We start from the raw sequence: 72,089 nt of genomic DNA, 5'->3' as shown, positions 1-72,089 counted from the left end.
AGTGCCGACACAACATAGTGCCTCCAATCTACTTGTAAACAGGAGATGACGAATATTTACGCACATGTTTACTGCTGGTCTATTCACATGGGATTAGTATTGCCTGTGGTCATTTTTCTCCAGACCTTAAATTCACTGAGAAGTCCTGGTTATAATTACTTGACCCCACCTCCCCATGTAGAAGTGATCCCGTCCGAACAGGGCTTTGATGTCTACCCGTGCTTCCAGGGTAAACCCACCTCCTTCGCTCCCTGGTGTTAAGGTTGGGTCATGTCTTCAAGGTGGGCAAATGGAAATAACTCGGCCTCTGTGCTCACGTGGGCGTGGAAATGTCAAAAAAAACGTTGCCGTCCGTCTGCCCTGCATGCGAAATGGAAACCTTGGATTTGTGGTGCAGCGAGAGAATGATTATCCGAGAATGGATGGGTGCAATTTGAGAATTTCTTCCCAGCACAGCACTCTCTTTACATGGGAGGGTGGGAGGGGGGGGGTTACATGATCAGTTTTGTCAGGCTGCATTGGTCAGACAGACCGATGCTTAAGAGCAATGTGAGTTAACATGCTGCGGGCGCGCTGCTGAGAGAGGAGGATTTGTCTGCTGAATTACTGCTTTCAAACCACTCGCAAATACAATTGGGACAGATGTGGAACGGTGGCAGAGCGGCACCACCATGCAAGTTGCCATCTTAATTAGTTCCTCTGTGACAAGCTGTTCCTATAGTGGGGACAAGATGGACAACTTAATGCTGGAGGGGGAACTAAGAGGTGGTCTTTGTCTCTCTGCCTGCCTCTCCCTTTGCCACATGCACCAGTTGTCCTCCCACACACACATACACTGCCTCTCCGTGTCCCTAACACAGCTCATGATTGAGTGTGCCTTTTTAATTTGGCCCATTCAGACACCAGTCTCCATTTGGCCCGTAATGTACGGCGGAGAAGAACGATGGAACAAAGGCAATCATCAGTGGGCGATGCACAGTTGGAGAATGCATGGAGAGCATATGTAAATGGTCGCGATGAAACTTGAGAACGCGCTGTAAGTGCACATTGCGTCGATGCTTATTCATCATTTGCCAAACTGGATCCCCGGAGTTCAGTGTGTGTCCACGGGACTGAATAATAAAAGGTGGCAGGCAGAAGGTTGTGTTGCTGTGCAAAGACTCCAGAACTGGTCGTCCCCTCGAGGACATGTCATTTCTATCCAGTCAGGGTACAAGTCAGGTATATGTGACATGCTGACAGATGCAGAAACCAGCCATGGCCTAATGATGCACTGGTGTCGCAAACACAGTTGTGGGGTTTGGTGATGTTACTAAGCAATCTGTGTATTCATGCCTGCTATTAGAAGTGAGCTTTGAAAGAGTAATGTCATTATCTCTCACTAACACATTTCCCACAAATGTAACCGTGCATTTATTCCATCAAACAACTCCAAATGAGATGTTTTTGTTCTCCTTTGTCGCGCTTGTGTTGCGGCAGAAATGAACGTCCTCTTTTTCCTTGTGTCGTAACTAAAGCCTGCGTTTGAAACTAATGAACAGATGCCATTTTCTTTTTATGTCAAACATACACACTGTCATCAGATTTGATTACCTCGCACTGAACAAAGCAAAGTCCTCTCAAAGTCTAATGATTTTTTTTTTAATCCATTTTAACGAAGCAAGGGTTGTCACATGGTGTTGCCCAGCTGTCAATCTTGTGCTGCTTGTGGTTTGTTATCTGTTGACACCGACGCCACTGAACTTTATTAATTATCGTGTGCTATTGATTGTATCTGCAACCACATGTTATTTATGGATGGATGGATGGATGGATGGATGAAGGTGATTTTAAAACATTATTACTAGGGACAAATTCCTCTCATTTAGTTTTAGGGTATCTTATTTACAGCATACACAATCTAATCATTTCAAGTGTATAATTTGAACATTGTATAATCCAATGGGAACAAACCTTTTTCGCAACGTAGCAATTGTTAGCATAGCTAATTGTGCCCCAGCTGAAACACCAACCCCTACAACGCTTCTCTCGGAGGTTGATGGTTGATAAGAATACTCAGTAATGTAATAAGTGGCAAATTGCTCCTTCTACCAAGCTCCTTTAATTCACACAAAGAGCCGCACATATTGTTCATCATTACAGGGTCTATGAATAGTTAATTGTAGAGGCTTGGGGGGGAGAAATAATTAATAAGGCTGGGTGCAGATGGGACAGAACAAAACACTTAATTAAATTTTAGCATTAGGAAATGACCCATTTTTTCCAAAGATGTTTGGAATACGGGGGAGATTAAAGTCAACTGAAAGAATTTGTACAGAATTGTGTTTTGTATAAAACTGAGTTTATTTTTCTCAGTCGATTCTTTTCATCTTCGGAATTGTTTATGTTTTCGTGACGGAATGGGAATAGCTGCTTTACAGCGACCACACGGAAACAAAGACACTCGCAACTCTGGGAACTTCTGATTTAAAGTCCCAAGCAACACCGTGATCCACAGTGGAATCTTCCATGGCCTCCAAAATCCTGGATATTGTGCATTATGTTAAATATTTCAGTGGATGAATCTCAGCATGTCTCAACATTTGAAAGATTTAAAATATTTAAATCATTCGTCTGTCTTTTGTTAAGCTGCTCCGCCGAGGAGAGCCGCCAATGTTTGTTGTCTGTCTGTAAGTCTGGTGCTCCCTAAGATCAGCGTTGATGAAAGACGTGAAAGACTCTGCCAGCGATTGTCTTTCAGTCTGTGAGCCACCCACGAATAAAATCCTGCAATCATGTCCACTCATAAATGCCTAAGCTGTTGCGTGCAGGTGGTTGCCGCTCATTGTCTGTTGTGACACCTCAGCTCATTTTGAACAAAACAAAACTGAAATATCGCAGACTTTTATGGCGAACAAGCTGAATGCTACGAAGGAAGAGAACCAGTGAATTGAATCTTCTTGCCGTGCCATAGTTGCCAGAACTGCACGAAGCAAAAATCCTTCCAAAAGGTGAAGATTTGCTTAATGAAGTTGTTTTTTTGCAGCTTCATTATCGTCCCTAACATCTGACACGAGATTCCGGTGGATATGCTCGTCGTTTGGGCAACTGTGTCGGTAAATTGATACAGATGTGGATCAGATGTTGTTCCCCCGCCTTACAATCCTGGCAGGAAATCTCAATCGCAAGCTCAGACACACAGTGAAAGTTAGAAGTTAGTGGATTGTTTTGGTAGCAGATTCCAATTGGATTAGCTCAACTGGGAAAAGGTTATCTCGCTTCCTGTAGACGTACCACTTTTCCACATCGTGCCGATTCGCCACTGAGGAGACACAGACCGAGAGTCAGATATGGCTGACGTTCCCGTAGGTTAAGTGGCGATGGGTAAAGATTAAGGCGGCGCTCAGCAGCGGCCACTGAGCTCTAAAATGATGATCTGTGTTGGCTCACGGTGGGAAATAGCCTGTCAACTCTAGTCACTGTTTAAGATGAAGATAAAAAAAGAGAAGGAATCAGAGACGAGAGCTGGCTTGGCGTGTAATTGAGGGTGAGGATGAAACGTGATTTTTCCAATTATTTCTCTGAACCTTGAAGAAATGAATCAACACACAAACAAAAAAAGTGTATTTCTGTTTATGTTCCAGTGAAAAATAATTAGCTGGGAAAAATGCATGGTTTAAAAAGACAACATGCTTTTTGTGGATTTAATTTTGCAGACCGTGCATTCTACCCACACTAATTCCAAACCACAAATGAAGAGTGACAGCCAGCTCTTGTCTAACAGTGGTTATGTTCCAGGGTTCCGTTTAATATTCGAGCTGATTAAATGTCCTGGCCCACCACTCCATAAAGGCACCTGAGCAGCCTCACATAGACAGGATAACACTTTGTCCCGATGCAGAGGGAGCCGGTCGATATGATCCCAGCAAGTGTCGCCAGATTAAAATACCCCGAGGGGGTCTCTGATTCTCTTGGGACCTCGTCTATGGCGGAGTCTCAGTTGGCAGCGGCCCATAAGGCAGTGTTGCCAGTGTCCCAGAATTGAATTGTGAGGGATTGAATGGTTTTAAAGGCTTTGGCTCTGGCTGTGATGGAATCAGATGGGGGTGAACACGGTGTGGAAGTCCTGACTGACAGTGGACCACAGTGAGAGTGACAGATACAAAGAGTGAGGGAACGAAAGTGGACGGGAAGAAACTTACTGAAAGAAAAAGAAAAGGTTATCCAACAAAAGTTAGTGTCATGATTTCTTTTTAATCAACATGCCTCAAGTAAATATATTATTGCTCTACGGAGTCAACGATGTAAACAACAATTATTTTCACGGGCCACGTAAACCGATAACTGAATATGTGCCGCACTGTTGATGGTGCAAACTAATTAAAAATGCCCGAAACTATTCACTCAATCAGTGACAGTGATATTGATGTTTTTCTCCAGTTCCATGTGTGTCGAATTCATTCTTTTCATTTTGGATCGACGACGAGATCGCTCACGGTCGTGAATATTTCAACCACTCAATAACTTTTCACTATTCTGCCGCGCGTCTTACTCTGTGAAACAAACCTGGACCCTGCAGGGGAAAAGGAAACCTTGTGATTATTGGTCGTGAAAGTGATTGTTGTGCGTGCGTGAAGAATTACTTTAAGGGTAAGCGAGATTGGAACCTTTAATCGTTAAAAGGAAAAGGGGAAACCTCGTTCTCAAAGGCTCACTGTGGCTGTTTGGATGGGAAAATGGGACTGAAACAGCACAGCGAAAAGCAGCTTTTGCTGTAATCTGGCTCGAAAAGCATGTGTGGCGGCATTTTTTTCTGCTTGCTGTAAGTGTCTCTTTCATTCTGCTCTTTGTTCTCAAACACTCTCTTCCTCCAAAACCTAGGTCTGTATGACAAAACGCTGCTAATCCTGTTTGTTCTAGTTTAAAAATACAGTGTCATGCAAGAGTGCGCGACAGTATTGCACGTACTGTACATTCGAGCTGCAACTAACGATTATTTTCATCATCGTTTAATCCGCCGATTGTTTTCACAATTCATTCGAGCAATCGATTGGTCCATAAAATGCGGAATAAACGTTGCTCAGTGTTTGTCAAACCTGGAAATGATGATTGTCGAATGGATTCAGTTTTGAATGATTTCCTTGTTCTGTAGAGCAAAGCAAACCAGTGAATATTCACATTTAAGAAGCTCAAACAAACAGAAATCTTGTTTCAATCATGAAAAAAAGCTTCAAACCGATTCACCCACTATCAAAACAGTTGCCGATTCATTCAGTAGTCGATTAATAATCGATGAGTTGAGTAGTTGTTTCAGCTCTACTGTAAATTGGAACTTACAGCAACAGAAAAAAGTGTCACTCCATCGAACCATGCTTAGAGTGTGGGGAAAGGGCAACTTGCACTCAGTTATGCTGCACACATTTCCAATGAGGCACAGAGCTTATAGGATATCAATACAGCCCCATAATGCTGCCTGCAGCAATAAGAGTCTGAGTGAAAATAGGTTCAAACAGTCACGGCTGCAGCCGGGTGTTTAACTCGGCGCTAGAGAAAGGCACTGGCTTTCAGATGTTTGCTCGGGAGACCTCACAGTGGCGAGTACAATAAGACGGCACATCAACGTCGACTCCGCTGACAGGCTTCCCTCCTCAGCTCTGGACCGCCCGCTCCCCCTTTGCCCTGCTGTCTCCACTCATGGACACTTAAATGATGCCTTCCAGTAGAGACCTCTCTCTCTCTCTCTCTCTCTCTTTCCCTTGCTGCCCGAAACCTGAGGGTCATGAGGATTCGTCGTCAACAATCTCCCAAACTGTCAGTCTTTCTGGTGGAGCGAAGGACTGTCTGCCTTCTGGTGGCCACAGAATCAAATGGCTCGGAGCATGACTGCAGGACAAAGCTCAGGGGATGAGGCCAGGGAGAGGACAAATGTTTTTTTTTTTTTTTTATTATAAGGCTCATTACTGGATACATTTGCTCCAAAAACGTCATGCAATCCCAACCACGCAGCAGTGGGCATCATTAGCTTCAAATCCATAATATGGATATACTAGGCAACTTATGTAACAGGCAATATGTCAGGCAACTCGGCTCTTTGCTGGTTTCATATTCATAACAAGTGAAGATGGTGGGTAGCTGTTGGGGCCCCCGGATACCAAAACAGTAGGGGACAAGCTAAAGTCCATTTCAGCTATTTCCATATTTGTGAGGGGGTCAAATATGTGTAAATGTGGTCAGTGGTGGTGACACATTAACACAGCTCCAGCCAACGGCGAGTGAATACACATTTTAACATCGTCATTGTATAGTTTTGCTCAGCGATGTACTGTCGCTTTATATCTACATTCACAAGTTGCATCCTGCTTTTCTGTTTGCTGCTGACATAATAATTAACAATGAACTTCATCTTTCATTATGTGTTTATATATGTATCGTATAAACAGTCCCAGGCAAAGGCTTTTCAAAAATACACATGAAAGTAGTAAGTACACAACATACCTGGCAAAAAAAAACACACAAATGTGGTTCATAGTGATGACACGTTAATGCCACTTCAGCCCCGACACATTGGAATAAAAGTAAAAAAATATATACTGAAAATACAGAAACAGATGCCATTTTACTGCAGTGACTGAATAAACTTCATATGATCTGTAAGTAAACAGAAAAGCAAAGGTAGAAACACAAAGGTTCCACGATTAATCGTCATTCTGGGTATGGTGAAATCCCTTTTTAAGCTAAACATGTGCGTATGTGTGTAAAAGGTTAAAAGGTGACCTAAATAAAATGGTCTGTTTATTTCTAAGGGATTTAATGTACGTACTTCACAGAACAGAACAGTAACATTAGTCAAAAGCCGTCACATACTGTACATAAACTGTTGTATTCACGCTTGATGTGATCGGAAACGAGCTCCTGTACCACACACCAGCAGCAACCCGACAGCTCACAGATGAAGACCACGCTGTGTTGCTGAACACACATCAAAGGCAGATGCCTCCAATGTCACACTGGGTGACCCAGCACTACTTCCCTCCCTCCATATGTGCACAGACGAGCTGATAACCACAACACTCGAGGAGTGCATGTACTAAACACACACACACACATATTCCACACGCTCTTATAAATGCACTTTATTTGCCTTTGTGTCAACTGTATGTTATTTATCACCGTTGTCTTGACCTTTGATCCCCGAGTATTTGAAACCTGGACACTTTATCCTGCCGGGCCCCACTGTTTCCACACAGCTTAGCCCAAAATAAAACAAGTTGTTTTCCTCAACAACCTAACACAATGTAGGATATGGAAGTCATCAACTACTTTAGTAAATTCCATACATTCATCCAAAACAAGTCTAATTATTAACAAACGTTTTAAAAATTAAGTCATTCTTGTGTAAATACAATCAAAACCTCTTTACACAAGAGGGGAATATTCTGGCCTAGGCTAATTTATACTCAGGGGTATAATCTAGCATAGGCCGCTTTAACCCCGGGTTTATTCTGGACTGGGGGTATACTATGGCCTGTTACACCGGGTCTTCTTGCTGCAAAGGCAAGAGTGCTAACCACGACACAGACCATGTGGCCCCCTTATGGAAATCATGTTAAATTATAATGAACAAGAATATGAAGGCAACTTACTACATAACTAAGTACAGTACATTCAAATGAAAAACCTCCACCCAGCATAGTGTATAATTTGTCTCTTACACCTATCGACATGCATATTATACTCTGATATACTATAATGCTGTAATCTGCTGTAGTGCTAATGAAAACTTAAAATCTAATGCTCACAACAATTAAAAGATTTGATGGATTAATAGTGATTGTCGCACTTGAGAAAACGATCAGCGACCCTACAAACTAATTTACCCGCAGAGTGTTAAGACACTTTTTCTTCTCGCTGTATTTGTCCACGTTTCTGAGTTAGCGATTGAATCCAATCATCTGCAGCGGGATTTGGGAGACCCGTTAATATTAAGGAAAGGTCACTAATCCCTAACGGGGCTTAGACGAGATTAGATCTTGTTTAATGTCGCTATATGTGATTCTTCTTCTCTTTCCACTGCTGTCGCCCGTGTGCTCAGTCTAATGGTTTTTGAAAAAGATTCAATTAACAGTAAGTAGCCAGTGTTTTCTAATTCTGTCATACATTTGGTTTTAGTTTGTGAGAATTTATCTTGGCAGAATTATTTGTAACATGGAAAGAATTTTTTTTATTTTAAACATAATAATATAAAATATGGCCAACCAAAATGAGCTCAAAAGACATTTTAGGTCTTGGTGGTGGCTGCACTCGTGGGTGAGTGGCTTGTCCCACCCTCAACCTCTGTCTCTGAGGACACACATCCTTTCATTGGCCCAACAATGCAGCGAGACTCATGTGCAAACAAACACGCATTCATCAGTCCGTCAGTACACCGTCACCACGTGGCAGCTTTCAGCCGCACAAGTGGCCGTTCAACCGGAGCCCAGTTTGGTTTTTTGTTTGTGTTTAATTAAACCCGCTTTTCTCTCGTCACTCATGTGGAAAACAAATGAAATTGGAAAGTTGTAAATAAACATATCCATTGTGCTAATGCTCGGGGGAATTGTGGTAATTAACCCAGAGGAGGTGGACTTTAAAAGCCAGATAGAGCCAATCAATGCTGATGTGACAGTGAGCAACAAAGGCCTCTTCTTAAACACGATCCACTGAGGCTGCTCAATCAGGGGAGAGTGCTCCTGCCACTTCCACTTTAAATGCAGTCCAACATTAAAGGGGATGGAGTGGTTGTGGGGTCACATCTGTACACATTCCTGGCTCCAATGTTTAGTTCCTCAGCTCATCGTATAGTAAGTGGATGCTTTTATGTAAATACTAATTCAAACCTCAAGCCTTATCATAGCATTGAATGTAATCGCCACTCGTTTTTTACCTGATCTTATCTTAACTCACCTGTTGTCAGTTCTGCAGAAATAGGCTTTTAATTTCAATATTAAAAAAAAAGAAGCATACAGTTGTCGTTGTCAGGTGGCTCCAAAACAAAATTAAAAGTTACATTTAAATGTTTAAAATGGCGCCTTTCTTTTCATAATCACATGCGCCTGTTTCATTCTTCCCCCCCCCCGTTCCATTACAGGTAATCAATACTTGCTATTGATCGCCATTTCCATGTTGCAGCATGCAGTGAGGTTTTCTTCTGCACGTGAATTATGTGCATGTGTCAGAATGAATGTGACTGAACCAATCTCCAAATGAATTGACGCCCCATATTTAACTTTCTGAAACAATATAACATTAATGCTTGCTAATGAAACTCATGTTATGGAAATTGTAAAAATATATATCTTTTTCCAAAGATGAGCAGTGCTTCATGTGTTAGGGTAATAATTTGATAATCTGAGCGGTTTTCATTTTCCAAACCAAAATATGTCAAGTGTATGGTAAAAGTTAAGGGACTGGACATATTACCAATTATTCTTACTCTTATGTTTGAATAAGTTAATGTTTTGAACATCATAATTAAAAAACAACAAAAAAAAAAACACATAATATATAATAATGCAATTGTTACGGCCTCCTTTAAAGAATATAAGTATGGCTCAATAGGAGACTGAACATAAAAGAACCCCAAAAAAATGACCCAATTAACAATTTAGTCTTATCAAACAAACTCATTTCACATTTCAGACAAAGTGAGCAAAAGGAAAGGATTGGAGATGCCAGCAAAAGACAATTAGATGAAATAAACTCAACCTGGTAACAGGCGAAAAATCAAAGGCATTTCTATAGTAGCAAAGTGATCGCTTTTAAACTTCCCTCCCCCACGATGACGCTTTCTCCCTGTCCACTCACAGCGCAGGGATTGCAATCACTGAAATGAAACACTGGTGAGTGGAGAGGAAACACAGAGGGGAGGGAGAGGGAGAGAGGAAAGAGAGAGAAGCTGCAAACAGTTGACATGACGGCAACAAACAAGAAGTATAACTCAAAAAGGAGTAGGATGAAGCACGTGCTTATCTGGTGCTTACACTATTCTCTTCTTTTCCAACGTAAATTCAACTTAAATAGGTCTCTAGGCTTTTCTTACTATACTATACTAAACTATACCATACTATACTATGGAAATAGTTGAATAAATGAAGGTTTATACACTGTGAGGATTTATTCCCCATTAAAAGCTGTGGACTTCTGGTTATTTTCAGCCGTCTTGCTTGACTCTTATGAAACTTACATATATATATATATCAAGGCCACGATGTTCACTGAGAGACTGTCGGGGGCATCGTCTGAATCTGACTGTTGAAAGCGCATGAGATGTTAAGTGCATATGCATTTGCACTTCAAATAACCCGGGGACAAAGACAGCAGAGAGGCGACGCACATAAATCAAAGTGTGTGCGTTTCAAACGAATCTTGATTGGGAACATTTAAATACACACTTTTTAGGTCCGTCTGTTTTTCTTCGTATGCATCTTTTGTGCTTTATCTGTTTATTCAGTGGATCTATATTATGGATTCATGAACAGCGGGTTCATTTATAACAGTTAGTTTGGTCTCAATGATGCATATTCAGCGTGAGCTCAAAGGCCTTCAGGCGCCTCATACTTGTCACAAAGCATCGTCACTTATTACTCTGACTGTAATCAGCCAGTATCTAATGAGGGGACAGCAGCAGAGAGGAATTAGTTTCGGGAAGAAAACTGAAATGACAGATTAGCGTTTGTTTCACCAATGAAAGCAAATAATAAAAGATGTGATGAATAAAAATCAGAGTACTGAAAGAAGGTAATCAGCATCAAAGGCTACGGATACTATGTCAGTGCAGGTTTAATTATATCTGATTAATTCTGGGGGAAAAAAGAAAGGGTGAAAGTGTGCAATTAAAGTTGACTAGCAAATGAGGTGGTAGGAACTGTGCTTTTAGAGTCAGAGGGGAGAAAGTTTAGGCCTCAGTTTCCTGACAACTGTAATTTCCTCCCTGGCCTGAATCTCCTTCAGAGCTAATAAACCACTTTGGGTTTGGGAGCTGCTCACTTCTGAGACGGAGGGATGAACGCGAACCACTTGGTGCTTTTGCTTTTCTTCAATCCAAGCCTAACCAGTGGGGCGCACTTCTTGAAGATGACCGAAAAAAAGCTAATTTAATCCTCGGAGGAGATTAGGATTATGTGCCATATCTCACCCACCAATGAGAGGATTTGAGAGTGGCCCTGATGCCATGGCCAATCAACGCCTGAGGCCGAGGATCAAATACACATGGGGGGGGGAAAGCAGCAGGCGAGAAATGATGGACTAGGATGGCGATGGTATAAAAGAAGTGGCACTTTTATTAAACTGCAGACCTTTGAGTTACAAATTGTCTGGGGGAAAAAAAAAGAGTTAATTTAGTTATTTGGCCGTCTTATTGAATTTATCAAAATGAAAGAATCAAACATAGCCTGCAATGATTTTGAGATAAAGACTATAAAAACAAAAACGCCTGCAAAGTGTTCTTGTAAGTACAATGAGGTTTTTTTTTTTTTTTTAAATCTTGTGGCAGTAGTTATACACATAAACAAACTAACTAAGCAGGGACTCTGCAGAGCCTGTTGATGAGCATTTGAATCAGGTGTGTTGAGGGTGGGGGCAACATCTAAAACCAGGACCGGGATTCAGAAACAATGGTCTCATCATCTGTTTGCATTCACTGCCCTCTAGTGTCAGCTCCTTGGGATCAAACATTGAACAAAAAAAACAACAACATTAACATATCAAAACAGAGTTTACTGAATGCTTTATTATGACAAAAAAAAGCAAAACAAATATTTTTAATTTCAAAGCTGTGTCACAATGTTTCCCATCATTAGTGTTGTTCCAGCAGTCTGCCAGAGAGGGGCAGTATAAGTAAGATGGAACTTAATTAATTGGATCACCTTTTCTGTCAACTCAGACACAGTTTTATATTACTTTGCAGAAAAAAGTAAAGTGCTCTTCGAGCAGGGCTAAAGAGTGCCAGATTGGATAATGTGAAGATTCCCGGGGGCCTTCAGACATTTTTTTAACAGTAAAAGTGACATAAAAATGCACAGTTTTATCTTCATTGACACAGTTTTCATTTTTAAATGGCAATGTAACCAAATCTAACACACACAGGAGTGAAGACAAAACATACATAATAATATAAATGTGTATTTATAAGTATATAATATATACATGTACGTGAAACCAACAGTTATAGGCAAAACCTATTCAAAGGTGTAATTGAATAAATACACTGTTTTATAACAATTTTGCAGTTGGTGAATCTGGATAACCTTGGACAAAATAATACATTATAAAACCGAAACAAAGCTGCGGGCCAGCAGCACAATCCTCTATTCTTTCACATAATAAAACTATAATATGTCGTTTTGAGCCTTCACTGAGGCAAACCCATGGCTGCTGCAGTGGGATTGCACTGCAGTCACAGTATATATAACCCAAGCATAATATTTCTTTCTGATTTAAAAACTGCTGCTGTAGAGTAACTGAATAAACTCTAAAAAGTCCACACCATTGTGCAGATTTGTACAAAACTTTACCTGAACATATAGAAGCGTTCTCTATGCTTGATCTGTTCCAAAACCCAAAAGATCCATTGCAAACAAATCACCCATCAACTGAGAGATCCAGCACAGTTAGAAACTCCAATAACAGTTTAATGGGCAGTCAGCTGTCCCACTCAGGTCAGGTCAGGTCAGGTCAGGTCAGGTCACAGGACCTCTGCAGTCTGCACTTATCAATGTGTATGATAACCCGCTGTAGATCCTATACCTTTGCTCAATCTTAATGATTCTGCATTTGCTCAACTCTGCATTCTCTGAGTATGTTCATATGGGCTATGATTCAGCCTTAATATCGTCAATATTAATAATGAAGCTTTGTCTGAAGGCTGCAGCTGCAGTTCAGAACTTCTGCTCCTCCTGGTTAGAAATGAGGACGTAAAGTTTGCCTCGACATCTGAAATATGTCATTTGTAATGAGAGGGAATTCTGGGTAACCGAGGATGACTTACAGCACCTGAAGGAACACAAGCAGAATCATAAGAAGCAGAACAAATTCCTTGCACTCACCACTCACTTCAGCACCGATCTCATTCACTTTGACTCACGCCAGACTTGGCAGCTCGTAAAAATTAAATAACATAAACAAGCCGTCAATAATTCCACTTTTCATGGGTTGCTGAGCATCGGGGGGAAAAGGAACCAGATACGACTCATCCCCGCGGCTGCTGACTGAGAACGTAAATTCACTTGTTGACTCAAACACACTCATTAACCACTTTGACTGAGAGCTCTGAGCAGATTCTGTGACTTCTTTAAATAGAGCACAGGGAAGCTGGTTGACAAGGGACTGACAGAGAAAACACACAGTGATGTCCAGTGTAGTATACTACAGTATATATATACCATTTAAATCGTATAGTTGCACGTGTAAAGAACGCTATTTTTTTATTGTTCTTTGCTAGAGCTGAAACAATTAATCGATTCATCAATTATTAATCGATTACTAAATGAATCGGCAACTATTTTGATAATGGGTTAATCGGTTTGAATCTTTTTTCATGATTAAAGCAAGATTTCCGATTGTTTAAGCTTCTTAAATGTGAATATTTTCTTTCTGATATTTTATGGACCAAACGATGAATCGAATATGAAAATAATCATTGTTTGCAGCTCTATTCTTGACTATAAACCTGGCTTGAATGTATTTTTTTCCCTCATAAAACATAATATTAATGCAAAATCAAATAATATTAGTTATTAGATATTCTCACCATGATAGCTCGGGCCCCTGCAAACAAAAAGAAGCCGCAGTATTATTGAGCATTATCCTTTTATTGTTTGTTTTTAAATTAGCATTCACTTCTTAAAATAGATCATTATTATTACAACAACACCAAGCATCCCATGTGCCTCTTATCTCTTGCCTCTCTGCAATCTGCGGTCGTCACGTGACTCATGGCCTGGTTGAACTTATCGGTGTTATTTGGACAGATTTTAGGAATGTGCCACTGATAGCAAACGAGCTTCCACTATATCCTAGTTTCACTGACCTAGTTCAGACAGCTGCGGGAGTCGCTCTGCAAAAAGGCAAAAATCTACTTCCAATGAATCATTTAGATGCAGCATCAAAATCATTTAGCAAAAAAAAAAAATATTTATACCCAATACTACCAGAGAAGGCAGACTTAAAAAATATTTTACACTGTTACACCTGACGGAATATGATATTTATATCGCCTGTTTTGAATTTTGACCACAGAAAAAAACACATAGAATCACAGATAATGTCGACTTTTTTTTTTCTAAACAAACACACGTTTGAGACCGACAACATTATTATAGACGAGAGTGTGACGGGGAGCCAAAATAAAAACACCAGGACACTAAGACTGAATCATCTAATTAGAGCCACAGTAGGAAAAAACATAGTATCATAGTCCTCTTCATGCATTTTTGCCACACTGGCCACATCCAGTTCCCCATCATTTATTAACATAGAACGAACAAGAGTGAGTAGCAGACTTAACGCCTGCTTTGTTTATAAGCTACAGTAAAATGTGATGTAATTGAACGGCTCCATCTGAGATGTTAGTCGGTGGATCTTTTTCACCTTTGACACAGAGTGCGTCTCGTTTGCCTCCCGCAATGCCGAGCAGCCGCTAACTGGAGCTCTATGTTTATTACACAAGTGGGAGTGGTATTGATCATCTCATCTGAATCTTGGCAAGAGAGTGAATATGTGTATTTCCCTCGTGTCGAGCTATTGATTTCATGTTTATCTTTCAAGGGTGATACTTTGTTTATTGTTTGCAGAGGAGAATTCTGAATATGAATTTTTCTCTTTCGTGGAGCAAGTTTGCCTTTTTTTTAGTCGTATCTCAGTTTTCTGATTTGTAAAGCCTGGCGTATATTGACCAGTATTGCATTTGTAGTTTCTTAATGGCATCCATTAAATGCCAACTAATGTATGTGCTTTTAGCTGTATAAAAGTCTAAAATGTCACATTAATCTATAAACATAAGCTACAAAATAAGACGTGTGAGTGCAATCAATAATAATGCCCAGGTTTTACATGGTTGTCACAGTGCAGACAGTTTTCTTTAGTTCCCACACAGGCACATATCAAACTCACATATGCATACATTTGTATCAGTAAATATAAAATGCTGTTGAGGTGTAGAGTATAAACTGTGACGTTCCAGGTGTAAGAATGGCTATTTGGATTTTTAATGCTGGCAGTGGCTGCGTGTCCATGTGACGGAGGAAAAATAGTGTATAATAACGTTTGCCCACTAGAGAGCAGCCTCTACCCGACTCAGTGCTCAATCCCATCCGTCCACGAACCAGCTGCCCGAGGACATCATTACACACTCAATAAAGCAATAGTCAGTCATTTTCTCTGCTTAATTGATCCCACTGCTACCCAACAATGCGTGTTGTGACATTTTTTTACTGCAGCAGGAGCAGCAGCAGCATGCCTCAGAGTCAGACGTGTCATTTGTAATGATCTTGTTGTCGTGCTCTTGCGTGACCGGCCATCTGCGTACGGCATGCAGTACACTTGTTGGTCAGTGACGGAGGTCAGCGCCTCAGCAGTGCGTCGTGTTCTGCCTCGAGCCGCTTTCTGTACGGCTGTAAAGACACCGTCCTTGTATTTAGCCGTGCATGTGAAACACTCGTGTCAAAGACAGATAATACAGGGCATCCATCCCAAACTGTGTAGGAACAATGAACCGGGTACACTCGATAATGAACATTCATTTTTGTTTTTTTTTACTATGTAGGTCATCAGTACAAACTCTTTTCTCATCTCAATGACACACCTTGTATACATCCTTACCCATAGCCATTTTGGATTTTAAAGTGCACGTGGTGTGAAATGGTTTGGGGGATAAACACAAATATTCACACATGTAAAGGAATACTTCACCGATTTACCTTCAGCTTTGTATTACTAGAATAGTTTTAGTGCTTTTAGTACTCTTTTTTTTGTTACGTGCCCACCAGTGACACTTGGTCCTATTAGCGTAACTGTTAGCAAAGATGGCGGACACTGTTTACATTCTGGGAATGGTTTTTTTGAATGAATTTTTGTTGTTGTTGTTGTTGGTGGTAGTAGTTATAGTGGTGGTAGTAATAGTATTTTCACCAGTGATAATTACAAATATGTATTATAAATGAAGTGTTATAGAAGTGTTATTATTGTAACTAATGAAGATCAGGATTTTACGATACTTACACATATATACACACATATACATATATATATAGATATCAATATAGATATATATACAGTACATACAATGAAATAGCATTATTGGTGCAGAGAGAAGGTGTAGGACCTGGTTTTGACTTCTTCCCACTCCTCTTTGAACATCTATAATTTAGATTAATGATTAATATTTACATTTTTTTGTCATTTATATTTTCCTCATCATCATGATTTGCATGCGCATACATATCCTACAAACACTCACAATTTGATTAGATACAACAACGAAGAACTTTCAAACTACACACAGAGAAACACCTATTACTAGGCTAGTACTGAATATATAATAAAAAGTCAGTAAAGATAGCAATAATGGTTAAAAACACACACCTGCTCAACTTCAATGTAAAACACATGTAAAATGTCATGCAACTACAATTAAAGGAGACAAGTTTGTCCTCTCCACAAATGAGCAGGATAGAGACAGAGTTGCTGTGTGTGTGTTTCCTTGCAGCCGCCCTCACTCGGCCACTCCCTGTGCTGTCAGCCTGGCAGGGTGGAGGCTGACAGAGCTGCACATGTTTGAAGCATGCTCTGGTGCGTCTCTCCCTCGCTGTCTATTTCTCTTTCCTTAATGCCTGCACCGCTAAGCCCAATATGAAAAGAGGAGGGTGCACTGTGTATAACCGGCTAAGCATTTTACCAATCACATTTGTTTCCCCACCCTCTCTCCCTCTCTCCCTCCCCTTTTTTTTGTTTTGCTCCCTCCCTCTTGTCTCCAAGCAAGCCAACCAAAGGGAAAAAAGTGCAGGGAGAAAAAAGTGATAGCAGCAAGCAGCTTCTGGGTTTTGCTTTCAAGAGCACTCCTGCTGAATCGGAGTGAGCGCGTATGTGTGCTGGTGTCTGCGTGCGGGGCGTTTACTCTTTCTCCTGCCACAGTAGCAACACTTGCAGCAGCGTCAGTCCTGAACAAAAGGGCTAAACGCAGCAGAGCCACAGGAGGGGAAACTCAGGGAGAGAAGCAGACAGAGTGGCCCAGCGTGACTGCACTTCTCAGGGAGGAACTCAACCTGCCATTAACCTTCCTGGCTGTGAGGTGGAGACAAGACAGTTCATTAGAAAGGTCTGTCTGCTACATCTGAAGAGCACACCCTCTCACTGACACTTTTCTCTGTATCCACTTTTTCAGTGTCTGCTCATCTTCCCGCACCTGCCCTCTTTCACCTGGGCGCCTCTCCTTCACATCCACCTGCCGTGGAAGGATGTCTGACGATGACTGCCGCTCGCCCATCGGCCTGGACTGCTGCAGTTGCTGCCTGGACCTGGCCAACGGCTGCGACGACTCCATGTCCGGCAGTCTAGCTCAGGGTCTCGGCACTACAGGTGGCCTGCCAGGGAGCCCCACCAGTCCCAGTGTCAGTCACTTCCGCCAGCTCCGCAACCAGCTGGTGTATCAGAACCTGAACACGGACAAGCTGAACAACATCATGAGGCAAGACTCCCTGGAGTCGGTGGTGAGGGACCCCTGCTTCCTTCTCAACGAGGGGATCTGCAACAGCAACATTGACCAGACCATGCTGTCCATTCTGCTCTTCTTTCACAGGTATGTCTGATTAGATAAGTTAGCGACCGACTATTCTGGTGATGAATAGTAAACATCAGCTTATTCAAAGTCCAACTTTCCGGTGCCAGACCTGCGCGGGTCAAACCAAAGTAGTATTTCTGCTCAGGAATCCTATTTTAACTCAACAAACAAGACAGTTTTGGGAGATTAGTAATGTTGCTTAGATGAGCACTTCTTCTAAACGCGATGACTTAAGTGTTTAAAATATGCTGTGTTCAGCACAATATTTAAAAAAAACCAAAACTTTATGATATAAAAAAACATCACAGAAGTTGGAATATAACAACTTCCACTTTTTTTTTTTTACATCACTCATGATGTCTCTTTACCACAACGCTGTCTGAAGTAATGTGTGAAGTAATGTGTATCACTAATGTTTGTAAGACACATTTTAACTCCGAAAAAAGAAATACAAAATACCCGATCAATATCGATAGGATTTTACTGCAAAACGAAAATGAAAGAAAATCAGTAAATAAAAAAAAAGGCAGAAAACAGAGGCAAACAAAACTTATCCAACATCTACTTGTTTTCATTCTGATTCAGTTAAAATGATCTTTTATTGCCACAGGTCAGTTTAAACAAAGCCCTTGGGCAGCTCACGCCACAGCTTGTTGTCAGGAAGGGAATATCCCGCTCCAAGGTTTGTTTGGCAGCCGGCCGTCGTCGAATGACTTCAGCCTCAAACGCACAGTTACCGTCTTTACAATGACCGTCACTGAACTCCTGAACCCGAGCCAGCATGTACTGTACAGGCCGTACTTAGTAAAAGTTGTCATTACGTTTGGTTCGCGAGGTTATCGGCGCAGTAAAAAGTGTGGAGACGTGTGTGTGGGGGGGAAATGGCCGAAACGCACTGAAACAACACAAAGCTCTTATCAGCGCCAGAGCCACCTTTGAATGTCATATATCCTGAATTTATTTACATCGGCGAAACAGAGATACTGTATGTACGGCACATTTGCCGTACGATAACGTGAATCTGATCGTCGGGTCATAAAAGAAACTTTGATACAAAGATGTTGTTCTTTCTTGGACGAATTCACTAATTCAACAAACATCTTTACATTGACCGACCTTAATTGACAGGCTTGTGTTTGATAATGTCTATTCTGATATCATTTTCACCTGGTGTGCACATTGTGAGGTATTGGCCCTCATTGATTCACTTATTTGCTGCTGATAGCGTATCAGTAATGTTTTCTGGCTAAGACGCCATTATCAGCACTTTATGAAACTCCTCCAGAAGTCTGGCTGCCACGGAATATCTCCACAGGTTAAATTTTAACCTGTTTTCACTTTGCTATATACTGTGGCAGTTAAGGACTCGCCTTATCTCCCACTGATAGTTACGTGCATGACCACAGTGAAGAGGCGTTAATCCTTTTACTGCAAGTGGTGGGGGTGATGGCAGCGATAATTAGCCCTCAACCAGGTATAACTTGCTTTTGTTGCTGTCTGTAAAATCATTTAATCCCTTTAAGTACTTGACCCACTGCTCTCTACACCTTCTTTTTTTTAATTTCTCCATTTGCTAAGTTATATAACACCTTCTTTAATGCTCTCCGTCATAACGTGATAGCGTTTTTTCGCAGACATTGCTCTTGGTTTTTTCAGCGACGGCACAGTCTGTTCTCGACTTATTTATAGCAAAGGGTGTGTCGTTCGGGATAGAGACCAACAGGTAGAGACGTTCTGCAACACTCTGCAGCTGGTACAACCGTTGGCAATGAAAGCTAAAGAAATCAGCGCACAAAGAATGCCTTTTTTTCCCTGCGTGTGGTTGTTATTTTTGCTCCGCATTCAGTGATTACACGATCATACTTTGAGCAACGCTTGCTGGCAGGGCTTTGTTAAATAAAAAAATAAAAAAAGAAAGAAAAAAAACGTTTCACAAGAGTAAAAACCCTCCTTAGTGCCTTTCCTCAACAACCATGGGCTTCCTGGTTGCACAGTTTTTTTTTGTAAAATAGGCACGTATTGTTCTCCTGCTGCACATAATATGGCAGTGCAGATAGATGGTTGAATAACGCACACACACACACACAACAGGAATGTCACACGAGGTCAAAAAAAAAAAAAAAAAAAGATCTCATGTGCCAATACTTTGACGTTTCTAGCACAGCGGAAACACATTCTCCACCACGTGTTGTGTTGGTGCACCTGTTTGTGCCAACTGTTTGTCTGGCAAACACGAGTCTTTAGCCAGAACACTTTGTCCCTGGACCTTTTCCGTCTTGAGAGGGAGTCACAGACACGGATCGTGTGGCTTTCAGTGGATTGCCTTTCATGCCGGATTAAAAACACAGATTTGAAACGTGTACCCGTGTGTGTTTTCTTCTTCTCGCAGAGACACAAACGCACTCATCCATCCACACATGCACTCGCAGGGTTAGTTGGAACAAGAACGACGCCTTGTCGAGCCGAGGTTTGCGGGCGTTCATGCATTTTTCAAGAGCCCAACTTCTGATGAAAGCCCGGTCTTTACTGTGACCTCACCTTGGGCACTCGCTCTGCCCCAGCAGCTGCCATTCTGAAATCCTCTGCATAGCCAGAGGATGCATGCGAGGATATTTGTTTGGACTGATTGAAATATGTGCATAAAGCAGCGGCAGTGGACAGGAAATATGTCACGCAAATTATTCAAGGGTCACAGGAATGTGCTTAGAGGTGAATTGATCTAGTTTGAAGTCCAGTCAGAGACTCCTGAGAGGAGACAGGGAGGCGTGCGTGTGATGTCCACGGGGGAACAAATTTGCTTTGAGGCTTCGAGGACTACTCTGGGATGGAAAGGGAGAAGTGCTGTGGCGCACCTTCACTCTGGGCGCTCTCAGCCTTAGCACTTAGCAGCCACTAAAACACCATGACATGGTCAAGAGGGGTGAAAAGCCTGCAGCGATGACACCAGCGCTCAGCGCATGTCTGCGGTCCATCGCCACGCAGTCACAACACAAAGCAGTAAAAGCAGCAATGGAACAAAATACGGTGCGTAACAAGGTGTTGAAGACCATAAAAGAGGGACTAAATCTCATATTACTGCAGGACAGGGCTAAACAAGGCAAGATCTATGAGGCCTTCTTCTTTTTCCTTTTCTTTCAGTCGTTAGTCTAAGTTTCAGAAGCCAAAGTCTGTGGTGAAAGGGAGTCCTCCTCTCCCACAGAAAACACTACTCTTTGACGACTGACATAACTATTTAGACTCTGGTCCTTGTGCCCCAACAACCCCCGGCCTGATTACACTGGGTTACGTCCCTCACTTTGGCCTCAGATGATCACTGCCCTGTTGGCTTTGGTCCAGTCGACGAGCGTCCATGTCGCAGCCTTCCCACAACTGAAAGGAGACGGGATCCAGCCGTGTCTTTCTTCCCCCGAATTTGAGCCACACAGTTTGCCACTGGATGTCAGCGTTTTCGGAGCGCAGACCTATATTTAGTGATGCAGCGTGGAAAGGTTAAGGATAGTGTTTTGTGTAAGTCTCACAGAAATCCGTCCAAATAGTACAGTATAGTTCACGGTACTTAAAGCGAGAGGATCACTTTCATAGTTCATGACATGCTGTACCGATAATATTGTGTTGTTTCAGAGGCAGATTTGGTTCCATTTTCCACACCAGTGATATGTAATGAATAAAAACACACCTCCAGAGCAAAGGGTGCACTCAGACAGCACAATTACAGCATCACTGTCTATGAATTTTCATATGTAAGCTGCTACAAGCTGTGACATGCACAGGGATCAGAATGAGACGCACTGTTGCCCCAGTGTTGGAATCCAGAATTCGCATCTCTCTCTCTTACTGCGTCAAAGAAAAGTCCGAGCGGACAAAAGTGTTATGTTATGTCACGTGTACAAGATACAAAGAAAATAGGTTAGCAGGTAGAAAGAAATAGGCAGAGTTTGCATCTATTCTTCCCATTGTTGTTATTGTTGTTGTTGTTGTTATCTCTTCAGGTTTTGCATGTCTTTAGTTTTAAGGCGACAGGAACAGGTAACAATATCGTGTTACTTCTGTCGGGGTGGAGAAACGACGTGCTCCACAGAGTTGGAGAACTTCGGAAGGCTGCAGGTGGCAGGGGACACGGATGTAAACAAAACTCAGGGATTAGAGGCGAGAAGGCGAGGGGAAGGAAGTCGGGGGTGGAAGAAACAGATCCGTGGCCAGCCAGGTCTCGGGAGCCAACCCCTGACAACAAAGGGTATGTTGGCAAGGTTTGAGTAATGTGAGTGAAAGGAGAGGAGAGGAGAGGAGGGAGAGTCAGGGGGACAGAGATCGCTGGTCAAAGAGTCGGAGGGAGACAAGCAGCTAAGACAGGACACTGGCAAAGACAAAACACAGACATGACATACTAAAAATAGTGTGCTGTTGACACGTGTAGTTCAAGTGCAGATTTTTTCTGTACGGCTACAGGAAGTCATCCTTTAGCTGCCAGAGGAAGTGAACACTTTCCTCATGTAGAAGCACATTAGAAAGCAACAGATTGATTCACAGTTGAGGAGAACATTGGATTCCCTTACACATGTCGGTACACACGGTATTTTGTGTCTCTGTACCTCAGATTATCTCCGTGTGCCTGATTTTTTTTTTTTTTTTATATCACTGAGGGACTCGTTTAAAGAGGGATGTACAATAATGTTTTTTTAATGGACCTCTTGAGTTACTGCCTTGTTGTGTCGGGACTGTGTGAGTGGGCTACCCTTGGTGCTCTGCCAGCAGCTGCCTGGGGCCCACAACTGAATGGTTTGTGTTGCATTTATGTGCTGACACGAACGTGGTACTTTTCAGTGCTCTCCCATTGGCTACGTCGTGTCCACTCGCCGCTAAAAGTTGTTGGCGATCCACACGGAGTTTAGCATGTGCACATTTCCTTACGCACACACACACACACACACACAGACAGACAGACACACAGACAGACAGACACAATGAATGTGATTATTACTTTTGTCCTCGGCAGACAGAAACTCACCGACACGCCCTGTACCTGCGTTTCTTTATAAACACCACTGTAGTTCCACGTTATCTTGGCCCTAACAAACATACCATGATAATCAGATTGTTTTCATAGTACCTTGCCTTTGTAACCCAAACCCATTTCTTTGCAGTGGCAGCCTTTATAATATATTAGTCATGTTCCAGTAAGTCTTAATACTGAGGGACACCATTGCATGAGATTGCCTGACATTATAATAAACTCAAATAGAGTTTATTATTTGATTTCTTTTTCTTTAGTGCCCACGTCTTGAAAATGAAGTTGTGTAATAACCCACTGTTGAAGTCTGGACACGTTGAACTAATGGATTGCTGTTTATGTTTGATGACAATGGCGTAAAATATTAAGGATTAATTTAAAAGGTTGAAAACAAAGGCAATATATTTTTTTAAGTTTTTGGGAATGACTAATTATAATCCCTTAATTACCGATATTGCACAACGGTCAATGACAGTTGCAGCGGTCAGGGATTAGTGGAGCTCATCTGTCTGTCTGGGAAATGTTAGACACTCCTTGGAAACGCAGACTCTCGCACGCAAACACACTCGCAGTGTACAGTATACACAAAGGTGACCCACGGCATTATGTTGTTGTCGACGCGTCGCCACAGAGGCAGGATCCAGCTAAGTCCTTTTGTCCAGATACAGTCTGTACCAGAGGTGGATTAGACGTCTTCAAGTGGCACATGAAGTTTGTCATCTGCGTCTAATCCTCGAGATTAGACTGTAGTGAAAAACTTTGTATTATATAAGGGAGTACAGAGAACACAGATGATCATACCCATACCTCTTAATTCATACTTTAAGTTATGACTGCTTTGCTGTAAAAAGGCATATATATACATACATATATATATAACCCTAACCCATATGTATATTTTTTTTTTTCTTAAACAATTTTTCCACCCGTCTATTTATCCTTGTTTTTCCCCCATCTTGATTTCTTCATCTCTCCATCTCAGTTGTTCAAGTTGGCAGCAGATGGAGGGAGCGTGTGTGTGTGTGTGTGTGTGTACTCGTGAACCAGTAGAACAGGGGACTTCGGCGTCGTTACGCACTCACAAAGAGGGGACTCCCAGTTGAACAGGGGACATCTTTCAGGTCGCCTCTTTGTCGTGCTTTAAATCAACATAAAATCTTTATGAATTCAGATATGTGTGTGTGTGTGTGTGTGTGTGTGTGTGGGGGGGGTTATATGGGACTGACTGTGGCTTGTGCTTGCTGCCTTATCTGTTTGGACCATGGCGCCTGTTTAGATAATAAGGCAGCCAGTCAACACTTGCCGTTACACACAAACACACACGTGTGCACGCGCACACATACACTCGCACACTGTACTTGACAGTGACTAATCATATCACCAATTGTCCATGTGTTATTATTGTTATTATTATTGTTGTTATTATTAAACTCTTTAAATAGACATTACACAGTGCCTGGCGCACGACAACCGTCTGTATATCATGGAGAATTAGCCAGTGGAATGGAAAACATGTGCACTGTCTACAGTTCATGAAACTGGATTTATGCTTGTTGTGAGAGTTGCACGTCCCAGGCTGAGCCAGGCTTCATTGTGTCCTACTTTCTTGGGATTCCCGCTCTGTTTTTTAACCGCAGGACAATTTAGAATGTGGTAACTTGCCACAAGTTAAAGGTGAGGAACAGTATAAATGAAGGGTGGAAACATTATGTATCTTTCTCCATATCCACATGGATCAGGAATAAAGAAACTTTTTTTACTTGTGTCCTTATCAGCATCCCTTAAAAGCACAGACATGCCCACGTTGAATTTAGAATTTGTTCTCGTATTTATTTCATTTGTTTCACCCTGGTTGTCTGGTTCTTTATGCCATGTACTTTCATCCCACACTGAATCTGTTTTTCTTTAACCACAGTAGTCTGATACACAAGGAAGCCAGACAGTGCTTTTGTGGAGCAGCCTATCATTAGCCTATCTTATTCTCCCTGGCGTCTATTCACACACAGGTTGGGTACATGATGTGCCCAGAGTAGGTAAATATGCACATGCATCATCATCATCATCATCATCATCATCATCAGAGTGCTGCACTCTATCCTGACTTAACCCTAACCTCATCCTAACCACACAGCATGTCCTCACCTTCAAATGTAACACTTCACATTAAGGGGACTTGCTTTTTGTCCCCATAAGGAAGACAAGTCCCCATAATATGACCGTGTAAACAGATTACACAGGACTCAAACTTGACTATGTCATTACGCTAACCTTAACGGTCACAACTAAATGCCTAACCTGAACCAAATTCTAATCCTAACCCTAAAACCGGGTGTCTTAATCCTCAAAAAGCCCTTTAAAGTTGCGAGAACGAGCCAAAATGTTCCCACTCCCTAGTTTATGTCCTCACAAAGATAACACACACACACACACACACACACATATGCAATTACTACTGCATTATAAACTTGAGCAAGGGATTTCACCACAGCCCAAACTCAGAAGTGCAGAATTGCTGCACAACTCTGTGGGAACGAAAACAGTTCCTTCTCTGAACTTCTTCAATTCATCAACTCCATGCTTACTAGAACACCTAAGGACCAATCCCATAATTGTATTGTTGAAGTTACCTTAGTGACCATCGTACACTTTTGCAACAGACTCTGTGTTCATGAGCAAACTATTTTAAAGTCTTTGGGTGGAAGTGTCATTTGAGAGCTCCAAGTTTCCTTAACACAACTTTCCTCCCATTCAATGGGCAGAGCGTTAATACGTTTGGTCTTTAAAGCAAAACAACAACAACAACAACACAGATTAGGTGGGAGAGCTTATTTCAAACTCCATTAATTCCTATAAAGTTGTCACGGTCCATTGGATATAATGTAATTAAGTGTGTATAAATGCTTTTACACTGCAGTTAGTGACTTCTTTTTGTCCCAGATTACACGACATCGTTGCTGAATTAATCCCCGGTAACCGAGCGGCGTTTAACATTTACTTTCGATGTATTTACATCCTCTTGAAAGATCCGTCATTGCTATAGCACCCTGGGACCTTCTGTGTTGTACTTACTGTATCTGTAATTGCATACTTAAATTAAGCCTCATGCATAACATCGAGAGGAGGAGGAGGAGGAGGAGGAGGAGGAGGAGAAAAAGTAAACGAGAGAAACACAGTTTTCTCAGAGCAGAGTGTTGGGCAACGCGCTTTGGTGCAATGAGTTTGTTTCAACAGATGAATTGAAGTATGCAACTTTGTTTATTGCTAAATCAAGAATGTAGGCAAAGGGAAAGTTGAGGTGGAAATTGTGTGTCACATATCTGCCACCCCGAGTTTACGGTGTGCTCTAAAAAGGCCAGAATTGGCCAAGTCAACGTAAACCGTAATGGATCTTTGACAAATATGGTTTCCTGTTTGTGACTGGTGCATTAAAATTTCCAACCTCTCATTGGCCTGTGATGTTTCTGCAGACAGGGGCTCTGTGAGGGGGGAAAAAACAAAAGCGAAAGGCAAAGAAAAGAAAGAGAAAGAGAAAGATAGCACAGACATGGATAAACATCCACACGTGGAAAGATAAATCTGGTTGATCAGGGGTTTTTATTGTAAGTCGGTTCTCCTCGATATAGCTTTAACAGACTGGGCTGGAACATAGACTGGTTCCACTGGCAGGCTGTGGTAACGGAATGAAAAGGTGGACCTCTTCTGCCAGGCTTTTTAGTTTTCCCCCTCTGGATCATTTTCTGGCAGACAAGAGCCTATGAGAGGGAGAAGAGAAAAGAGTGGCCGCACTAGACAGTCAAATGAGTGAAAAATACCCAAAAAAAGATACATCCTGTCTTAGGCCGTGTTTCTGTGGAGCAGCCTGAGCTGCCGCGCTTATCTGATGGGACATTGTACCTCAGGCCTCTCTCCCCTGCCGCCATCAGGAGGAGCAATTAGCACCAGTGAAATTAAATGACATCGTCCTGCATTCCTTCCAGTGTGGTGTCATGGAGGGGAGTGAGTCACACACACACACACACACACAGTCCTCTGTGTGTTTGCACACTGTGGTGTTTACACAGTCTGGGATTAGGTTAAACAACAACTATGTGAAATGAAGTAGGTGTCTTAGGGTCCTGTGAGGTCACTGTGTCGTACTTTTGAGGAATGCTGGGACAAATCATGTGTTTCCCCCTAAAAATAGCTCTCCTCCCACTTGCGTGCTGAAATGCACATAATAATGCGCACACGACATATTGCATCCAGGCGGCTATTCACGTCTCTGGCACAAGTCGGTCAGGGGGCTACAATGCACACAAGGACACAAAGGTGTCATATTAGGGGAAGTGGAGAGAGAGAGACACACACACACACACACACAAAAGAAGGAAATTAATGGAACACTCAAGGTCACAGCCTTTTAGTACTTGTGATCCAAGGGTGTGTGTGTTAGTTGGGGTCAAGTAGGAGCATCTTTTCGCCCGTGGAAGAGCTCAAGCTGAGCGGGGGAAAAGCGATAGTTAACCTATTCTTCACCTATATCAAGTCCCAGCTCAGTGCCCAAGTTCCAAAGTGCGAATAAAGAGAAAATACGGAATGCAAGAGGAAATCATAATCATCTGTACGGAGCAGGACTCTCTTCTTCTCTTCTTCTCTCCTCATGCACACTTCCATCTGTCACTTCCACGTACACTCGCTCATGCCTAATCCTGACGTGTTTACCGATCCGTCACCTCCGGGCCTCTTTAGCATAATTTAAGTTTGTTTTGCTAGAGTCTATACCCTCATATTTAAGGCCATGATGAGCTGGAGGGAAAAACAGCTTGCTCCTTTTTTTTTTTTTTTTAAAGTTGATGAGTTGTCAGGTGTCCAGAGGGTAACATTAAAACAGCTGTTGAAGCATTTTTAGGCTACAGACTCTGTGAGACTGAGTAGATGCAATCAAAAAAAAAAGATATATTATTATTTATTAATAATCATTTTAATACAATCTATCATCAAGAGTGTTTATGATAGAAGCAACTCCAGCAGGTTCCATTGTACCACGTTGGATTTTAATGGCACGACGTGCGTCTTAATTCCCAGACAGTGGTTAACAGACACAACATGTCGGCATAACACCGGTAGTCCTTCCGTGGCTTTTCAAGGCTTTTGCCAGTATAATCATCATCAGAAGTGAAACAAACGGGTTGTTTTTGCGACGCAAGTAGTGGTTTGAGTGAGTTTTTGGTCTATTTATAGAGCTCTCTTTATTCATCGGTGAACTGCCTAGCCCTCTTGTGGGAAAGGATTCTATTAGCTGTTAGTAGTGGGAAATTGAGAGAAACACCCTGATAAAAAAAACAAAGTAACTCACTGTTGTTTTATGATAGCCGCAGCAAGAGGTAAATATAAATGGAGAAAAAAAAGGAAAACTTAAAAACCAGCAGGATACTTCCTCCTTTTCATATTCAAATGCTTTCTAGTAGGAGATATCAGATTCAGACACAGCAGCGGCTGTCCTGGGAGTGTCGTCCTTTTGTTTTCCATTTTAAGTCTCACTAATGTCTTTAAGTGTATATTTTTTTTTACCTCTTTAGAACCTTTGTCTGGCATAAACACTGACTGTGTCAGGCCCGGTAGACCTCATGTGGACCAAAACCTGGTCCTAATGAGGCAGAACCTCATTCCTGAGGACGTGGTGAGGTTAATCTATAGGGCATTACATGGTGATGGTGAAGGTTTGTATAGGCTGTCCAAAATGAATGGACGTTTCAATGTTAAATATTTAAAATCGATTCAAATGCGACATAAATGTTACACAATATTACAGACGAATTAAAAAGCAGCATCTAAAGTTGAAAACAGGCTCTCATAAGTTCTTGAATGTGAAATTCACATTTTCATTTTCTGTCTTGACCAGATTTCCACTTCCAAGGTCTAATCAGTCCACGACACCTGCTGTTGCAAGCACAATGAGAGATGTGGTGCAGGGCAGATTACAGACTGGGTCTCTGCTTATTACCTTGATCCTGATAAGAGGATAACACATTTTGCAGATGTCTGCAGGGTTACGACTGCACAACATCCTATTTATAAATGTCGGGGGCCTTGTCAATCTTAAGATTTTGGCGTGGTGTGATCTGTTGTTTATCATTTAAACAGTTATAACACCATGCTTTATAATTGTGTCTGTGGTAATGTTGTTGTGAAATAATATTGATCTAATTTTACATTTAGTACCCGCTTCCCCATCTTAAGGTTAGCATGTTTTTCTCTTTTCTTTTCTTTTCTTTTGTCAGTTTACCTAAAGAACTGGGAGTACAGCCAAATCTGCCTATCAGAGGAAACACTGCCTAATAACAGCTGTGAAAGCCCTCTCTCCTCTTCCTCCTCCCTCTTTCTCCTCCTCTCGTTCTTCTCTTCCTCATTTTTGCATTTTCCTGTTTTGGTGCGAGTTCTCCGCTCGGTCTTTGATACAAAGCGAAGGGCTGTCCTCGCACTGCGGAGCGCAGACACCGAGTATCCGGTGAACTGTGCTCTGGATGAAAGGAGATACCGAAGACTCTTGTTATTGTGATCATTTCTATCCGTCTGCCAGACAGGTCTGCAACTTTGCCCCCCGACTCCTTTCTCGAGCAGCAGATCGCGAGGCGTCATGAAACTCTGTGGCTGATATTTTGTGGCCTCGCAGTTTCACAGTGTTCTTTTTTTACACAAACAGATTGCAAACTGCCTCAAAATGTGGCTCACTGTCAGTCGAAAAAAAAAAAGGAAATAGACATATCTTGCAACATTTCCTTGACCTCATCGGTGTGTCCTTAAGTTTGCCTGGATGGTGGACATGTGTGATAAATGTATTTGGGTTCTGTCTCCCAAAAGAAGAAGTTGATACATAACAAGTGTGTCACTGTCTAATTTGTCATTTTTGGCACAAACTCTATGTTTCTTTGAATTATTGTGTGTTATTGTGAGCCCAGGCATGGTAGGCTCACTGTACACAAGGCTGTTGTTTCACTGTGACCTCACCTACCCTCTTCCAGCCAGATACAGTTCACATTTGCATACACAGAGCGCAGTCTCGCACTCCCTCACCTCGCTCGGATCAACGTGTAATGCATACAGTGATAGCAACGCCGAGTGCCAAGAATACGGGAGCGTGTACCAGACAACAACTAGGAATGTGAGACAAGTAAGAGCCGGGGTTATTTGCCACGAAAAGGAGGCTTTTCTACAACATGCCAGTCGGAAAGGATTCGCTGCTCGGAGACACTGTGCAAAAACAAAGAGCAGCAAATAGCTGTGCAGAGATGTGGCCTGCAGCACATGCAGAGAGGAGGCGAGAGGGATATTAACATAGGACAAATAAGTGTGCACAAGGTGGCAGACAAGATTCAGAAATGACCGAGCCAAATCAAGCAGTCAAAAAGGAGGGATGTGTTATTGTGATTTTGCAGCAGGTATCTAACTGGACAGCTTGCACAATATTGACAGTTTTATACAGAGAGAGAGAGAACACTGCATGGATCACATAGACATAGCATATGTACATGTGTGTGTGTGTGTGTAGGAGCTATCATTGGGGTGTGGAGGGGGGGAACTATGAAATACCCGATTTTATTTCAGTTCTGCAAACCCTCAAACACTTCCTCAAAAAACGGCTCTTATCGTTGAAACCGACATTAGTTTCGTTTACTATTGTACTCAAATTTGCTGTCGTCAATTTAAATGAATTCTCACTTCATTAAATCGATGCTTTCTTGCACTCTCCAACATAAGGAACAGGCACACTGGGAAGCCACAGGCTTCACGGTGTATGTCTTCAACATGAGTCAGTGGTCTTCCCAGAAATGGGATCATTTAAACTGAATTGGCTCCACTGGTTGCACTTGCTGTTACGACTCAGCATGGACGGACTGAATAATAGATACACTTTTACCCGAAGACTATCTTTTAAGGCGTAGCACTGGCGGAGCATTCCTGCTGCTCGATGTACTGTTTATAATATTTTGCAACAACAAAGCCAAGCCTGTCATATCTCTCCTATTTCATGATGCGCCGCAGCCTGCTCTTGTGTTATTACAGTGCAGCGGCCAAAGACAATCCTTGGATGTGAACACTGCTCTGGAGAGCATTGTCTAACTCCCCTGACTTCTCCCAGTCTCTCCCTTTTTGCCCTTCTTCTCTAGATCGATAGACGCGATACAGAGCGCATGAAAGCGTTTTCAACTTTCGGTGTCACCGCTTTTGCTGTTCTTGAAGCGCTGCAGTGCCGGTGGGAACCTCATCCATCACTGCCAGAGCTGTGTGATTTGGACACAGTGATAAGGTGACAGCTGACTGGCTCCCGACCAGTGCCTACGTGGGCCAATCTGTCCATCTTCAAAACAATCAAAGGCTCTTACGTAGAACTTCTGCAGAAAGCCAAGATCTGATTAGCGATTTTACGTCAACCACATATTTTGTTCCAGCAGATTACAAACATAGCCGGACCATTATCTAATGGTCCTTTTGTCACACGCCTTCTAAATGTGTTCTGTGATCGATTTCAGAGGCGCTCGGCCATTTTTCTAGCTTGTAATACCTAAATATCTAAAATAAATATCTATATCTGTGTTTAATCCAATTTGGAAAAGCACAAAGGTGTAAGGTTTGCAAAGCAGGTCTCCGTTTCTCCGTGCTGTAAGAATGCCAAACACTGTAGCTCTGCACGTCCAGACAGAAACAAAAACAACGTGTGTACCTAACGTGCATATCATCCATCTCTGCAACTGTGCATCATTTTTGCATGCGTAAGTTGTTGTGAATGCCCGTGTGGCGTCCGCGCTTGAACGCACACCTTCACTGTAACTACCCGTGCGGTGCACGACAGCGTTCTGCAGGGTGTCCTCAGTGAACTTTGGACTCTCTGGGTACACGCTGGAAGCAGCCCTGATTCAGCTGGCGTTGTTTACTCTTGCCTTTATACAATGACTGCGCTGGCAGATTGTGTTTACTCTCTCTCTTCTGTGCAGCTTTGCGACCAGGAAAAATGACATCTCAGAGAGACAGTTTGCCTTGTGTACTCCCACCAACCCCCGGGTTCAAGAGTCACTTGAAATGGAAGTATTTCCTGTTTGGTTTCTGGGAAAAAAAAGAGCTTGAACCTGGTCTCTGCTGTGAGACAATCATTTTGCTCACATGTGCATGTTTCATTTTTGATGTAAATTTGCTGTTAGACTAAATTGTTAATGTTTTTATTTTAAACATTCCCCCGAAACCTTGTCCCAAGCTCAAAACCTCTGGCTTTGCAAGGTGCAAGGTCGTCACAATGTGTTTTTTCTGCAACTACAGCGCAACGTATTATGAGTATTAGCTCCAACATTTGCATTCGCGACAAGGCACCGTGCTCAATGAGCTGTTGAGGTGTTCTCAAGAGGGATCCCATTATGAAAAGACAAGCACTCTTCATTTGTTTTGTCACGGCGACACTCACAGCTTAAGTAGCCTGAAAAAAAAGAATACTGAGAAAAATGGCGTCAGTCTAAGTTATTACAGTTGTCACTGTTGTTGTTGTTGTGCAGGGTTATGTTTTCTTCCACATGTTGTTATTGTTTATGCTAAATAAAGTTGCATTGTGACTAAATGTCCAAAAGCAAACACAAATGACGAATAAGGTAAGCTTTTAAGACTTGCATTATGTCCAAAGGGCTTTTTTTTTTTTTTTGGCTTTTTGAAGGCAGGATAGGCTGGGGTTCCTGTAAACTCCCAGTGCTGGAAATCTCTATGTTCTTAGTTTATTTGGATCACACAGCAGCTTTTGATACAGATCCTTCCCCTGCCCGAGTTACATCCTGAAAAAGTGCTTGTGCCTTCCACTATGAATCCTGCTGGGCTGATATCAATCATTAACCCTCTCACGACCATAATTACATTCAGGGCCGCCCGGGTCTAGTTTGAGTTTATGGCTGAAAAAAAATGTTCAAACAGTGAGTGCTTCTGCCCCCCTTTCACCCAGATAACTTCAACTTTCAGTATCTGGCAGTTAGTGGATATTACTGTGTGTTTCTGACTGTGCAATAACTGCTTAGATGCAGGGAAAATGTATATATATATATATATATATATATATATATATATATACATATACACACAGGACGGATATACTGTTACATACAGTGCTACTCACACATGCCATGCTGTCCATCATACTTCATACCTACGAACGCAAGTTGACCATCAGAATATAATGAGAGCGTTATGAAGCTTTATGATTAGGATAAATGCCAATTCAGTTAATGTAACGTCATTAAATGTGGGGCCAGTTAATCCACTGAAGGCAGTCGCAGGGATTTAACAATAGCCATCAATCATCCGCGAGGCCGCGATTACTGCTTTAACTTTTATTCCTTTTAAAGTGCGCCGCGATTAGCGCTAATGTTTTCATTCATTTTACGGACGGATGATGATGTAATATGCATATTTACAGCCTTTCTCTTTTGGTTTTCATTCAGTGTTCATGCGGGTGGCCGACATCTGGATGTACACTTCTTGAGATGTGGCTGCTTTAATTGCTCATTCTCGTTAGTGTTTCTTGAAGCTCTATGGTTTATTGAACCACAACATGTTCCCATTTAAAGCCTCAGTTGAACAGGGCCCACGCATCTGGCCCCGTCCTCCTCCGCCTCCTCCTCCTCCTCCTCCTCCTCCTCTTCTGTCCTGGCCCGTCCTCCGTAGGTAGGGGATCCTCTCCAGGCTGAAAGGCTGAAGAAACATTGTGTACACTGTGTTCTCTGTTTGCACGTGATCCACAAGGCACCTCTGTGAGGCTACAAAGACCTCTTGCCCCCCCCCGCGCTTTTTCAGACTTGAATGGTTTTAATACGTCTGTATGTTGTTTAGAAAAGGTCGAGTTAAAGCTACGAGGTGCTGAATATACATGAGCTCCCCGTCGCACCACTTCACAGCCTGCACTCTGAGCTGAATCACTGCTCCCCTTTGCAAAGAAAGTGAAAGTTGCATATAAACCTGTTCTAATACAACTGTACGGCTCGACCAAAATTGATGTGATTATTTACATATGAACACAGCGTAGCTCAAAAGGCCCGAGCGCTCTGGTGGTGCGTCTGTAGCAATCAATCCACCGCTCTTCAATAGTGAATGCATCAACTTCAAACACAACAGGGATGAAGCTCTCTGGAGGGAACGGGAGAGTTCATTCATATGGAGAGCTCCTCCGTGTCCTGCTTTTATTCATTTTCCAATTCCTCCTTTGAGCTCTTCGACATAAATAGCCTGCGTGTGGATGTTTTATTATAACACACAGTGCATCAAATACTTATATAATCGGTACCGTTACGTTTTGATTACAGAACAATAAAAAGAAAAAAAAAAACACAATATCTGCAATTGTTTCAGCGGTGATTTACGACCTCTTCACTGATCGAATGATAGCTATAATTAAATGATCGTTGCTTATATTTACAGATCATCCAGTTTGTGCAGAGGGATGACGGTTGAATGAATTACGATGTGAATCATTCCTGTGGTCTTGTCAAAGAAGAATCATGTGATTCATTTGGCTGAAGAGATTAGTGGAGCGTCCTCGGGGCTAATACAAGTAACCGAGTAGCAGGTTTTGTCACCGTCTGACACGTCACTTAGGAGGGTAGAGATACACTTAGCACACATGATTCTCACAAGGCAGCCCGTTCTGATGATATATCAAACAATTATATTATATTATATTATAGATTGAGCTTCTTGGTGCACTTTCCCACAGTGATGACCGCCAATGACTTATCTCACATCCTTCCCTGGGAAAATAGCCGTTGCTCAATTGTTATCTCGCAGGTGACAAAAGATTCGCTTTAATGCTCAGCAGAGGAGCCCTGCTGGAGTCTGTGGGAACCTTTCAGCGCGTGGACGTCACTTGCGGCGACAGATAGCAGGGTGCCTATCATCCAGTGGGATCCGAACTGCACGCACGCACGTTGTGTGGCCAACCGCACGCATCACCGTACACACGGAAAACAAAAACACATGCAAAGACACAAACACACACCAGGGGACGGCCCATCGAGGGTCCAGCTCCCTCCAGTGTTGTCCCAGTTGATGAGCACTTGGGTCACACAGCTGCGAGGTCAGCCAAATACATGAGTGGGAAAAGATGAGAAGAAGAGGGGTGAGATGGAAAGACACGGAGGGATGGATTTAAAGGAGGCTGCGGTGTAAGTCGAGTAGGGGATGCTTATAGTAAAGAAGGAAAATGAAAGGACAGGACAAGAGTTGAATCATCCTTCATTGGTTGATTCTTTTTGTTTTCCACAACAAACAAAAACCACTTACATTATTGCTTTTCATGAAAATGCTTTTTGTAATCCCTCACTGGGACACCATTCTTTACTGTTGATAAACCTACACTTCCAAAACTATTTTCAAGTAATGCATTGAAATTACTAAACTGTAGATGTACAATTTCTCAGCATCAGGACAGTCCTGTGATGGGTTTCCGGTGCAGCATGTACCAATGTCAGCATGATGCCTGACACGCATGCTGCACCAACGCAGACAGCTGAGATGCACTGCAGACTTATAGCCAGACAGATGGCACTGACCTCTCTAACCTTTTGTCCTGGGACATGAGCCATGCAACAGGCTCTATATCATGAAGAGTATAGCGGCCATTCTTAGCCGTTACTCAATATATGTTGGAATTCCTATTCCTATATAAGTAAAGGTACTATAAGCATAATCTCTTGTCGTTTGTTTTGCGCGTGCTTAACTACACCAGAACAGAATGGACTCTCTCAAACATTGTCATGGATAAAATATCCCTGCTCAGCCAAAACACCGTTGACCTCTCTGGTCGAGCCCGTCCTGGATCATTAGTGCGATCATTTAACCGAGAGTTTAATATTGTGGAAGTGTGTCTTCTCTTCTGGTGTGTACATATGTTTGCACTCAAACACAAAGGGGAGTCCTGTGGGGTGTGGAATAGCACCTGATGTGGGGTTGGGGGTTTCAGTATTTTCACAGTGAATTTAACCAGGACATTTGCCCTATTAGAACACAAGGTAAAACCTACTCCTCGTGCATCACCAGCTGTTGCCAGATGCTGCAATAAAGACCTCAAGCTCATTAACTGCTCCACACAGCACCATTTACTCCGGTGCTGCCCATCCTATTGTATTCCAGTGAAGGCTACTGTTTACTTTAAAGTGCGCCCTCGTGTTTTGTGGAGACACTGACTCAATGAAAGTGAGAATAAGCTCCTGTCTTGTCTTCCTAGTAAGGTTGATAAGGAGGCTAACATGTCACTCAGGCAGGTGTTCCATAGCGAGACAATAATTCATTCATTTCCTCATGGATGCTGCATGCGGTGTCTTCAGATTTTGCAACAGCAAACTTTCGTGGGAAAAAAAAAAAACAAACCCCAGAAGAAGTGGCTCTTTGTTTCCCGCTGTGTGTGTGTAACTAACGTAAAGCAGCAGACTTGGTAACTTCATTACCTAATGTAACTCGAGTCTTTAAACCGGATTTGACCATAATTCCATACATACAGGAGGAGTTATAGTACTAATAAAGTCATTATAATAATAATAATAATAAATGTTTTTTTTTTTTTGCAATGTTGCTGGAAGTAGAACTACATAAAAACAACAAATACTGAAAAGATTATGTTACACCGGCATCAAAAATACTTTTTCTTTTACCTGTTGCTGGGGGCAAACATTGCGCAACTGCATGTCCTGGTATGTAATGAGATATCTACGGCTATTGCTGATTGTTTTTCTTTCCTTTTTTTTTTTTTTTTTTCACACAATCTACCCGAGTTTTAATAAGTGAAGTGAATGGGAAAGATAAAACAGAATAAGTTGGGATGGATGTTAGGTACATCTGCCAACCTCTGCTGATGTTGTGCAAGAACACACAGAAAAAGCAGCTGATTGTCATCGCAAGCAATTCCCGGAACTTGAACTGAGTGGACCTGAAACGTGACAGCCGCGCTGATGGAAAGACAAGTGACATATTGTATTGTTGAGATAATCATTTGACCAAATCCCCAAATCTCTCATTTTACAAATGTACTCTGTAAGATCTTGGAGGCATTGTAGAATAACAAAATAACTCTTTAATAGTTTTGTATTTGAGTGCAGACGTGCATGACTCCCTTCCTACACTCACTGTGTACTCTGGACTCGTGCCATAAACTCATCATTTGCAACCTTTACGTCTTATGCGGTCATATTAGTACGACAACCCTGTCTGTCATGTAAATGCAAACTCATGTGTGCGTCACATTCTTCTATACCGTATCGAATGTCATGTGACATGAGAGTGAGGCATTCATGCAGAATGAATCGCGGTAAGAGAGACTCTTTTTTTTTTTCCCCGCTGTCACACGTTTACCTGCAGCATTTATGTCTCCAAAAAAAAAAAGTTAATACGTTAATTGCACCCATAATGAAAAATAAGCTCGGTTAAACTGACAAACCCATTTACCCAGAGCTTAAAAAGTGTTTAAGAGCTTGTGAATAGCACATTTAATTTGGTGTGTTACACAAGAAACCACTGAGCTAACTCCTTGGTGTAATTAACGTCACGAATTGGGAGTTTTTCCTGTAACGATATCTGCAAAATGAAGACGTCTGAAACCGTCCCAGGTGGTGATATTAGTGAGAGATTAATGTGATCTTGATCTTGTTTGGCTTAGCTCAGCGTCTGATTTACATCATGGAACAATGGCCCATACTGATTCATGGCACATGATGATGTGTGGATGTTTCCCTTTAAATAATGTAAGAAGTATTTCAGCCTTGTCTGTCTGATCCTCCGTGTCAGTCAGTGTAGACATGAGTGTGATTTTCATTGGAGCCATTGTGTTGGACTGAACTGGAGGGCACCTCATACAAGTGCCAGTCTGAGCAAGGCACTCACACACACAGTTATGACTGCACATCCAGAGGCGTCGCCATTGCTCAATTGTCTCTTTGTGCTCTGAGAACAGCAGCACATTGAGCCAACAGTCCGAGGGTACCCTGCCTCTTCACTTTGGAAGCCGAAATGGGACAGTCTCAGTCGCGTCTCACCGGAGTTGCCTCCGCTGGGCCTAAGCCACCTTCTCCTAGAACGCTGTGCGCCCTCCGCTTGGCCGAGCCTTCCCACCGATTCTGCTGTCACTACCAGCACTTCAGCTACCCAGAGAGATCTTTGACCTACGCACCCCCTTACTCGCCAAGTCTGTTCAAAAGACCCGATCGCCGGTAAGTTGGGGGCAGCGGAGGGCACACCATCGAAGACAATTGTTGAATGATTGAGACCTGCTGGTGCAGTATTTGTCACGGAATCCTGTAGTTGCGCTCAAATGGAGTGTAACGTAGATGCAGAAATCAAATTGCAGTCTGTGCTGTAGCCGAACATCACGTTGTTAATTTACACTAATGGTGCACTAGCTGTGTATAAAAATAACCTCCGGCTGTCTTGGTGTTTGTTGAGTGTGTTGAGTATTAATTGGTTGGACGCAGTGGTGTTGCCCACACTGACAATGTTCAGGCTGCAGCCCGTGTGTTCTTGAGCCACACTCTCGCACATGCCATGCATTCCTCGTTGTGAACCTGCAGCCCGGGACACAGAACACCAACGAACTGAGCCGTTTCATTCATTTGGATTGGGTTTGTCATCGGGCTGCACTGTTTACATTCTAAATCTGGTGAGTCAAAAAGCCCCACGTAGTGCTGATCATAACAAAACCATGGAGGCTGCCGGCATGTCTCCGCCACAGTCTCCCAAGTCAGGTTTTTGGTGCGGATGAATCACAGCGTTATATAATGTGGTTGGCTCTTATGCAATGGACATCTGATGCAAACTGTGGTCCATCGCCTAGCTTTAGAGTGACTCACCAAACTTGGCACACATGGTTGGGCACTCGGTGTTCCACAGACATGGAACACAGACTGTAAATGCACTTCAAACTTTAGTGTGTGTGTGTGTGTAAACTGAATAAATCGGACAAAGTTGGGAAAGGTTATGTGCCGCCTACTTAACACTTGTCATCATCTGAATGCTTGTGGCTTATGCTTGTGTCCCCGCTGTCTGTGGTTTCAGCTCAGCCACAGGTAATCATTGTGACTTGGCCCTCCTAAATGGGACTATCACAGCAGGGCAGAGTAACTCAGCACCTCATCACCAGAGCAGGGCCTGATATTAAACCTGGCAGCTGCACTGTCACAGTGCAGTATCTGAGACGACAGGCACTATGGGTCCAAATTCCCACTCAATCTGCTTTCTGCTTCTCCTTGTTAGGCCTACCAGAAGTCAGCAATGCCACTCTGAATGCTGCTATTCTCCCAAAGAAAAAAACATGACAGACCTTATCCGTGCAACCGAGGAACTACGGCCCTACACAGCAATCAGTGACAGCCTGGGTCATTTCTAAAATCTATATATTCTGCAACACAGACCCTCCAATTCAAATATAATTGCATCTAATATCAGTATTATAATAGATAGTTGTATGACAAAAGGAAACACAATGTGCATTTGCACTAAAGCTATAAAAAAAAAACCTCAACAAGGACACCTCAGTGCAAACAAAGACTGTTGCTCAATCACATCCACTGTCAGTCCGTTTTTGTCAAATGTTTTAGAGAGGGAAAAGAATTAAAACAAAAACAGAAACAGGTATGTTCTCCTCCATGTCTGTGGTCGGCTTGAAACCACAATCTGTTTATTACATTTTGCATGAGGTGTGAGCGAATTGGGCGTCACATGTGGCGACGTGCGCGTTTAAAAGGACGGTTTCAAGTGCGAGAGGTCATGCACGCCAGAGGACAGACTCCTTCTTAAATGAATGTAGACTTTTCACAACCAAAACCAGCTTAAACATCTGCAGCTGTTTGCAAAAAACCCAAGAAAAGTCATTAATAATTGTCTCCGAGTGTCCTTGGAGAATTTTCCACACGTTTTCTGAGCAGAAAAACAACCCAGAGCCGGAAATTATAGAGCCAGGAAAAGGTTTAAGAAAACTTCCTTGGTAAACATGTTCAGGAACAAGGTTGAACATTGTCCAACGGCTCGTTGCATTTTTAGTCTTTCACCACTAGAGACCGATAGAGTTCAGATGTACAGTGAGAGGAATTTTACAGGGAGAGAGAAGGTGGAAAATTACCTTTGCTGTCTCTGCAAAATATGAACCGATGCAACAAACAAGACAACGATGGGAACACAATGTTACTGTCACATGCATGAGAGTAAACAACCTGCCAAAACAATTGTGTTGATTAACCATCGTGGAAATCATGCTGCAGAATCTCAAAGAAAGTTGAATTCAAATGTATTTGCACATTTTAACCTAGTAATGCACCAGATTAGTAACCAGTAACTTTGTGCAATTGGGTCGTGCATATTGAGATAGTGTCAGCAGCACGAGAGGCGTATTTGTGTCAGTTGTACACAGACATATGGTCTAGTTAGAAGTGTTATGACAGTGGTATGATATGGTGCTCTGTTTTTGAGGACGTGTAAAAGAAGCGAAGGCAGCAGAGGAAAAGTTCAGCAGCGGGGCAGATGGGGTGTTGCATTCAAGTGCTCCTCGTTGTTTTGAACCTCACTTTTGTTTACGAAAACATAAAGTGCATAACTATTGTTATGGTAATTACTGCAGTGACATTTAATTTGTAATTGTTGAGGGGTCCATCTTGCAATACAATGCAGAATAAAGACAAATGGCTTCAATGGAGAGGAATAACTAATGCATTTTTGCACAAAGCACAAAACTGTTTCTGCATTTTTTTAAACTCTACTTTTACTTACATTGGAACTTTGTCAGGACGTGATACAGATTATAAGAAGTTTGCATGTAATAGGTGGGCTCTTTGAACGCAACTAGGTAGTAACAATTGTGTATGATTTTTATTGTGATTTTGTGGTAATTATTGTGTTATTATTATTATTGAAGTGGTGGGACCTGACTGCACTGACCATGTATGTGAGTGTCGTTGTTGGCTGAACTCTGCACTGCATTAGGCTTTATGACATGCTTATCTTTCCCCACAAAAACATCAATGCAGAGGGGAAAAATACAACCTCATGGGTAGAACAGTGGTGGAATGTTTTCTTATTTTATTAAACAGCAGCTTAGTGAGATCTCGATTAACTATACTGTTTCACCGTCTGCCTTTATGACGTAATAACGCATTGTGCGTTTATTAACTTTGTTCAATTTCGTAAATTATTATTATTTTTTTCTGAGGGCACGGGAAGGCACCACGAAGCCTGACCCGCCAGCCGCCATCTCGTTTGCATAATATATACACGCGTCATATGACGTCACGGAGGCAGCCTTTCAAATAGCAGCCTGCGGTAAAAATATCCTCAGACAGTCGCTCGTACTAACCAGCGAAGCTCCTAACCCCGACACTGCACTACTCTCCGTGAGTTAGTGCATCGCAACCACAGACGAAACACACCCGGATTCTCTTCAGGTCAGGAGACCCAAACCAGCCGCAAACGTGGCGAGAAGTATAATCCAGACGAGTGTGGTACTCAACATGAGCGCGGAGATGTTCGCTAAATCGCCAATGGAGGTGGCCGTTTACCAGCTGCACAACTTCTCCATCTCCTTCTTCTCCTCGCTAGTCGGAGGAGACGTTGTGTCGGTTAAACTTGACAACAGGTAAATATGCGGCGTCAGTGCCGGGCCTTGAGTTTACGTTAATGGCGTCGTGTTGAGTTGTGCGACCGGTTATTCGGACTTAAAACAAAAAAAACAACAACAACAACACCAACAACAGTTTGTAAAGATTATCAGCCTCGTTTTCCTTTGTGCTCATTGCAAACATTGTAACCTACGTACACACTTGTACAGTTTTATGCCTTTTCGCACAGAAAATAAACGAAAACAAAAACTGAGAGGAAAAGTTTCTCTTTCAGTTTTGCGAGCTTTGTGTTTCACTGTTATAGAACTGCACCATCATTATGTTTCGATATAATGTTTCGATAATAAAGCTTATGTTTCACAAAGCTTTATTTTTGTGAAGAGACTGTGTGTTGACATTGTTGTGGTTAACAACTGCTTACTTTACTTATGGCCCTTTTCTTCCTTCTTCTCCCTCAGTGCCTCTGGTGCTAGCGTTGTGGCCATTGATAACAAGATTGAACAGGCGATGGTAAGATGAGCTAACACACACACACACACACGCACACACACAATCACAAGGCAAATACACACATGTAGATTACACTGTACGGTACATGCAGGGACATTGTTATTAACCAGTCACATCCACAATATACAGTTAGCTTAGCTGCAATTATTCATTCAGGTTGTATAATAACTGTACATAAAGACTCACATTTTATTCCACTGTTTTGCATCCTGTGACCTTTTTGTCCACTTGATGTTTTACTCATTTTGTGTAGGAGCATTTATAAAACAGTTGTGAAACACTGACCTTCCCACACAACTTAAGCATGCTTTGAATGCCCTGCACAGTTATGTAAAGGCTGCACAGATCACCGCATGCTTTATTCATGTCACTAAATCTGGCATACTTGCAGCACAGGTTATGAATACAAAGTTGTTTTGTGTATTGCACACTATGCAACCTTTGACAATAGTATACGACTCATTTACAACACGACTTGAGCTGTCTTCCCACAGATAAATATCACATTGAGTCATCAGCACACGCATCAGCTGCACAGCCAGGGCACAGATCCACAGATATTTCCACTAATTCCTCTCTCCTTCTGTTTTCTTTGACAGGATCTGGTCAAAAACCACCTGATGTACGCCGTGCGTGAGGAGGTGGAGATCCTCAAAGAGCAGATCAAAGAGCTGGCGGAGAAGAACAACCAGCTCGAGAGGGAGAACTGCCTGCTGAAGAACCTGGCGAGTCCAGAACAGATGGAGAAGTTTCAGTCTCGCATCCCGGCAGATGCGCTGCTGCCCCTGGATAATCAGAGCAGCCAGGTGACCCTGGACCACCACCAGCAGCAGCTGTATCAGCAGACCTGCAACTACAGCAGTGGCTCTGCTGTGTAAGTGGCTCTGCCTTGGGGCGGGCAGAGCCACTGTCTCCTTACAGTAATGGACCTCCATTCAAATGAAAGTGTTACAAATTCGCCTCTGAGATCCCTTCGTAATACCGAAGGTGAAGAGTCAGGGCTGTAATTGATCGATGGGACACTAAAGAACTGATGTCACTGATGAAGCACAAAACAGAACTTAAGATGCTTTGACTGGTGCGGCGTCAGGCCTGTCCTATGATTCCGTCCAACCCTGTGTCGTAGTCTCTCTTTGTTGACAAAAGCGCTAAGAATAGAGGGACGAGTCACCGACGAGCGCTTGCTTTGAGACAGAGGGGGGGGAATTCCCTGCCTAGCCAAAAACCCTTCCAACAGACACCCTTTGCACGAGAGAGAAGGGTGAGGAGGTGTTGATTGGGCTGGCCCTGCAGGGGCTAACTTGGAGAGCAGAGGGGAAGTTTGCTCACTGGCTCCACCAGAGGAGACCCATCTGAGGTGGTCCCCGAAGTCTCACCGATAAGAGCCCCGTTATGCAGATTCATCTTGTCTCCAGATAGACGTCTCGCGATATTTCATCCACATAACAAGAACTGTTTCCTGTAACTTACAATGTATTACTCACGCGTTCAAATACATTTGTTTATGCCTAACAAAAAAAAATACATAATCATCCGAATACGCTAAGGCAAGAAAGGTGGAGGTTAATGCAATGTAGCCTATTTGAGCTGGTGCACACTGCAGTAGTCTGCTCTGTATGCTGCAACGAGTCGGAAAATGTAATCATGTTATTATGTCTGCAGTTGGGGCTCATTGCTTATGGGGGAAATTAATCCTGCTATAGCTTCTGTTTTTTTGTTTATGATTCTAAACAAAAAACACTGTAAAATAGGAGATTGGTTGTTAGTTTCTTTCCGGAGGCCGGGCATATATGGCCGCCGTGTTTGCCTAGCTTTTTACAGTAAAAGGAAAAAAACTACAATGTATGAAAACATTCTGAGGTAAATGTAGTGGAGATGGCGAGAGCGCAGACCCTTGCGTTTCTTGCGGCCGATGCACTCCTGACTTTTTTTTTTTAGTAGCGTCGTCCAGTATCGGTTCAGTCCGTTCACTCCCAAGCCAACTTGAAAACAGGCATCGCAATGGTGCCTCTGTCCCCAGTGAGCGAGGCACACGAGTCCACACTGAACGTTGTCGTTTTCTTGCTACCAAAGACTTGTTTTGTTTCTGTTCGACAACAACAGAGGCCGAGTAAACCCAGGACCACGTGTGAAACTTCACAGGGAGAAGTTTTTGTATGTGGCGAGCGCTGAACTTTCTATGTGTTTTGTAAAGATAACGGTGTTGTTGCTGTACAGTATCCTTGAAACGGTTGCTCACTATGGATCTCTGGATACAACTGCGCATTTGCAATAAACCTTATGTTTACATCATACAGTACGCCGATACTCTGTCTTTCTGTTCATACCATGCAGACACAAAAACACACTTGGGTCAGGAGATACTAACATTTAAGATGTGACACCTATAGACCCTCTTCAGAGACGGGAAGGTAACAAAAGAAAACCTGAGTATGTCAAGAATTGAGCTAATAAAGTGATCTATTATTTGATGTTCAAGAATGAGTGACCGATATTTCAGTCAACTTCATTTTTGGACACTTTTCTGCTGGCTATTTAAGTAATATTATTACACCGTAGTTACAGGAGAGAACCGCAGATGTCAAGCAGATGAAACTGGTTAGTGCTCAGAAAGGAAATTGTATCCAATGGAGAAATCTATTCAGTGGAAAGGTCTGAGTCAGGGCTGAGACATTTGCACCAACACCCAGGATAGTTAGTTATTTTTCTGCTGCTTTGGCAATGTGAAATCACTCTTTAAAAAAAACACAAAGTGATTCCATGGAAGCAACCTCACATTCCTAAAGGTCTGAACAACTCCGGGACACCTCTGAATGGATGTTGATTCAGTCTGTGAGCCTTGTTTGACTTTACAAGGTCAGTATGACGAGCATGTGATTTGTATAATTCCGCGCAAAGCTGCAGCGAGCTCCAAAGCTCTGCCACAGACACAGATAAAGTCTGTTCAGTTCACTAAGACTCAGAAGAAGAATATGATTTTTCTCACTGCGACTACACACATAATAAGTTGGAACGTTGTAGGTACACAAGTCTTTTCTTCCAAGTTCAAAAACAAGATGACCACTAATGACAGTGAAGTAATAAAAGCTGCGAGTTGCTAGTGGGTTGGAATCTAGCAGAGGGAAAAAAAAAAAGAAACCAAAACAGTTTGTCCTCGCAGCGTTTCCCTTCAGACAGATTGGCAGCCAGTCAGTACAGCTTGTGTGTAATTGGATATGTTCTGGCTTTCCTGGAGGACAGACCAGATTCACATCAGTCTCTCATTGAGGAGTGAGAAACTCAGCTGGGGCTCAGAACCACCATCGCAGATCACAAAGCGCTGGGAGTAAACACGGCGCCTTTCCCATGACTTTCTTTTACACGTTAAAACCGCCGTCTCCTCTCCCGGTGGTTTGTGTCAAAAACAGCTGATACTGTGAATGTGAAACCTGTGTCTCCCTGATCAATACTGCGTCTCTGGGACACAGCGGCAGGAAGCATCCGATGCACATTTTATTGACCTAAGTACATCTGTTTAATGTAGCAAACAGGAGAGGGACAGGTGTTTATTGGCTCTTATGCACAAGATAATTAGACACAGTCTTTAAGCTCCCCATACACACACACCTGAACACCTTGTGCATGTCAATGAACAGAGGCTGCAGTGGCTAACCTTGCAGCCTATAATCATACTTGCTCTAATGGCTAACACAGTGACAAACCCAGTGGAAAATCCACCCGGCAGCAGAGTGGACAAGCCAATGACTCACAAAAGTTTTACGACATACATTTTCACATCAGACTAATACGAGTATTTGAGGGTACATTTAAGGACTGGCTTAACAACACCATAGTGTAACAGAGTGATTTTAATTCCAGTGGAAACTGATTCACCATAAATCTCCTGCCCGCGACTGAAGCCAAATCAGGGAAATACTTCTGCAGACACATAATTGTGTCTCTGCCACCATTACGCTTCCTGCTCGTGCTTTTTATTATTTGTTCCCCTCATTTAACCCTGAAAAAGAAGGCTGGCTTTCTGTGCTACTGTTAAAGTAAACTGTTAAGAAAGATGATACTCCATTGTAGTCATGTATATGGTTTATTGTCATTATAACACATATATACACACAGTGTATATATACAGTGTGTATATATATATATACACACATATATATACACATACATATACATATATATATACACACACACACACATATATATATATATATATATATATACATACACACATACATACATATATATATATATATATATATATATATATATATGTGTGTGAATAAAGCACTAAATATGTCATCCATTTCAGTGCAGCAGGTGTTCACAACCCATTTCTCATTAATCAAACATTAATCTCACTCCTGGTTAAAAGCTCACGTGTGGGGAATGTTCACATTCATTTATTGGTTAATGAGTAAAGACTTGCACCAGTTTTCAGCTTCTAAAAAAAGGCCAAACCACACGTAGAATCGGTTAGTCACAGTATCAAAGTGATCCCACGTCACGTTTTGTTAGGCACAGTTTTTAAAAAAAGGGCCTATGGCATTACATGTTATAAACCAGGTAGCCGTGAGGAGATTTTGTGTTAGATTACTGGTGTTATGCAACAAACAGGGAACATCTGCTTCACATGTAAAAAAAAAAAAAAAAAAGTATACACGCACACTGCACCAATGTGGTTTGGTTGACATGCAGGGAAATCATTTGGTCTGACTGCTTTTCATGCAGACTTGTGTTGTCTTTACATGGGCAAATATTCATCATGTCACCATGACTTTGCAGGGGACACATTATGCACAAGGTTTATACTTTTAATCTAGGTCACCGCTTGAGAAAAGGTTTACATGTTTAAAATGATCATCACAACACCGAGTCTGCTCTGTCTGCCCACACAGACAGACAGCCTGTCTGCTGTGATTAGTCAACCACTTCCAGGACGTGTAGGAAGTCTTGGAGGAAGACGGTATGGAGGAAGAAGCCCGTAGCAGACCCACACCAGCTTAAGCATAAACAGCTTCTATACACAACAACGATAACAACCATGGCGAGGCACCCACCATATTTATTTTACTCAACAGGGAGGAGGATGAAACTACAGGGTTTGGGGTCTGCACCATGATTCAGCGCCATTCGTAGCTTCAGATGTTGTTAACTTGTCAACAAATGTCCATATTTGCTGCAAGCCTTACATATAACCTATATAATGCACTAGATAAAAGGGAAACATACTGAAAATAGCACATTACACCTCTGTTATGCAGTGTCATGCACTATATTGTTCCAGTAACGTGATGAAGGAGTCACTGTTTTCCTCTTCCCCACAAAAAAAAAGCAATTCAAGAGATTTTAAACGGATGACAAATGGTTGTGTAATGTAAATGTTCCACAACAGCACTCTCGCATAACAAACAAGTTGAGAATCCTTAGGGACAGAACATAAAAACATGATTTAATTGATTTAGTCTGAGGATTAGATATAATTATATATATATTTTTATCTGTGTGATTATCTCCGGTGTACATTATTTGCTCTGATTTGAATATTTTTTGCTGCCCTTTTTTTTACCACTGCATACACTGAGTGGACACAGTTGTTGCCTTTGGAACCTCCTCAAATGTACAAAGTTTAGACACACAAAGACATTGCACCACAAATTGATCCCGGGTACAGTATATCTTGAATCTAACAAGTTATGCTTTCGGTTCCTGTTTGTTGTCCTCATATGCACTGTACGCCATTTTCATTTCATGATAACCAAACAACAATCCTTCAGTTTTGGCAACATTAGATATGGATGTCAGAGGAATGACCGGAGAGGGGATTTTTCCACAAAAATAGAAATGTGCCAGATGTCTTTAATCTGTTTTACACAATTTACATGACTCTTTTTTCTCTCTCTCCCTCTCTGGTAAAAACATCAATTTCCTAATACAACAATGTCCCTGTGGTTTGTGGACAAAATTATTGAAGTTGCATACTCAAATGGCATGGTCAAAATCTATGTGTTTTGGGAGAGAAAGGTCACTGAACCACTGAATCTTTTGAGACTTCCTGTCTGGATGATAAGTAAGCAGCATCACTAATGCTAGTTGGAGGCTGACACCGTTGAACCCATATGGAGTTCCAGTGTGCACAAGGGAGTCTGTGTATCACTTGTCTGGAGTTTGTCATGATGTAAAATGTCCATGCTACTTGAGGGTGAGCTTGACCTTAATCCAAACTGCTGGTCTGACTCATTTTATGTACTTTATGTAGTTAGTCCCTGTCTGGCACTTGATGGGTACAAACATGAGAGACAAGATCTTCTTTTTCGGAAGAAATAACATTTTAGTCACGCTATTTTGGTATCTTACGTCATTGCTTTTGTGAATAATCGCTTGCTTGCTTGAGGAACTTGTTTTCACTCACGGCGGCGGTGGTGGCAACCGTATTTGTTTTCCAACCCGATCAAAGCCACGCTAGGAATGTGGCAAACTCAGGACATCCTATGCATGAAGACAAAAGGTCAGGTCAGCCACTGGTTTCGGATTTACTGTCATACCCCCAACTTCATGGCACCACTGCACAGCAAGAGCCTGCACATAATTTAAAGCCCTGCAGACCCCCATCCTGACATGTGACACATGCGGGGTCAAAGGAGAGGTGGTTGCATAACCAGCACAATGGAAAAAAATAGCCTGCTGTATTTGCTGATCACAAGACACATGTCTTGATTGAGGAAAATATTCCATATGCATACATATATAAATATAGATATATATATCTATATATGTATAGATATATAGATATACACACACAAATACAACATACCATTTCTTGCATTTAAGGAGGCACACACCAGTTATTTCTACAATCTAAAGCGGGTAATGTGTGAGGTGATATAATATGGTTTTCATAATAGCTGCAAAATCCCAATAGAACTTAGTGCATTTAGTGTTACTCTATGTACACAGACTTTACAAGAGGTCTAATCAATGCAAATGGAGTTAATTTAAAATGCACAGTGGAGCTGCGCTGTTGTTTTGAACACTGTGGTGAAGTGTTTTGCTGCTGCGATATTGAAAAGGCCAGTGTTTAGTCTGTATTTATCCTCTTGTGTATATGTAATTGAACACGGTTGAAGAGGAACGCGTTTGTCTCAGTTTTACTTTTTACAGACACACACACAAAGACAGAAAAGGCAGAAGTGTTTTTATAGGCAGGTTACTCTCTATCTCAAATTCCGGGTTTAACGGTTATTTGGAAGGATTTGCGAAGGTATATGTCACATTATTGCAGCCTATTCGTGTTTTCCCTTAATCCCTCCGCAGGGTTTGCATAAGATTGCCTCCCTCAAGCATGTGCCAAAAAAGACAGAAGCTGTCGTGATGCATGTCAACCAGTTTCAATACCTGCTTTATTAAAACTACACTTTGGTTTTTTTCAATGTTTTCATCAATGCCAAACTATGAGGGATAAATTAATACTTAAAATTGGCAGCACAGTGGCCCAATTACACGACTCGGGAGACAAAGTCAAAAAAAATCATTTGTTCTGAAAGTGCAACCCAAAAAAAAAAACAGTACTTCAGCTAGTAAACGAAAAAAAAAAACACTCACATGAGGGAAAAAACAAGGGTTAAAGGAAGCTAACAAACAAAACCACTCTTTCAAGGAAAAAAACTACCAGCAAAAACAAGGGCTTGGCAAAGCAGCAAACACAAGTACACAACCTGACGAGACAGTGGCATAACACACACTGACACAGGGAGACTCAGACCATATATACACACACACATGGTCATTGGGAACAGGTGGAAACAATCAGGGCGGGGCAGACAATCAGGCTGGAAAAACACAAGGGGAAGGGTCAAGTTACCTGAAATGAGAGGAGGGTGAAATTTCAAAATGAAACAGGAAACCACAAAAAAACATTGACACAAGACAACAATTAAACACAACCAGCTTTCCTGGTCACGACAAAAGGTTAGCATTGCATCACAGCAAGAAGGTAGTCTATTTCTGGACCTTTATCATTTGGAGATTTTATGGCTTTTTTGTTTATAATTCAGTTTCCATCTACAGTCCAGTACAGGTGTTCATAGGTGTGAATGTGAGCATGAGTGGTTGTTTGTCGGCCCTGTCCAGGCCTGTACCCCGCCTCCTCCCCACTTTAGGATAAGTGGGATAAATAATGGATGAATGGATGTAGTATAAATCATTTGCCTCTCCTTTTTGACAAGCACATTGGAAGTGATGATCGAAGTGAAGTACACCCTGCACTGGTTTCCTGACACACAAATTGAGCAAATTAAAGGCAAACACACATTTCCTCTAATTAAAAGTTTAATATACACCTCCAGTGTGTTCTGCCCCTTAAGCTGAAGTGGGCTCAAACTGTAATGTGCAGAACACTGCTGCACCCAATGACCTTATGACATGTCGTTCGCAGGGAATTTAAAGGTGTAACTTCTAATATTATCCATGGCTGTGTTCCATGAAAGTGTCATTAAGCCACTTAGCTCACCGGGGCCTATGAGACTGGTTCACCATAAACATCCAAGTGGTTGGTGATGTTATTCATCACACCTGCACTTTTCCCTGCAGTGACATGTCCCATAAAGTATCTGCCATGTAGTGTGGTATCAGTTTTACATTTAATATTGTCAACATGGCATCTGTTGATTGGCAATAATGCATCGCTGAAGAGTAAACACAATTTTTTTGCTCGAGGATAACAGCATTCCAGCTGACTGTGGGGTGTCTGAACAGAGTTCGTCAGGTAATAGATTATATTTCTGTTCTGTCTTGTGAATGTTTACTCAATGTCTGGAAAACACACACACACACAATCAAACCTTTGTGCAATGTCAAACCTGCTGGAGTACAACAGTAAATGTCACAGTCACACATTTTCCTTGATGGCTATAAGAACATCTGTGGAATTCACACTAGTGAGGAAAACAGAACATCATGTGAGACATGCTTTCCAGTGATTTTTTTTCCCCTTATGTTAATAAGACAACAGATTTGAGATTCAGTATTAAATCACGTGTTAAATGATACGGTAGTGCCGCTGTTTTCAACTTCTCAAATCATCCTGCAGAAATGCATTTCAAAACCACCTGAAACGCGTGACCCGTCACCCATTATGTGAACCGAATCGTGTCAGACAGAAAGTGGGCGGACAGTATCAAACCGTGGGTAGACAGTATCAAGCCAAATCTTTTCAATTACTGCTTGCAAGTCTTATGTGAGGGCGTGTCTGACAGGTTGACGTCCTGAAAGTGAACCTCAGGTGGCTGATGCCAAAAACCTTGTGCAATGATACGACGCCTCTGCACAAACAATATTAAATCGAGACTTGATGTCCTGAATAACCCATAAACCGGAGTGTGCCAGGCAGAGCCATTGTATTCGTCTTTGTTGGCACAGCACGCATTTGTTTTCATCATCTAAATCAAGTTAGGTAGTATCATTATTATCATCAAAATCTTTGTTAATACTAATATACAGACTGTGGGAGATTGTCGATTTCATTTAAATGGCACATGTATTTGTTTCTCTTTCCTTCTTTGTGTTGTTGACGTATGTACATGTTTAATTTAATTCAAGTTTACAACTTGGGTCGTATGCAGTCAACATCTGATCGTAAAAAACGGGCACAAATAACTGAATACGTAGTTGCACACATATAATTATATTATGAAATTGCACACCGGGTGCCAGACCGAATAGAGTTCTGGGCGTCTGTAAACTCTTCTTTTTGGATTGCTGAACACCATGTTCCCGGATGGTTGATTGCCTTCCTGTGGTTTTCCAAGGTTGTGAACTTTACGACGTCTGCTTTACAGCCACTGAACCTGTCCTCAGCTGTGTGGACCTGTTGTAGATCAGATCTGTTTTGTTCCCCTACTAGCAGTTGATGATTACGTGTTGGATTCCCCCCCCGCCCCCTTCCTCTGCTGTTGCAGTATAAAGCAGTGCAACTGTTAATAACGCACGTTACCTTGCTTTTTTTTTTTTTTAAGTTCAAGTTTACGTTGATACTTCAGGACCAACTATATAAAAACAATAATAATAAACAAGAAACATTTACATTTGCATTTACGGTTCAGGATCAACGAACTGCATCAAATAATATTGATATTAATACATACTATAAAGGGTTATTAGCCTATGTGTTTATCTTGAGTGTGCATGTTAAACTGAATTTATTATTGATAATAACGTGTCTCTGTGTAATTGAGTAGTAGGAATATGTAAATGCATGAAATATGCATGGAAAACCTATTGTGTAACACCTACCTGGTGTTAACATACTTCAGACAGAAGCTATTCTACTGATCAACTTTCTGTTTCTAGCTGCGACAAATATAATAGTCCACCTTTGATAATAGCCTATGTTGAAATCATTAAGCTTTTGGCAGCTAGCGGTATAAACCTTCATTAGGGAGTTTCTAACCGTAATGTTGTTGCAGCCTCCCGTAGATGGTCAATTATAGAATTTAAGTGGGTTCACAAATCTTTCACTTCTGTGAACTAATATAATCAGTTGGCACCCTTTTCAGTTCAGGGACCTGCTTTGCCTATGCTGCTGTAATGCCCTGTCACAGTTTCAGTTCAGGCGACATTAATACAACAAGGCAATTCACACTTTATTCAATTTATTACTGTGATGTATGCTGTAAATTAGAGTTGTGTAGTTATTTTTTGTGTGTCGTCAGGGAGCCAACCAAAAAAAAAACAAAACCCAATGTTCCTCGGTGCCAATGCAGGCAATGCTTGCAGACATTCATCCTTATGCAACACGCACATTTTGTACATTCCCAAGATATTAAAACCCAAAATGAAAACCTGTCACTAGGTCAAATATGAGTCAAACCCCAGTAGAGTATGGGGGGGGGAAACAAATCGCTAAAGCTGGCGTACATTGTGTCATTTTAGACACAAGACAAAGGGCTCTTTGCAGGGAGAATGCTATGTGAAGAATGGTTTCCCTTCTTTATTATCATCCAGGCAGTGTTGTTGTCATCTCTTAAATTCCCAGGCTACATTTTGCAGAGGTTCTGAATGCTGTTGGTGTCAGAATTAGGAATAAGTGCCACCGTGCTGTGTTGCACTGAGTGGGAAAGAAGGCACCCTGCTATCTCCTCGTACTTTTCCGATATGTTCTTTGGGCTAAGATTTGGCTAACTCCTGGTACGTTTTTTGGGCTAAGTTTTGGCTAATTTCCTATACGTTCTTTGGGCTAAGTTTTGGCTAACTTCCTGTAAGTTTTTTGGGCTAAGTTTTGGCTAACTTCCTGTATGTTTTTTGGGCTAAATTTCCACTTACTTCGTGTACGCTCTTTGGGCTAAGATTTGACTAACTTCCTGTACATTATTTGGGCTGAGATTTGGCTAACTTCCTGGATGTTGCTGCTGTGTTTAAACTTGTTTAGCTAGAACTCAACCCACACATTAGCTTAGCGATGGCGAACATTAGGTCAGGTGCTAGCTAACCATGTACAGGTGTGTTTGTTTTTACCAGCCATACTTTTCTGCACTCAGCTCAAACACGGCAACAAGAAAACAAAGCGCACACCCACGTTACCAAGCAAACATACAAACAAATGCACTTACACTATGCAGTGGCTCTGCAAAACAGTGCAGTTACAGTTATTTGTGCAGATATGTCCCCATGTATTTCTATTATGGAAAGAGTAGACCTTCACATTCGTTTTCCAAATAAATTCCCACAGACTTCACATTCCACACAATTCTAATTCTAGCTGGCTCTGCCTTTTCAAATATAAAAAAAGGGGCAGACAAAATGTGAAGTAATCAGCACCATCGTAGTTGGCAAAAGAGAAAAAGAAACAAAGGGTTATATAAAAGTACAAGATTACCCCCCCCCCCACACACACACACACATTCTTTATAGCGTTACATGAAGATGATAAGATGATAATTAGGTATATGACGATGTCTGTCTGTCACCGCACACTCACAGCAGACAGTTTCACACGTATCGGGTTGCTCTTGTGTGGCCTGCATGCAAGCAAGCATACACTCACACCAGCCATTTATCGTGACAAGCACCCATAAGCCGCGACCTGTTGTCAGTGTTCTTTCTAAGCAGTGGTGTGAGATTTAGTCGGCAATCCTCGGGTTCATGTTCCCGTGTGTCATTGTTTTCTCTGTATTGCGTCAAAGATCAGTGTCAGTGTGACTGCTGAGCCTCTATTTGCAAATTCTTTACTAAAATGGTTTGCCATGGTTTTGATCATGAGATTTTCTATGTTCTTGTTTAGGCCACTTTTCAGAGGATTGGATTGGACTGGATTTCCCCCTTGCACTGCTCTCTTTAAAGGGAGGTGACGATTATACACTATCTAAGAAACTGTATTTTAAACCAAGTTAAACCTGAAACCCCTCTCTTCTTAGACCCTAAATTTAGTGCTGCAAAGTACATTGTTTTGTATCAGGTGGACTCTTAGTTTTACCACTGTGATGGTCCAAAATGTAAAAATAAGCAACTATGCATGTAATCTATTAACCCCCCCCCCACACGGTTTAATCACATTCAAAGTTTCGCACATGCTGAGGTCCCGTATTATTACAGATATTCAACCAACCGCCCTTTATCAGAAGAGAGTTTCAGAGAGGCCCACAGCAGTCAAATTCATTTGATGACCCCCATAACCTTCATCATTGGATTGCCAAGTATGATGCAACATTTCTCAGAACATAACCTCATTTTACCTAGCAAACTGGACATGGGTTGATATCAGGTGGGTCACTGCTCTCCACATTTTATCAGCTCTGCTTTTGGCATTAAGTAGATGCCCTCATGGCTGCTGTGTTTGTCTTAGATGACGATTCTCCTCTGAACTGGAGAACCAGGACAGGTTTGATTTACTGTGTCCGATGCTGTTCAAGGTCAGGGAGGTCAGGAGGACAGAGGGTCAGGCAGTGCCATGAGTACATCTGCTTCTGCGGAAGCAGTAGGCTATAAAAGTTTGTTTATGTGGCAACGTCAATCATAAGCTATGTTTACATTGAAACAAATAGAATAGGAGCCTGGTCAGAATGAAAATGCAGCATGTAAACACACCAATCTGAATGCTGGGGTCCAATATGGTCCATTCGGGAAGACACTTTCTTCTGTTCAAGATAGGGTTATCATGTCAATCTTCATTTCAATAAGCTGATGTTTCGATCACAACTTCCTGGTTGTGTTCTCATGCTTCTGCTCTATGTAAATGATATGAGGCCCTGGTCTGGAGCCAGCACAGTTTTCTCATTAGAGACTTTCAAAGAACTTTGGATTGTACGACAGTAAATCAAATGTGCTTGGACTGAAGTGTCCTCCTGCCCTCTCGCTCTCTTTATTTAATGAATGCAGGGTAAATATGATCTCCTAGCTTCACGAGAGAAAAAAAAGCGCATTGTTTGAAGAACACGATGTTCATCCATCCATCCATCCAACCATCTTCTACTGCTTTATCCTCCACATGAAGGTCGCGGGGGGTTGCTGGTGCCAATCCCAGCTCACAAAGGGCAAAAGGTGGGAGTAGAACACAATGTTGGATGAGCATAGGAAATATCTGATGGCAGTGAAAACAGTATTTGTTTATGCTACCGTCAGAAGCTTTGTCTTAAATGTTATGTAAACAACGATGTTATAATTGTTATATAAAGTCATTTTCATTGGATTGAGGAACAGTAGCGCATTGAAACATTCCTAGTGATACAGCACATCTGGAGGTGTCCTCTAAAGTGATCCACTGACGCAGCTGCCGCTTTGTTATGTCAGAACTGTGCGTGAGTCCATTTTTGATTGAAACCTCACTGTTTTTCCAGGTTATATAGCTGAAGTTTACTTTGCCGAGGCCCCTGGGCTTAGCGTTAGTCATTCAATATTTGGTCCTGTTATGTGATCAAACAATAACGTAGATACAACTGTATCTAAAAAAATATTTTCCCATGTGTCTCCAATGGAATTTGGATTCGTCCTTTTGACTTGTCATGCATTCAAAGTAGCTACATATTTGATAACTATGCAAACTAGTTCCCAAGGGACATCACGTTTGTAGATTAGCATCAAGCTTCTTCTATTCCTTCTTATTTTCCTTCTTCCAGTTCACTCAGTTTATTCCCTCCAAGAACAAATGAGGATTATTCTTTCCTAAGGATCTGTATTGTGTCCACCGGCTCTCAATGTTCTCTGTTTTCTAAAATAACGTTCATTCATTTCAAAGTACATTCAAAGTCACGCTGCACTTCATTCAAAGCAGCCCCGCTCAAAGTCACATGAACTCTAGACAGAAACCAATTCAGGGGGGGAAGGGCATTCAAATCTGTGGGTAACTCACAGCCAATCAGAGCGTAGCATGTGTTGTTGCCAAGTCTACGTTGCATAACCGAGGGAGACGGAATCCAGAGCAGAGACTGTCTCGCTCTGCAGACTCAACAATCTTCACACGCAACACTCCTCAAGTCTTGCTCACTTTGCTGTGTGTACTTTGATACCCACAGACTTAACTGTAACGCAGCATATTCATATTACACGACTACCATTCTTAAGCCTAAATTAATAACTATATCTATATATATATATATTTTTTTTTAAACATTATACAAATGATTAAAGTGTTCAATATCAAGACCTGTAGATGCAAAAAAAAGCATCCATGCATACATGTTCAGAGATATAGAGCTATTAATTACTGTTTTGTAATTCATGATTTATGCTAAAACAATGCAACAGGTAAAAAAAAGATAAAATAAAGAATATTGATATTGTCTTGGTGGCTGATCTACTTGTTTTACATCTGTGCTAAATATAGTGGTAGCACATGTACTTTGCACTAATTCAGTGAACAACATTTCCATTGGTATGTTTTCTTCATCATTGACCAAGAGTGTTCAACAGTTGCCAAAGTGGAATTAAGCCTGATTGTAATATTATTACCAATATTTCTGTTCACGGTGGGTCTGAGCTGATGAATAGAACCATTAAAAACAGAGGAAGTGGTCGACTGTGCAGCCAAAACAATGTTTGGGAAAGTACAATGGCTGTTAATATTCTCCAGGGTTTGTCTGGCAAGAGTAAAAGCAGGTCAAGGAAGTGTCAGTGACGTTGCTTCTTTGTCTCGGTAGCATGAAGGCCCGAGGAAACAGTTTTTCCATGAACTGTTTTTATTGCACTTCATGAATAAACAGGAGAACCAGTCAAGTTTTTTGGTCTAGAATTGATTTCATGTCCTCAGTCATGATTAATTTTTTCTACAGAGAATTCTATTACTGTGACAGGAAAACTGTACATTTTCTTTTATAAATAAAACCCTATATTTTTAACCAGGACACTTTGATATCCTGTTATTTCCTGCTCCAGTCACAATCAGTCGTATTACACAGATGAAAATAAACCAAGGAGAGATTCGATATCCTCCCGCTTTTCCTGCTGCTCCTTTTGGCCAAAGTGTGAGACTCAGAGAGACCGATTCAGTTTCTGACTTTGCGTTTTTCAAGGAGTTTCCTCGGGGAAAGCTTTTCTGGCTCAGTGACAAGACAAGCACGCTCAGGCTCTCGCTCTCACAGGGACGTGTGAGGCTGTGAGCTGGACAGGAGGGATCATCGGCCTACTCCACAATCATTTCCTCTCAGCTGTCAAAGCAGCATTCAGCCACACAAGAGTGCGTTAACGTCCCAGATAATGTGGAGTTGGAAGTGTTTGGGCTAAGAGCTCAGATACTTCCTGCCTGAAGAGACTTGGTGTCGGTGCTAATATTCAAACGAACACATTCCCGTTTCCTTCCTTACATGTGATGTAAACAGAATAAAAGTCACATCAAACTGTGAAAACATTATTGTATATGTGTTTATTTAGTTCATCCCTAATATTGGCCTGTTACAGAATAAGAGGGACGGCTCCGGTTGAACGGTTTGGAAATAAAGTAATAGTTTGAGATGGTTTGGTCAAGTGCAGAGGAGAGCACATGATATTGAAGATGGAGCTGCTGGGCAGGAGGAAAGGAGAAAGAGCACAGAGACGGTTCATGGATGTTGTAGAGGACAGTTGGTGCAACAAAGGATGACACAAGGGACAGGGCAAGATGGAGGCAGAGGATCCACTGTGGTCGACCCCTAAAGGCTGAGGCTGAAGGAAGGAGAAGACACTTTCAGTGTAAATGTAATGACTTGTTTATGAATGTTCAGGTAACACGGAGTTACGTAGTTTTTGGCTCATAGCCGTCATTTCATTTCATTTTCAGTTTCGCTGCATATGATTTGCAACACTTGTTCACTTTCTATGGGACAGAATAAAAACCTTATGAAACTCAGCTCAACGTATGGGCTGGAAACAGACAGAAACAGCTCTTCAAAGTTTTAAAAATACATAACAGCACTGCTTCGGTTCACCCATTAACATGTTTAATCTTGCTCGCTTAATTTGTACTGAAACCGAAGTGTAATAAAAACAAGTCGTGGTTTTGGGAAGGGCTCTGTGTCTGTTCTCTCTATTGGCTGTGTGTGTTCTTGGTTAACTGCTTCGATTTAAGGAATACAAATGACAAAGGTTCCTACCAAACCTACCTTCACCCTTTGAACATTCACTTCCTTATGTTGCCAAAAAGACTGAAACTATAAGTCAACACAGGCAAACAACCACCGGGTGAGGTGTCAGATGAAGAGCTGCACCATGACATAATCTCACATCAAGGACATTGTAAACTTTATGATGCATGTGCATACCAGGATTAACTTTTCACCCTTCCACTTAAAGTTATGCTCACAATGTGACCTTCTGTAGTGTTGGATCAGCCGACCTACTGTATGTGCACACTACACAGATCAATGTCCGGTTGAGTCGGTTTGTTTTTGGGTCATGTGGATGTACTGGAAACGAGAGAACATTCCTGCTGACCATCATTACGTTAAAGATGTCTGAAGGGCTCCAATGTGTGGTAAACTTCTGTGTAGTACAAATACAATAGACGGATTAGGGTCATGGTTGTGTAACGTGTACCTTTTTTTGCCTGGTACCTGGTTGCCTTAATGTCTAAAATAAGATGAACTGTTACAGTTATGACAGCGTAATACAATTGGAGTACGCTATAATACAGTATGACATAATATGGACACTATTCGTTTGCAGTGAGACCCGCAAGAACAAGACAATAAAGCAATAAAAGCCGGCTGATATGAGTTTTACTGCTGCTGGGAAACAGTAGAACACGCTGACATGTACACACGCGCGGTGCACTATGTGATCCAAAAAAACTTGAAAGCGGATCAGAGCCGAGATTTACCTCCTTCTAAGAGCATGTGTAAGATGCTAAAATGTGCTTAACACTCTAAATAAGGTCACTGGTGAACAACTGGGACATTTTCCCATGGTGATGAAGGATCAATTCTGTGCAGCAATAATTATTCTAAGTATGGTTTATTTTTGACCCTGTGCATATTCATATTCGGTTTGTTGTTGTTTACAAAGGTTTCAAGAACTCCTGACAGCAGCACAGCTGTAAAGGCAGTTAATTGACTCTGTTTATAATGCCTAATAAATAGTGAGAAAAAGAGACGTTCTGGTTTAATTTGGCAGGGAAAGCACTGGGAGTTTTATACGTCCATTTAAATGATTTTTGTTGGTTGTGAAGAGTAACAAAGCAGATGTTCAAAGATGATGCAACGCCTTCTGGATTTATCTCAAACAACCTCAAAGTTTCAAAGTCCTAAACACACTGACATGCATGCCCATTAATATACCTATAAAGCCAGTCAATGAAAACAACTGCTGAACTGGCAGAACACAATGGTTTTACTGGGTCTTGAATGCAACACAGGCCCAGTCAAGGATTTGTGTGCAACCGGAGTCTGAGCCGTGGTAAATAATGTGAAAGTGGTGAAAGTTTCTCATCAACTTTACAGCTCTTTTTTTACTGTCTTCAATATAACTAACTGCCAAATCTAAATTAAGATGCAGAACCCAAGACGGAGCGCTTGCGTTTTAAATCAGTCCTATTAAAAATGCTCTTTTTTGACCTACATCGAAGATGCCGACGGGATTTTAAGGCAACGTTGTCATGCCACAGACCAAATGTGTTCATAGCGTGCGCGGACAGAGAATGTCGTCTTTGTGGAGAATGACTTTCCATGTTGTTGGACCCTGCCAGCATCGGCGCGCCTTCACAATGCAACAGTGGAGGCTCTTGTTCGTACACCGGCTTCCACCGCATCGTTGAGAGACACTGCCACTTGTCTGATAATGTCAAACGCTGCCTGACGAGTACCAGCGCGTAGGCATGGGTGAGTCAGCGGCTGGCTATGTGTGCGACGCGGCTTTGTCCCGGACGGACCAACACACACAACAAATTGAACAAGTACAACAATATCAACACATGAGGTTTTGTTTGCTGGGGAATTCTTTGGCATCTGAGGTGGACGGAGAAAGTAAGAGCAAAACAAACCAAAAAGCAGGTTAAACGGCTGGTTTGTTGCTGAAACTGAGAGACTAAAAATGCTGCAGCATCACGACAATGTTCACTTTTAACGGTCGGTGTAAGTTAAAATAAAGTTTAAGTTACATAATAGCCCAAAGCAATTCTTTTTTAAATCTTATCACTCCTGTGGTATACAATTTAATAACGTTTTAATATATATAACTGAGATATAAGCATAGAAGACTCAATTAGATATATATCTTCCTCTAAAGTGTCAAAACAACACTTCCTTTTTTATTTTTGACTAAAAACTAAGTATAACGTGACCCTGCTTCATTACATAATGGCTTCTATTTCTACCCTCGGAGGATTAGCCGGGTCTTCTGGACCGGTGGGGTGCTTGTCAGAGGCTGGTGGTGTTGGGGTCTTTGCCCACAGAAGGAACAACTTGCACTACTAGCATCTGTGGGATAAGCTGAAGCTGTCAGATCTGCGCTCACATAAAATCATGTTAAACTGTAAGAAATGACTTGTAACAAGACTGCTTCACCTCTGCAGGTAGTTTTTTTTTTTACCTTCAAGCTTAAAGGTAACACTTCATGAAGGGTTACAAATTGCAGACATTACCCGAGCGGCTATAACTTAAACTATATCAAACGCTGAATACAATTCTGAGGTCTCTTGCTTTTCCCCTCAGGGGGTTTCAGGAGTCAGACTGGGGAAAGAAAATGAGCAACTCCAAAGAAAGAAAAGAAGAAAAAATTGTCTCAGCGCCGCTGATCTTTTCGTACGTACGCAGCAGCAGGACAACATGTTATTTTTGGTTTCATATTTTTCAAAACAAAATCCTCTCGGAACAGCGCTGTGCTGCGAGCCCCTGAGCTCCACCAACCGCAGAGTTCCTTCAGCACATGTCTGCCATTCTGATGTAACATCTGGTGGCCTGGAGCTGAGGGAAATCCCATAATTCCCGGCAGGGAAGAACACCGCACTTGTCCTGCAGGACTCGGGTGTGTTTATCTGGCCGGGATTAATGTTCACTTAAGGGAGGCAGCGATCTGTCATTTAGAAAATGCTATAGGTTCATTTTAGACCTCACTGTTGTTTTGCACGTTGGTGGCCCGAGACACGGGTGGCAAGTTAGTTTGAAACCCCAAAGTTATGTACTGTTACACCACTACTGTAAATTACACACCGTACCTCAGTGTAGTAGTAGTGTAAAATTGTAATTTCACATATTCTATTCCAATTCTTTAGCTATATTTGATTTAAAACGTTACATTTCAAAAGCAGCAGTGCAGATTAGACCATATTCCTTACAAATAACATTCACAAATAGTCTCACACGCTCTACTGTGTTCTGTTACATCTCATTTTCTCTTGCAGGCGGCGACTTTGCTGATTGTCCTGGAGTCGGACACGCGGGGATTCTGCTCCTCCCTCACTGCTTCAGGGCCTCACAGGCTATTTAGACAGCTGTGCACATCAGTCTGCTCTCTTATGGTATTCCAGTGTTATAACAGACACAATAAATGAACGGGTTTTGTGTAGTTTATGACGTAGCGCACGCCTGATCCTTAACGCAGTCGGCCAGGTCTCATTTCATCATCGCTGAATTGTTACAGGAATAATCCATCGTGCTTGTTTTTTAGACGTATTTAGACGCAGGCCTGAGTGAAAGATGTTTGACAATAGCCACCGGGCACCGAGTGTGTATCGCATTTATCCAGCCTTTCCTCTGAAAGAAGCCGCGCCAGAACTCCCAGTGACACACATCTGTGTTGAGTTAGATTTCCACATCTGACCAGGGCGTGACCCAGTTCACTCTTTCTGTCTCCTTAATATTTCTCCCTCTGTTCATGGCCTGAGAAGAAGAAAAAAAAAGAAGTGTTTGATCGAATCCCTTCCAACTGTCAGTGTTAAATATCACAGCTCAACACTTCCCCCTTCACACTCTCAGACTCGGCACACGAGAGAGCAAAAACCAAGCCCCTGGGGCCCAGAAACTTAGTTTCTACGACGGTTGATGATTTTTCTGTCATGAGCAGTGGAGGGATTTCTTAGTCATGATTACGGGTTTCCCTCTACCAGCGTTACCATGGTGACACAAGCAGTCTGAAGCACACAAACACAGTTGGCGGCAGAAGGATGCTTTTAGTCATTAGCCTTAAAATAGCCCAGCCCCAAAATGAGGTATGTTAATGTCGCTGGGTGTGGATAAGAAGCGAAAACGCTGGGATACTTGTCAGCACTTGTCTCGGGGTGAGTTTACTTTTCCCTGGGTGTGTTGGGCTCCGTTTCACGTCACGCCGCACAGTACACAGTCATCTGTGGAGTTGCTGCTAAAGGGTGATTCCATTGCTTCCACCCACCCACTCGAAAATCCCACCCTCGAGACTTACACTCATGAATCACATTGCGCGGATAATCTATGTATAGATAGACACTGGACCACACACCAGCCAATTTGAGCATCTGTAACTGAACATGTTACGTTCTCAGCTCCGTCACAACCAGATAATGTGAGACAACAAACCAAAATCGCAACGCTGATGTTATTATTATTTCCGCTTCGGTTTAGTCTTTGTGAACGAAACTTTTCGTGGGGCTCCTTCTTTGTGTTTTTACCCGTCTCACTTTATTAGCACAATGTTGCCGTTGCCTCCGTCTGTATTTGCATGAAGCAAATCACTTCCTGTGTGCTGCGTGGGGAACGTTGCTAGGTGACAGGACATCCAAACACGGCCATAATACAAAGAGGGTTGTGTGGGGCTGATAGTGTGAACTTTATACATACAGTACATACATTAAAAATGGATCCAAATGAACATGTGTATGAGACCTGTGTATCTATGCTCTATATACCACATTCTCCTTTACTTGAATGTATTATTAAAGGCATCGCCTATAATAAACTGCTGTCGTACACCTGCCATGAATAAGCTTTCTATGCAGACACATAGTTCAGATTATACATAATTCATGTTCACAGTAAGTGACACACAAACACACGTTATATAACATTTCTCAGGTCAACTGTTAATCATTAAGATCAATGATTGAGTATACATCTCTCCGTTTATCACATCACCTTGTTGTCCAGTTGACACACTCCGCCATGAACTCTGTGATCATAAACAACCCTAAGGTGTTTTCTTCCCTCAGGTACTAAGTTACACAAGTTGTGATAAGGGCCTTTAAGACGTTCTCTTAACAGAATACACCTGCTCCCCCGTAACATGGACATGACACTGCGAGGCTGGCTCTCTCGTTATGCAACAGACGCACTTTGACAATGCGCGTGGCCTTGAGTGGAGCAGGCCCTCTGTGCCTGTGTGTGGCGCGTCGGACTGCACACAGATGGGAATGTAAACACGCGGGGGTCGTGACGAACACTAAAAACACACTGCAGAAGTACTGCGGTTGTCTTGAGAGAAACACAGGGCTTGGAAAAGAGGCTTGCGAGTGTCCCTCTTTGTTTGTTTAGCAGGAACGGATGGGTGATTAGGTAATGACGCCGAAAGAGAAATAGCCCCATGTGTAGGAACACTCCGAGGTTTATAATCTCACTTCAAATACACCGTGACAAAAGATAATTAGGGAGGAAGGACCGTTCCAAGATGTAAATATACACGCAGCATGCAGACACAGTGTTCTATAACTTGAGGAAATCACAGAAAATGCTTGCAGTTGCCTGACATCATGGCTTAGACCAGGGGTGTCAAACATACGGCCCGGGGGCCAGAACCGGCCCGCCAGAGGGTCCAATCCGGCCCACAGGATGAATTTGTTAAAATTTCACACTACGATTACAATCTAAACGTAATGTCAAATACCATATTTTTCTCTTCCAGATACCTGTGACTAAATGTTTGTGCCTTTTTAGATATATTGTTGAAATTGCACTTTTATTTCTCAAGAAATTTCATGTTTGTATAAAATATCCTTCATTAAATGTAAAACAAAGGAGAAAAAAAGCAAGGAGTTCTTGTTGTTCATAGGTTATTATGCTATTATTTTACTATTTTTACTGGTCCGGCCCACTTGAGATCAAATTGTGCTGTTTGTGGCCCCTGAACAAAAATGAGTTTGACACCCCTGGCTTAGACCATAAAAAAACACGTCTTCTGAACTGAACTATGAGTGGACGGGATTTGTAACAGTCCTATAACATGGATGGGTGTGCCTGCATGAGGGTTATAGATGGAACCGCACACCACATGGCATCCACCTGCACTTAATGCATGGTGGCACTTTGACTCGCCCTTAAACACAAACAAACATCTGCACAGAGCTGAGCAGCGTGTGTAGAAGTCTTGTGGATGCAGCTTTGCAGCACAAGTAAAAAACGGTGTGACACAGTGACCTCTGTGTGTAAGAGCGCGCTTCCTAAGCGTTCTCTGTGCTGGTCTCGATCCATACCAGCAGCGTGTTGTCAGTGCCATCTGTCTCTGTTTGCGCTGTTGTGCGTTGGTGGTTGACATTCACAAGTGTGCTGTGTTTCTAAGTGGCAACGTCTGTGTTATTGTTCAGGTTACACTCTTCAGTTGTCACAACAATGACACGCAGGGTATTCGAGTGTCTGACATCCGTGTGTAATGTGGTCATGTTATGCGTTAGCATAGCATAAGTAAGTCCCCAGAAGTGATAGGGGGGAAGTGTGCGTCACGTCACTCTAACTTGTGTCAAGAATCGGCGGGAATAACCAAGTCACTCTCTGTGTGAGTCACTTTTGACTTTGTTGTGCCGTCCGTCCGTCCGTGCCTGGTTACTAACGCGACAACACTGTCATGCTGCGCTATGGCAACTGTGTGTGTGTGGTGTGTGCACAGGATGGTGTGGTTTTAGATGTTAAGATTACGCATGTTTCCTGTGAAAAAAGTGATTACAAAATTAACCTGCAAAAAGAAGAAGAAGTCCTGTGACCAGAGCATGCTCTCTTTTATCATATCTGTTCTACATCCTGAGTCTGAATTCCCAGGACTCGCGTCGTACAATTATCTCTCTCCGACAGCTCCACCCCTCTTGACTTCAATCGCTGCCCTCTTTCTTTCTTTTTTTCCCACATGCCCCGTTTGTTTGCTTTTCTGGAATGTTCTTTGCTCTCAGGCTTTCTAGCAATTTCTCCAAAATGTTCCAGTCCAATTCTTTCTAGTCTCTTATTCGCCCCCCCCCCCCAAAAAACAAAAAAAATATATCTATATCTTCTTTATAATATCTATAAAGTCAAAGACTGAGCATACATAATCAGACTCTTGATAAACACGTTCTTAATTGATATAATTTGATAATTGTTTGGAGCAATTTTTCAAACCACACCAATCTTTAACCCTATAACCAGCGTGCGATGTGTCACTAAACACAGAGCCACACGTAGCTGCCTGTCAAACTAATACACTTAAACACTTCCCATTTCAAAGTATCTCACCTGCAACTAAACTAAACCTTAAACTCAAGGTGACCTTCATGATGTGATCATCATAACTCATCCATGTGAGAAGGTCAAGTCCTCCGTGCGGAGTTTTCAATTTATTACATTGGATTAGGACCTGATTTTATTTTCTTTACTTAGCACATTGCGCCGTTTGGAGGGAGGACATTAAAGATAATTAAAATGACTTCCCTGGAGGTTTTTACACTATAGATACGTGGAATGCCTGGCACTATTCATTACATGGGAGTCACGCAATGTACCTCATCAGTGTTGTTACATACAGATCATGTATTAAATGACCTCCAAATTCAAGAAATCACAAATCATCAGTCAACCAAGTGGCAACCTGTGGACTTTTATGGTGACCGCATTTGCAGATTCAGCGTCGGGAACTCAGAGTAGAGCCACTGCTCCTCTGCGCTGAAAGGGGCCATTTGAGGTGGTATCTGATCAAGAAGCCTTCTGGGTTTTCTGTGCACACCCAGCAGGGAAGAAACTGCAAGGCAGAGCCACAACCCACTGGAGGGATTACATTACGCCTGGGAACACCTCAGGAAAGTTAAGGAAAACTTTGTGAGCTAGAGGGATACCTGGAGCACCCTGTGTAGAAGTAAAAAAAAAAAAGAAGACAAAAGAGTCAGTACTCTGGAAGAGGAATTTAAATTCTCGTCTTCCACCGTGTGATGAAAATCACAGGACTGTAAGGCTGGATAAATCTTAAGTGAGAATATACCAAAAAAAACACACCAAACAACCCAAAACGTTTGATGCCACTTGTATGGACTTCAAAGAGGAATGAAGAAAGAAAGGAAAAAAAGAAAAACAACACCACAGTGTGTAGAAAGTCACAGGACTTTCACAGACCTATTCTGTTTAACAAGCGTCTTCCTCCAGATGCTGCAACAAAGGGACGCTTCTCCAAAGCCCTTAAGAAAGGGGATTTAGAAAAACAGACGATGACGTCAACCCAGGGAGCCGAGTAGCTTTTTTTTGTCTACTTCCTGTTTACCTTCTTCTATATCTGCATATGTCAGCGAGAACATCGGTAACACCGATTCCTCTGCCTCCCTATACGAGAGGCAGGGCACAGTGGTGGATGTCAGCAGCAGGCCCATTGTCACCAGATCCATTACCAGGCCTTATAAGGACAGGCTCCTGTCGAGTCCCACCTCTGAGCCAGACCAGAGGGGGACAGACAGACTGGGTTGGTGGGCAAAAATAGAAATGGGAAGGGTTAAAGTTAAAGTTAAAGCGGCTGAAGCATGACTGAGGAGCGTAACATACAGGACAGAACACAACAACATAGACTGGAGGAAACCCCCCCCCCTCCCCCACCCCCCCGTCTGAGTCATTGTCAGGAAGAGAACCAGACAGCCTTTCCACCTAGAATCCTCCTCAGCACCCCTCACCCACGAAAGCCTTCTAGTGTTACGCGGCCCGTAAAAAGCAAAACTGCAATCAGTTTCATTCAATTGTTGAGTGTTGCTTTCCTGTCGTTTGAGCTGAGTTGCAATATTTCTCCCCCCCCCGTCGCACCGCTATCTGTTTCAGTTTGCGTTGTACCCGGCTTTTGTTGTTCCACTGTCGCCACGGGAACGGTGTGTTGTTTTAAGAGGAAGTGAAGTCAAACTGTATTTTAGGGACGTGTTTTGACTTCCTCAGGAATCACGATAGCACCAGTCACATCTCGAGTGCACTGTTTTGACTGCGTCACATCGCCGTCAGGTGTGTCCACTTACTCTGCAGGAAATGTAGTGGGTTGCTAAGGAGACAAAGTTCCCTCTTTGACCACTGAAACACAGTGCACAGTAGCCGAGTGATATCATCTACTTCATCATCCCCTCCCTTCACCGTTGGCCATATAGGGTAAAAATACATCGAAAATAAAGAGCTTGCTGAAAACGATTGGCTGCTGAAGATGTCATACCACCTTGCCGTCCCACTGCCGTTTCTAAAAGAGGGGGCATTACGCTGTGTGCCGCTTCTAAATTTGGCGCTTAAATCAACACTGATGGTTATCAATGATGCCGTTGATGCCGAGGTGGTGGAGGCACAAGAGCTCCATTTATCCACTCACTCCCAGAGCCACACCTCTTCTGACCAAAATGACCCACTTTGTCGTCATTTGGGGGTTCGGGGGGGGTTCGAGGTGTGTCAGTCATGTTAAATACGTCAAGTGTATTTTTAATTTCACCTATGCCCCTCAGTGAAGTTCACCTCCATGCTTGGTTTTAGATTCTAAATAATATTTGTGCTCCCATCACTATTAAGAGAGCCAAATGTCCCTGCATGTTTCTTTCCGTTATTATATCACACACACTGACAATGACTAAGCGTCATATTTTTATGCCGTGATAAAGAAAACATTGCAAGGAAGTTGCACAATACCTTTTTAGGCTCTAAGGCTAAATGGGCACAATACATCTTCTCTTTGCCATTAAAAGGACTCTCATCTACAGCAGCTTTTAATATTTGTTTTCCTTCAGCGAGGGGAAGAAGCACCCATTATTCCTCTCCCAAGAGGGTCTTGGAAAATGTATTTTTCCAAGAGTGACCTCATCGCAACCAAACGGCCCTTTCCTGGCCTCAAGCTCAACTTTTCCCCCTGCATCTGAGTCAGCCAATTCACACGTCCGTGCGCGTCTATTTTAGGGCTTTTTATTTCCATCATGCCACGGGCAGTCAGACATGTATGTATACTTGTTAATATGGAAACAAGGGACAACTGACGAGGCTGACGTGGTTCTGGTGCTCGAGTTGGACAAACAAAAAAAAAAACGCAGTCACCGTTCAGAACTCTGATGCTGTGGCACCAGGATGTTAGATGTGACACTAGGTTAGCGGCTTGGGTTAAATTCGCCATCTGTAGCCACTAAAGTGTTGAAGAGAAAAGCCAGGCCTGGAAATGTGGGTCAAACCCAACACCCTGTAAATCCCCCTTGGCTGAAAAAAAGAAATAGATCATTAACACCAGTGTGGACAGTACTCATAAACAAGTCTGTGACCGTTTTTTTTATATAGTAACGATTACTACGAGTATTTTATTTAATGTCATTTTATATTAAATACAGGAACTTGTCGAATTAAAACGTGTAAGTTACTGACAGTATTTGTCCCCTGCGCCCTACTGACTTGTTGATTCCGGCCCAGTCAGTGCCCAGAGTGCTTAATTTTATAAATACCCCCCCCCCCCCTCCTTCCTTTTTGGCTCTGTTTATTAAAATGACCAGTGTCTCTTCTCTGTGAAGCCAGTCCAGGTTTCCAGGGTTCCTGATCCACAGACAACCTGGCGGGTAAAGTGTCCGGCTCTTGACAGATGGTCGCTGGCCGCCAAAATAAGAGCTGGAACAAATCCCAATCCCATTAACAAAGTTATGAATGAATGCTTCACTATGTAAATAGTGTTTGTTTTTGTCTTCCAGCACAGGTGGGGGGGGGGGGGGGGGGGGGGGACATTAACTCATATTCTTTGGCTGCATTTTCGATGAGCGGCGACACACCTGGACGATGAAAAGGTTGACGTGTGCAAATATGTTTTCACATAGAAAAACAAACGTTCCACCTTTGTGCCAGGTGCAAACAGAGCAGGCGGGGCTAAAGTCGGCCCATACTGTATGGGCAGAACCTTGAGAATATAGGGTGAGGAGGCCATATGGTTTCATTTATTATGCCTCTCTCACCCACTGTGTGTACTCGAGGAAGCCTCATAAAACTGTGTTGTTTTTTATTTTGTTCGCATACAGGTCAGATTTAACAACGGAGGAGTTTTTTGGTGATCGAAAGTAAACTTACAGACAATATCACAGTTTGCCAAAGAGGGGGGAAAAAAACTTAAGTGAATTACTTGATCAATATGTGTGGTCAATAATGCAGGTAAAGTGAATTAGCACATATGATTCAATGCCACAGAAGGAACTAACTGGATAACATGGGATCAATGTCACTCGCTGGTATCAAACCGGTTCACATGAAGCTCTTTATTGATTTTCAGAGTGTAGAAGAAGAAGAAGACAGCAGCATTACAAATGTCATCTGTCATAAAACACCACCACCAACAACAACTGTGCACACTACACTGAGCAATTTAAATCAACCTATGCAGGCATACAAACACGGAACAGTCGTCTACAGTATCAGATTAATTAGAGCCAGAGATTGAAGTCTTATTTGCATATTAGTATATGAAAATAAACAATGAGTGATGTCAATCTGTGGCAAAAAAAAAAAAAAAACATATCAAAGATTTGAAAAGAAGAATTAACAATTGGCAGGCCCCCCCTGAAAGCGATCTTTAAACGTTCACAACACGGAAGTGAAACAAAGCGTGTGCATATCAAAGCAACCCCGCCACTTCTGTCCTTTTTATCTCTGAAATCACACAAACTTTGATCCGACGCGGCCTTTTTTCTTGTAACAGAACCCAGAATGAATTCAACAGCAAGTCTATCACATGTGAAAACAACAATATTGTAAGGGGAAAAATGTATGTGTTATGCAGCTGTGTACTGTAGCGGAGAGAGCACGAAACAGGCAGTGAGCAAAATGTAGTGGATATGGGAAGAAAGGCAACCTGTAGTTCATTACACAGACTGTTTTATTTAGGGAAAAAGCTAAAGTTATTAAAAGAACAAGACCCAGAGGAAACAACAACTTTAACTGCATGCATGCCTCAGAAATCAAGCACAGGCACTCATGACATAACACCTTCTATAAATATAATAAAATAATAAAAAATAAATATAGTTTCATCGCTTCTGCGCCGTTGTTACGACATACTTTCTGCTTTATATTCATTATACTGATTATTATTATTATTGCCACATGTTTTTATTAACCCCAAAACAGCTGATTGGGAAACAGGAGTTGCAATCCAAGTGAACCCAGAGAAACCCCCCCCCCACACACACACACACACACACACACACACACAGGGGAGGAGTGAGTCATCATTAAAAAAAATAACATACAGTTACAAAGTTCTGCTGGTGCTGACTGACTGGAGCTACTTTAAAAGTGAGAAATCGGGTCAAGGAAAAATGTGTTTGGCAGGGTAGCGTTAAAAAAAAATAAAGATTATTTTATGTATTCATCTTTTTAGAGTTGCAGCAGTGCAGGAGAAGACGATGCAATGCACAAAGAAAATGATGAAGGGTAAGAGCCAGAGAGAGGCAGACAGACAGATAGATGGACAGAGAGAGGTTGGTCTATGGTTTTTGGTTCCAGCTCGCCAACTATCTTTGGCTTTGCTCACGCCCCAGCTGCTGACGGTTCAAAGTACGGTCACTGGCAGGCAAGCAGCCACAGCCCAGCAAGAACAAAAAAGAAAAACAAGAAAAAAAAACACCCACGCAACCACTTCAAATACAGAGGGAGGCGAACAGAAACAGAATGTATTTGGAACAAATCACAAGCCTAAACTTCAGCCCAGTGTCGCATAACTTTTGCAGCGGTGTCAGAAATGGGGGAAAAGTCATGAATGCATTTCATATGGGAATGCATTTCCTTCTACCAATGTCTGTGTTGCATCAAAAAAAAGGTCAAAAAGCACAATTGCAGGCACTCAAATGTGAGTAAGTTTTCTCATTAAATTTGCTGCAACTAAAATGAACAAGTTGCGTTGCATGGTCCCGGCTCTGTAATCCCCTGCTTACGAATGAAAAAAAAAACTATGTGAGACCATAAAAGTAGCCTTACTGTGGAGGTTATGTATAATATAATGTATAATATAATCCTCTTTGCATCGGAATAAAGATAAAGATTTTTTGACAAGTCTTGTTGAAAACCTGAAATGTCAAAATTTAAAGTTTCACTTCTGGGCCTGCACCAGACTATCTAGGCCAAAGTCTCTGTGTCAAAGTAATGCACATGTTGACTGGAGCCTGATGTAAAAAAAAAAAAAAGGTGACAGTGTGGCTTGTTGAGAAATATCTTCAATTTATTAAACTGTAATGCATGTGCACACGCGGTGTGCATGTGTGTTTCCCCCATGCACGTGTTGCTACACAGGCACTTCAGGTTGAGCAGAACGCCTCACCAACCACTCAGAACCTTACACTGACGGGTCAGATAAGGTTAAATCACTGAGTTCCACATTAAACACACAAACACACACACACACACTGGAAGATTTCCTTGTAAGGACTAACTTGTTATGTTCTTGGAACAGAAACAGGAACGTGACTGTGTCAGTGATGCAAGCGCTTTTGTTCGAACTTGTCTGAATGTGCGTCCATGTCACGTTTAATGTGGCCCTCATGCGGAGGATAAAGCCACTGAGGATGGATGGATTTGACTTATTATTTAATTCTATATAGCTGACATTAATATTAACAGTAACACGA

The 72,089-nt window shown here is 42.2% G+C and overlaps 1 protein-coding gene across 2 annotated transcripts; it reads left to right on the top strand.

The window, feature by feature from the left end:
• The first annotated feature begins 17,023 nt into the window (after positions 1-17,023).
• Positions 17,024-44,199, top strand: tsc22d3 (TSC22 domain family, member 3). Of its 2 annotated transcripts, XM_058650173.1 has the most exons (4): positions 17,024-17,302; positions 17,396-17,809; positions 41,854-41,905; positions 42,505-44,199. In XM_058650173.1, the coding sequence occupies exons 2-4, from the start codon at positions 17,469-17,471 to the stop codon at positions 42,781-42,783; spliced, it is 672 nt and encodes a 223-aa protein (XP_058506156.1). In that variant the 5' UTR covers positions 17,024-17,302; positions 17,396-17,468; the 3' UTR covers positions 42,784-44,199. The 2 variants fall into 2 exon arrangements, with proteins under 2 accessions (XP_058506156.1, XP_058506157.1); XM_058650174.1 differs by lacking the exons at positions 17,024-17,302; positions 17,396-17,809 and adding an exon at positions 41,099-41,412.
• Positions 44,200-72,089: the final 27,890 nt, after the last annotated feature.

This window comes from Solea solea, chromosome 14, assembly GCF_958295425.1.
Source record: "Solea solea chromosome 14, fSolSol10.1, whole genome shotgun sequence".
NCBI classification, from domain to species: Eukaryota; Metazoa; Chordata; class Actinopteri; order Pleuronectiformes; family Soleidae; genus Solea; species Solea solea.
Note: the sequence above shows the minus strand (reverse complement) of the source record. Positions and strands in the feature narration are given on the sequence as shown.

Coding starts and splice junctions, on each gene's coding strand:
- tsc22d3 (XM_058650173.1), top strand. CDS start 17,469: ATGTCTGACGATGACTGCCGCTCGCCCATCGGCCTGGACTGCTGCAGT. Junction 17,810..41,853: donor ATTCTGCTCTTCTTTCACAG/GTATGTCTGATT, acceptor CTTCTCCCTCAG/TGCCTCTGGTGCTAGCGTTG. Junction 41,906..42,504: donor ACAAGATTGAACAGGCGATG/GTAAGATGAGCT, acceptor TTTCTTTGACAG/GATCTGGTCAAAAACCACCT.